Source organism: Humulus lupulus, chromosome 8 (assembly GCF_963169125.1).
Source record: "Humulus lupulus chromosome 8, drHumLupu1.1, whole genome shotgun sequence".
Lineage (NCBI taxonomy): Eukaryota > Viridiplantae > Streptophyta > Magnoliopsida > Rosales > Cannabaceae > Humulus > Humulus lupulus.
The window spans coordinates 11,265,023-11,337,111 of NC_084800.1; the positions used below are offsets into that span (position 1 = coordinate 11,265,023).

At 36.6% G+C, this 72,089-nt stretch overlaps 3 protein-coding genes and 1 long non-coding RNA gene across 4 annotated transcripts; 1 reads left to right on the top strand and 3 right to left on the bottom strand.

Moving 5' to 3' along the window:
- Positions 1-5,072: 5,072 nt before the first annotated feature.
- On the bottom strand, positions 5,073-7,555 carry LOC133794551 (trimethyltridecatetraene synthase-like). Its single transcript, XM_062231845.1, has 2 exons — positions 6,619-7,555; positions 5,073-5,876 (listed from the first exon to the last, which is right to left on the bottom strand). The coding sequence occupies exons 1-2, from the start codon at positions 7,516-7,518 to the stop codon at positions 5,247-5,249; spliced, it is 1,530 nt and encodes a 509-aa protein (XP_062087829.1). The 5' UTR covers positions 7,519-7,555; the 3' UTR covers positions 5,073-5,246.
- A 20,082-nt stretch (positions 7,556-27,637) lies between these two features.
- Positions 27,638-30,826, bottom strand: LOC133794552 (uncharacterized). Its single transcript, XR_009875259.1, has 2 exons — positions 30,681-30,826; positions 27,638-27,875 (listed from the first exon to the last, which is right to left on the bottom strand). It is a non-coding gene; the product is annotated as an uncharacterized LOC133794552 (long non-coding RNA).
- Positions 30,827-32,153: 1,327 nt separating this feature from the next.
- On the bottom strand, positions 32,154-37,057 carry LOC133794553 (linoleate 13S-lipoxygenase 3-1, chloroplastic-like). Its single transcript, XM_062231846.1, has 8 exons — positions 36,495-37,057; positions 36,018-36,298; positions 34,988-35,225; positions 34,547-34,873; positions 34,274-34,467; positions 33,878-34,179; positions 33,521-33,787; positions 32,154-33,343 (listed from the first exon to the last, which is right to left on the bottom strand). The coding sequence occupies exons 1-8, from the start codon at positions 36,907-36,909 to the stop codon at positions 32,587-32,589; spliced, it is 2,781 nt and encodes a 926-aa protein (XP_062087830.1). The 5' UTR covers positions 36,910-37,057; the 3' UTR covers positions 32,154-32,586.
- Positions 37,058-41,274: 4,217 nt separating this feature from the next.
- LOC133795010 (uncharacterized) lies at positions 41,275-42,732 on the top strand. Its single transcript, XM_062232465.1, has one exon. The coding sequence runs from the start codon at positions 41,275-41,277 to the stop codon at positions 42,730-42,732; it is 1,458 nt and encodes a 485-aa protein (XP_062088449.1).
- Positions 42,733-72,089: the final 29,357 nt, after the last annotated feature.

A 72,089-nucleotide genomic window follows, 5' to 3' on the forward strand; every position in this document is an offset into this window, starting at 1 on the left:
TATGTTTTCAAATTATGCATATGCTTTCTGTAGTTAATAATTAAATAGTAATGTTTTAAGTGATAGGTAATAAATAAATAAATAAAAAATCTCACCTTTTATATATTTAAACTTTTAGATAAATTACTGTAGGATTTTGAAAATGATAAAATGTCTCTATTAAAGAAAAATATCTCACGTGAAAAGTGTAGGTACATTCAACAATACATAATAGCATGAGTTACTTTACTCATCACTAATTAGTTTTGAACTAAAACCTCGTACTTCTTACCATGCACCCCATTTCCTACTTTCTAAACCACTTTCCACATTCTAACATGATATCATGAGTCAAAACTCTAACAAGTAAACACAATCCAAATCCAAAAATCGGTCCAAAAAGAGAGCCAAAAGAGCCACGTAATTTGGGGATAGTGAGCCAAAAAGAGTCAAAATAGTCACTTGTGATCGAGCCGTCAAAAATTAGTGAGCAAAAATAGCCACCATCTTGAGGGGGTATTAGAGAAAAATATCTCACATGGAAAGTGTGTGAGTACATTCCCAATACATAAGAACATGAGTTACTTCACTCATCACCAATTGGTTTTGAGATAGAACCTCATGCTTCTTACCATGCACTCATTCTACTTCTAGACCACTTTCCATATTCTAGCATGGTATCAAGAGCCAAAGAAAACTCTAACGAGTATGTATCTGATCCAAATCCAAATCTGGTACAAAAAGAGAGCCAAAAAAGTCACTTGTGAATCGGGGATAGTGAACCAAAAACAGTCAAAGAGCCACTTGTAATCGAGCCGTCCAAAATTGGTGAGCAAAAATAGCCACCATCGTGAAGGGGGATATTAGAGAAAAATATCTCACATGGAAAGTGTGTGAGTACATTCAACAATACATAAGAGCACGAGTTACTCCACTCATCACCAATTGGTTTTGAGATGGAACCTCATGCTTCTTACCATGCACCCATTCTACTTCTAGACCACTTTTCATATTCTAATATGGTATCAAGAGCAAAAAAAAACTCTAACGAGTATGTATTTGATCCAAATCCAAAACTGGTCCAAAAAGATAGCCAAATGAGTCACTTGTTGTAACGCCTCAACTCCAGGGACCGTTACGGTGTGCCTTGCAAACAATGATAAACTCGCTAATCGAGTCATTTGGCCAAAATCGTGAACTAAGTATGATTATCGGTTTAGGGATTAAAAACTTTGGTTAGGATGTAACGTTTCACTAGAACGTTTAATATATATACATTGGGATCCCAAAAATATAATTTCAGAGTTTATTACAGAAAATATTTACAATAGGCCGTTCTAAGCGGCAAAACAGGGTTCAACCCTAGTTCCACTTTAAACCTCGGTCGTGGCGGACGAGCAGCTGCATATGTACACGTCATCACCTAAGCTCTCCAACTCAAGGATGGTCTAGCTTCCTCTTGCCTTTACCTGCACCACATAGCACCCGTGAGCCGAAGTCCAGCAAGAAAACATAACACTATACATAAACATTATCAAGTGATCATCATTATAATCACACTGAGCATAAAAATTTCGAACCAATGAGTGAACATCATATGATTCAAAAGGGAGAGTGGCTGCTAGGTAAGCCACTAGCCTCCAGGTACATATTTCATTCATCGACCCTCGAGGTCGATCTGGCATTAATGCTCTTTGAGTCATTCAATGCTGATGGTCGATTAGATCTAATCTCTGTTGGCTAGCGTGATCCACGCTATGGCCGTTCTGACTAATGAGTCAGCGCTATGTGACCAGTGTCCAGTATCACTGCCGAACTTGACTAATAAGTCACGGCTTCACAGCTGATACTAACACCTTTGCCAATTCTGACTGATGAGTCAGTGCAACGTGACCAGTGCCCAGTGCCACTGCCGAACCTGACTAATGAGTCATAACTTCACAGTTGATACTAGCCCCTTCGCCAAATCTGACTAATTAGTCAGTACCATGCACAAGTAAGCAATGCTATCAATATGTATCATATGCCAGTTATCCAAGAATAGGGCATTCAGCATGCTTACTAAACAGTTGCTAGCATAATTATGATCATGCACAAACCCAGAGACTCAATCTCTGACCAATCTCATATTCATCATTCATGGCATGCCCTAATCATATGTTTCTCGTGCATCACATGCATCACACTTAATCACCCAGCAGGCTTCAATAATAATCATATGCAAATGGGCAAGATTGCCAGACATTCATTATGCTATCAATGTTTACATTTAAACATCGAACATGCATCAATCATAGCCATGCATGTCACATATAGGGTGCAGTTTTCTTACCTTGGGTTCGAGCGAGAATTAATAAAAGAAACGACCTTTGAGAACGATCAGTCCTTTGGTCCTTTAACGGTCACCTAGTCATAACCAAATATAAGATACCATCAATAAAAATGATCAACATAAGTTCCCAAACCAATACCTAGTCTCCGGGACATCAATCCCCACTTAACCGGGTACTAGGATCAACCGCGAGGCCTATGGCTTGAATCCCCAAGCTAAAAACATGTTTTTGGGTCAAAATGGCCTTAAGGGCCGCGGCCCGCCCTAGCTGCGCTGCGCCGCGCCCCCCAGACAGAGGCAACCCCCTCTGCCAGACGCCTTGAGCCGCGGCGCACCACAGCCATGCGGCGACTCAATACCCAGTTTTGCCCAGAAAACCCAGCACGCACACCAGAATGTCCCCTGCGTTTTCCCTTAGAACCAGCCCCTCAAATTAGTCCAACACCTCTTCCAAACACTCATTCAAACCCCTAGACATCACCCATAACCTCCCCTCATCAAAACCCAATCTAACCATCAATCAAAACCCCTTTAAATCCAAACTTCCAACAAGAAATCAAAACTGAAAAACTAAAGAAGAAAACAGAGTACCACCTGAATTCAATGACTAAAACTCACCTCAAACACAGTTTTGAATCCCCTTTAATGGCTGAAACAAGTCCCCTAGCTACCACCTTTGATTTCCTAGCTCAAAAACTCAAGATGGCCTCAAGAACACCAAAGAAGAGATGGTGAGGGATGATGTACGGGTTGAAGATGAAAACCCCTGTTTTGGCTCTGTTCTTTCTACAGCCCTCCTAAGTCATATATATCCAAACTCCAAATGACCAAATTACCCTTAAGTCACTTCAAGCCTCTAAAACCATTTTCAAGGGTAGAATTGGAACTTTTCACTTATCCCATTAATCATAATTAACGCTTCCCAATTCCCGCTATTCTCAATATTCCCAAATACCAATAAATCATATCCCATTACCCTTTAATTCCCGGTAATGCCCTCATCATTAAATCCACCCCGAGACTCACCCCGAGCCCCGAACTTAAACCCGTTATGACTAGACCGAACACTTACATCCCATGATCGTCTCATGTCGAAAAACTCGAGCCAATCCACCTTATAATGTGGCTATATTAATTAATTACAATCACGCACCCAAAATACACAATTATGCCCACAATGGCCAAATTACCAAAATACCCTCACAATAGTAAATTCTCCCATATGCATGCATTCACCATCATATAATAATATAATTAACGTAAACATGAATATAACCATTAAATACCATAATAAATCAATTATGGCCCTCCCGGCCTCCTAATCAAGGTCCTAAACCTTATTAGGACATTTAGGGCATTACACTTGTGAACCAGGGATAGTAAGTCAAAAAGAGGCAAAGAGCAACTTGTAATCGAGCCATCCAAGATTGGTGAGCAAAAATAGCCACCATCTTGAGGGGGATGTTAGAGAAAAATATCTCACATGAAAAGTGTGTGTGTACATTCAACAATACATAAGAGCATGAGTTACTCCACTCATCACCAATTAGTTTTGAGATGGAATCTCATGCTTCTTACTATACACCACATTCTACTCCAATACCACTTTCCCCATTCTAATAAATCATGATACCCTCAAATTTAAGTCATGTAAACACATCACCCCCACAAATCAAAATTTGACGAGCTTAAAAAAAATAAGTCCAGATTATTATCAAGTATGAAACTGAATTATTTTAGTTGTAAAATTTGACTAAGTTTAATTTATTTAGTGGTAGGTAGATTTGGTAATATACTGAAATATGAGAATTAATTTATACATACAATTTCTAAAGAGAAATTTACGTATATCACTACAATTTAAGAAAAAATTACATATATACTGTAGCACGGTGTTTTTTTTTTTTTTTTTTACTGTTCAAAGTATTTTTTTTACAGCTATAGACGTCTTCATCTTTGTGCAGTCGGACTTCATCTTCTCTGATGAGGCAGTGATAGAGAACCCAAGGAGGCATATAACTCTGTTAGGGAACTAGCCTTCGCGTTGCTCAAACCTTCCGCCTTTGTCCCTCCACTCCTCCATTGGGAAAATGTTGAAGCTTTGTCGGCAGTCATTAGAGAGGTGCTTTAGAGTTGGAAATGGTGGTGATGAGCTTCTACAGCATATGGGCCTCAAGCCTTATGCTTCAGGAGACTATTCCATAGTTGTGGTTCAAGCCAATTCGTCTCTTTGAAGATATCAAGGACAGGTATTCACTTCTCCTTCTGCCACACATGTTGGTATCTACGACAGCCATGGCGGTCCCGAAGCTTCTCGATTCATCACCTACCATCTCTAGCTCTTTGTTGTTGGAGTAGAGTTGGTAAAGAATCCAAAAATCAACATATGAATTGCATAAACTTTTTGAGATTTAGTTCAAATATAGAAAAAATAAGATTTTTACCTCTTGAATTATTACTTTTTGTAGAGTTGTTTCCCTAAATTATTTTGCTTTGCAAATTAAATAAAGTGGAAATTAGATCTGTACCCATTTTAAATGATCCACTTTAATTTTTACCCACTATTTTTAACTTTTATTTTGGTACCCAAATTTTCAATTGATGTACTCATTATACCCCTTCAATTACATGTTTTTTTTTCTCCTTAAACACACTACAATTAGAATGTATTTTCAATTTAACTATAATATGACACATATAATACACATTACAACAATACTTAGAATCATGTGCTCAAATAAAGGTAATTTGGGAAATCTCATGATAATAATGGGTAAAGTTCAACTAAATATATTTAGTGTCTAATTTTAATTAATTACTCCTAAAAATAGATAGTTCTCAACTTTTCCCTTAAATAAACTACTAGAAATAGAGTTATTATTGGAGATGTTGTTTTTAATTTAAATAAGCCCAACCAAGCCCATAAATAACATAATTACAGGTCATAAAGATGAGGTGAAAGTCGAGGCTTTGAAATTGCAACAAGAGGAATCTTCTTGGGTGTTGAAAGCCCAAAAATTTCGTTCATGTCCAAATCCTCTGCCTTCATGTTGGGTGGTAATCTCCATGTGAATCCATGCAAAAGATTAGCCAAACTGGACTGAATCACCTTTAGACCAAGACTATAACCGGGGCACATACGCCTACCCGCCCCGAATGGAAGGAGCTCAAAATCATGGCCTTTCACGTCTATTGACTTATCTAGAAACCTCTCCGGCATAAACTCCTCAGGCTGATCCCACAAACTAGGGTCCCTCCCTATGGTAAACACACTCACGAGGACCCTTGTATCCTTGGGAATGTCATAACCCGCCACTTGACAATTCTCGCGGGTAGACCTTGGCACCAACATGGGGGCCACCGGGTGCAATCTCATGATCTCTTTGGCGACAGAGTTAATGTAGGGTAATTGATCTATGTCCTTCTCTTCAACCCATCTCTCTCTTCCGATCACTCTGTCCAATTCTTCAGTTGCCTTGTTGAAAACCTCTGGCTTCTTTAACATCTCTGAAATTGCCCATTCCACTATCACTGTCGGGCTCTCTGTTCCACCTGCTATTAGGTCCTGTATACACATGTCAAAGTAAGTATACTCCCATGTTCACTCAATCATCATTACTTACTTAATCTCACATATTATTTGTTTTTTTCTCGCTAGCTAAAAAATACTTTCACGTGCAATTTAACATGTTATTTCATTTATTTGAATTTAATAAATATTATGAGTTATCGCTAAATAAAAGTATGTAGTGTCATTATGAAATACCAATACTCTTTATTAGTGTATATTATATTATATCAAACTAATATAATTGTGATATTTTGTATTAAAATCTAACTTGTTTGTTGTGAAAAAGTAGTAGCAATTTTTTTATAAATGACATATTAAATATAAAGTGTCATGATTATATTGGTCGGATATGACACACTAATCTTAATTCTTAGGAAAAAAAATCTACTGTTCTTAATTTCCTATTTCATCCATGTCCCACTAATTAGTTTAAGACACCTTATTTATTTATTTAATATATATTTAAATTATTTATAATTTTTTTTTTCCAATTATATTAATATTATAAATAAATGATGTGTCTTACAATAATTAGTAGAATAACGAAGAGATAAAAAATTCGATACAGCAGATTTTTTTTCAATTCTTAGGACAACACATAAACATGAGGGATCTTATCGACATTAAAAAAAATATCTAATTTCCCAATTGAAAATGGACATGTCACACTCTCACAAATAATTTTAATTGTAGTCCATAAGTGACTGACTCAATTTAAAAAAAAATTAAGACTTACCTGAGTAAAAGCCTTAACTCCATGTCTTTCAAGCTTGACCTCAAGAGTTGGATCGTCAGCAAACTGTAAAAGCACGTCGACCATATCTTTGGCCACGTAATCCTTGACACCCTTTCTTCGTTCGTTATGTTCATCCAGAACATGTTCCAAAAACTTATCCAACTTTTTGCTCACAGCCTTCATTCTCTTGATGTAGCCCTGAAGGTCCAAGAAATTGAGCCAAGGTATCGAGTCACCGATGTTAAGGACTCCACTAAGCAAGAAAAGCTCATCTAGCATTTTCTTGAACTCTTCCGGTGAAACGATGGCGTTTTCAGACTCGTCCGTGTACTTTTTCCCAAGCACCATTCGACTTATTACATTAAGGCTCACATTGGAGAGTTGCTCTTTCAGCGCGATGGGCTTGTCTGCAGACGCATACAAGACTTTGAGCAAGGCGTTCATTTCTTCCCTCCTTATGTACTCGTATGAGTCTAGTCTTCGGACAGTGAAAAGTTCCATCAGGCACATTTTTCGGGCCTGTCGCCAGTACGCCCCGTAAGGGGACCATGTCATGTTGGAGTAGTTGTAGGTTGTGTACTTTCCGGCTGCTGTTTTGGGACGCCCGGCGAAGATAAGGTCTTGGGTTTTGAGGACGGCTTTGGCGATATCGACGGAGGAGCCAACCACCACTGGGTATGACCCAAAATAGAGTTGCATGATGGGGCCATACTTCTTGGAGAGCTCGTGAATGGAGCGATGTGGTAATGGGCCTATTAAGTTGAGGTTTCCGATTATGGGCCAGGGTTTTGGGCCGGGTGGTAAGTTTAGTTTACTGCGGCGAAGACGTTGAGAGAGGAGGACGAGAGCCACCGTGGCGAGCCACACGGCGGCGTAGGAAACCCAAGTGAAGCCTTCCATGGGCAATGGGAGGGGTAGTGTGTGTTGTGGAGTGGATTTATTAGTGAAATAGTTATGGTTGGGGTATATTTATAGAATTTTATTATAATGATAAATTCACTATTATTGTGAAATTTTATTTGATAAAGAGAGATTAAAGACTCTTTCTGAAGTGGAAATAGGTCATTGTGTCATACTATCATCACTGGTTTTATTTTTAAATAACATGATTTCGGGGACAGAGCTGGTGAGACTCTTCTTTGTAATTTTCGATGGCCAACAAGATTAGCGAGAAGACCCAATAAAAAAAAGAGAAAAAATTACTTGCTTGACTGACCCATGATAGAAAATACATATTAAATATAATATTTGCATCTTAGCCTGACCATTATCAAATTTCTCCAGTGCACTTGTTTTTGCCATTAAGCTTCACTCTTGCACTTCTTTTTGCCATTAAGCTTCACTTCTTTTGGATGGTTGAGACCAATGCACTATCTTTTACAAAAGAAGAGGCACCATACCATATAATACTCTAAAAAGCTCCACTAAGCTCCACTAAGTGTATAAAAGAATCAAATTATAGCAACTCTACCATTATTGCATCTTTATTGATATGTATATTATTCCAATAGAGATAAGTGATGGGGTCCCATCCCAGTATCACTTTTTTTAGACTACTTGCTAAGTGTAACTTGCCGGCTTTGATGGCTTGTTACAAGCTAGGATGGCGCTCGGTCAGATGCGCACGTGAGGGTGCAGGCTGGTGAGCATGCTGATGCCTAGTTTGTACGGCAGTGGCATTTTCGTAAATATCTTCAATATTGCCCGGAAATGGACGGGACTTGGTAGGTTCCATATTGAAGGGTCAATGAACGCAATGGTATGATTAGATTTTGGAGATTCGGAGAATTGGCGAGCTAAGAGCCAAATATGTCTTCCAAGCAAAAATCATATATGTTCGTGGTAGAAGGCTAAAAGCTCAGAAGACTCTTTGTAGGGGGAGCACCTGGTGTCAGCTCTCCACCACCCCCTGGCGCAGGTGCGTCAAGTGAGCTACTACTAGTTGGGAGGACTAGTAGGGCGGGCATATGAGGACCATGAGGGGACTCATATGTCTCCATGAGTAGGAGTACTCATGGACATTACCGGGCCGCCCCTGTAGTGTGTCAAAGTGTGCTCCCAGAGGTTTAAGGGTACGGTTCCCTTGGTTTTCCGAGATGCCGCTTGCATGGAACGTGGCCCAAACCTTCGAGAGATGTCGCGGCGCGCCATGGCCATGAATCTCTACACGAGATGGCACGGGAAGTCATTCATGGGACTTGTTAGCATGCAAGCATTGGAGGGTACACTATGCTTGAGCAGGACAGAGATCCAGTGTGTGCTACTAGTCTGGCAGCCAATCTCGAGGGCCTGCCAACATGCACGATGGTATGGTGCCTTGAGGATTGGACCATGGACGTATGGGAGTCCTTGGTCTGTGACGTGAGCTAATCGGATAGTATTGAATGGGGCATGATGGGAGGTGTTGGCACGTCAGCTTGGTGTTGGCTCTTAGCCACACATGCTACCTTGACTTGCAAATGTCTGGGTGAGCATCGATGTTGGGATTTTCCTTGCCATAGTGAGAACCTATGGACAGTGTGAGTGTCTTGGCTAGATAGCCTTGATGCATTATTGCACTCATAGATGCTTGAGAGCATGACTCAGCGAGAGTTGTTCGAGAGACGGAAGTGTGCAGAGGCTCACGGTCGCGCGAAAAATGTGCCCATTGTTATTCGAATGGTTGGAAAGCTGACCTTGGCTCAGAGGAGTCAGGGTGCCGCACGGGCATTTCCGCTGTCAAAATGTCAGCCCGTGACAGTTGATATCAGAGCCAGGTTCATCTCAAGTTGGGGTGAACCTGGTTTGCCCATCCTAGAAAGGATGTAGGCGTGCTGAAGGACCATAAAGGTCTGGATGCTTGGATAGATGTCGTTGAACCTTTTAGTCACCTAGAAATGATTAGTAGGCTCAGACGGGATGAGACTTGGTTGCTCTTCTTCGTGGGAATACTGGACATCCTAGAGAGGGGACAAGTTATGGTTACTTCGAATCAAAGCTCAGTGATGCTTGAAAGACAACAACCATGTGCAATTGTGGAGAGGTGCTACAAAAGAGTTGGAGCTCAGTGACACGAGACAAGGTTTGATCGAGAGGTCAAGGTTTTCTGCTTGGTTCACTAGTTCAGGTTTGCCTGAGTGACAATGTAAGTCGCTTGGAGCGCTGTTGTTGAAAAGGGAACTTGTACGCAAGAATGGGTGAGCATAATAGTGGTCGTCAGACTCTTGTCAATCACGACAGAAGTCGAGAGTGGATAGATTTGGGGAACTAGATAAAGATGAACATAGAATGCTTCAGTTGCTACTTGTGTGCCAAATGGCATCACAGAGAGACCAAGGTGGCCGTGGCCGCGATCGTCAGAGGGCAGTCGTACTTGGAGGTGTCTACATGTTATCTTGTTTCACCCAAGAAGGGAGGCGCCGAGACAATTGAGTGGAACGTGTTGCCTCACAGTGATTAACTGGTGTGGGCAACACTATGGCATCGTGGGAGATGCTGAGTTGTGGAATATATGCATCAAAGCCCTGCAGGGCCAAGTAGACCGCGCGCAATGGTCAGAATGGTACTAGAGTTTTGAGAGCGCTGGAGGGCCACGACAAGGAAACTTAGTACTACAAGAAGGCTTAAGGAAGCAGAGATGGTGCTTGAGTTCAAATGTGGGCCGGAGGGCCTTGCTATTAGGACTTAGTGACCATAGAAGCCTAGAGAAGCTGCCCGGAGGGGCGAGATGCTAGCATGTGGAAGATGGATAGCTATGTGGAGAGCTCACGCATAGGGGAATCAACAATGGTGCTGCACGAATTATTGCGTGTGGGAAAGTTGTCGAGGACGCAACCAGTTGAAGTGGGGGAGAGACCTTCACGGTTCAAACATCCAAATAGCAGACCAATGTTCCATTACGAAAGCATCGAGATGAGTTATCATGGAGATCGTTAGTTGTTCAGAATGTAAAGTCAAGGAGACTCAGAGACAAATACAGAGCCAGTTACCTAGGGTGAAAGTCGTTAGGACTCAGGTACTAAGTTAACATCAGTGCAACGTTTGCCTAAGGTGAAAGTCAACAAGACTCAGGTACTAAGGCAACATAGAGATGTCGAGGGGCGAAGAGTCAGAATGGCTGACACATTAGTTCAACATCATCTTCAAAAGTGATAAATGGAACGAGGGACCGCACGAGAAAAGCGGTTAGCTTGCGAGCTATACCTTGAGAGGTACACCTCGAGAAGAGAAGTTATTCCCAAGTTGAAGTGGGGGAGCCTGCTAATTCATATGGTCGAAGGGTCAGGGTACTTGTTCAGTTTTGGTGTGTGAATCTAGAGAAAAACACAACAACAGATGGGTTGTACAGTGCGAAGACATGCATGGCTAATGCGAGTAGGTCAGGTGACCAATTGAAACTACAGATAGACAATATGCATGGGCGTAGGCTGAGACCAACATTGGGCAGGTTTTGCAGCATGTTATGGGACATGCTTAGTGTTTTATGGGGACACATGTTTATGGGAATACAAGCCAAATGAGTCAGAGAACATATGCCGAAGGAAGATAGCAGATTGGGACAACTTCAGACCTCATATGTGAGGTAAAGTGCAGTCAAGTTGATCAAGATTTGACAGGATGTCTACAATTAGACAAGGTTGATTTGGAGGCAGAACTTGAGGCACGATGCTGAGAGTCAGCATGAGCACAAGCCAGAAGGCAGTGTAGTGGTTTCGAATGATGTCAGATCATTGACCACATTGTAGAAGCTCAGAGGAGCAGTTATGCTTATGGTCAGGAGTGGCCATTTCGCATCAAGCCATGGGTATGCAGTAAGGCCGGAGGGCCAAAAGTCTAAGAGACTACTTCGCGAAGTCTGTGTGCAAGGATGCACTAGATACTGCATAAAGGCTATAGTTGGCATGAGTGCTGATGGACCCAAAACGGGTATGTTTTAAATATTTATACTCGCAAGCGCACGAATCGTATTTATAGAATAGTGTTCGTGTAAGCACGAGATCGAACCCAAAGGAGTTGACTAAAATCGAAAAAGAGAAACTTATTTTAAACCAAAATTAATAAATTCTAACCTAGTTCCAAAGATTGATGAGATTTTTTAATAATGAAAATACAAGAAAATACAATAATATAAAAATGAAATAAAATATATATAAATATAAATTAAAAGTAAAAATCAAGATAGTAAAATAAGATTATTAAGAATTAGAATCCACAAAATATAAGTTCAATAATATTTATAAGTACATTGATTCCCAAGTTTTAGTGATAGTTAAAATAAATCAAACTATCATTTTCTAAATAGATTTATAATTTTAAGCACAAATTATTTCTAAAAAGATAGGATTTTTCTTCACTTTTCAAAATTATAATTTCAAAGCATTTAATGTAAATCAATCTAATGAAATAACAAATAAATCAATGAACATTATTTATAAGGCAAAACATAATATTTTTGTTCTAAGCATGGATGTGTACAATTTAATGACACATCTTACACAAAGAATATTATGTTTTAGCACTAATGAAGAACAAAGTGTAGATATGTGCTAACAATTCAAAATACATGATATTTAGGATGAAAGAAGATATTTGAAGAAGAAAATTCCATAAACTTTGTTGCACAAAATGGGAAATCAACATACAAAATAAATACTATCTAGTTACATATTGTTTCATCATCACCTTAATAATCTTAAAAAGATTAGAAACACATAACTAGAATAGAAAATACACACTAAAAATTACAAACATAAATAGGAAAATTTGGAGGAGAAACCTCCAAAATTTTCCTCTAAAAATACATAGAAAAATAACAAAAAAGAAGAAGAAGATGAAGAGAATAGAGAGGTTTTGAAATGTGTAGAGTTTTTGGTATGGTAACCTCCCTTAAAAATGGACTCTCTAAATGGTCTTCAAAACTCCCTATTTATAGCAAAAATAAGTAAATTAAAATAATCAATTTAAATTAATTAAATTGATTAAATTAATTAACTTAATAATAAAATAGAAAATATGGGTAAATTATAGGGTGTAATAATTATGTTTTGGGGTAAAATGTATAGAAAGTAGGGTAAAAAGTGGCATTTTTGACAAATGGGACAAATGGTACACTTGAGTAATTTATGGGCTCAAGATGTTGCTTTGTGGCTGTTGAGTCTTGTGTGGGAGGTTGAAAGCAGTCGTAGGCTTGGGTGTTGGCATGAAGGGTGGCAGTGATGGGCTTGCTGGCATGAAGGGTGGCAGTGATGGGCTTGCTGGCTTCTTTGTTGGGCTGAGTTGATGAGGAATAAATGGTGATATAAGCCAGGCGGCTGGGAGAGATGGCAGGCGTGAGGGACAGCTGGAGGTGTGGCTTCATTGATGCATGGCTGTGAGGTGAAGGAATGCATCAAGTGGACCATTGAAGCTTCAGGTGGCATTTGAACGTGAGGCACAACAATGGAATGGCTGGAGGAAATGGTGGGCCTGGGCCATGGCTGGTTTGGGCTTTTGATAAATATCAACTTTCTTCTCCTTTCTTTTCCTTGAACCACCATATTTTCCTTGCTTTTTCAAGAGCAAAAATTGCAACAAATCCTCTACAAAAATCAACATAAATTAAATTAAAACTGAATATTTTCAATAATAAAATACACAATAAAAGTTCCATGAAAATATTAATTAAAATTTAATTTACTTAAACATTTAAGCTCAAAATTGCATATTTTTATTCCTAACTTAACAATAATAATTTAAATAATTAACTACAACATTTTACAACAAAATAACTATAAAAACACACAAAATAATATAAAATCAAAATAAGACTAATAAATTCAAAATTACTTAAAAACTTAATAAATCAATTAAAAACTCAAGAATTAAGCAACAATTAGCACATAAAAGTGGTAAAATAACTCTATTTTGTAGAGTTATCAAGTGCCACGTTGAAGAGAGACATGCCTTCAATGGAAGGATGTTTCGTAGGTGCCGTTGGGAACGGTTGGTTTGCGAACCTCACCCTGAGGGGGGGTGCACCTTAATTTCCTCCTTGTCAATAAGAGAGTAGGCATTGGAAAATTGGTGGGAAAGCAACAATCAAAAGATGTGTTGGCTTTGGGGTCAGTGTTCCAAGGGCTATTTGGTTGACTGGAGGGGCAACGTGATGGACTCGGAGGAGTTCATGTGTGCAAGGAGTATTCGAGTGCAGCGACACTACTTCATGGGAGAATTCTAAATAGTGACGGTGGCATGGGTGTAGCACCCACATTATTTTGATATAATATAGCCAATAATCATATGATTTCATTGCATTACATATCATACAATATGTATAATTTGAGCATATGCATATTCTTATAAGTGTTTTCATGTATAAGTATAAAAGTTGTGTATGTGATGTCTATATGTATGCTCAATATTATTAACCTTGTGGCATTTGAGTTGTCTTTTATGGGTGTTTGATGTGCTCAAGATATAAGAAAGTATGAAAAATATGGACAAGGCATGGAATTAAGTGATGAAAGTGAGATATAGAAGGCAAAATAGGTTAAGTAGTGAAAAATAGTACAATGTCGATTACTAGTATTTCTGTGTAAAATTGAGTATTTATGGATTTACCAAATGTAATTGAGGTATGATTAAGGTCTCATTGATGATGTAAAAATGGTTTTAGAAACATTAGATCAATTCTTGATGGGAGGTATACATAATCAGTGGTATTGATGCAAAGTCAAAACGAGCTTAGCATAAGTGTGCTACGCTCGATCGGGTAAGCATAACTATTGGGTATGAAGTCATATGGACCTAAGGTTTGGTGTGAGTGTTTTACACATAAGGATAATAGGCCTAGCAGATGATTAAGTCGAAATTATTGAAGTGATAAGGTTTTCATAAGTCAAAAGGTGAAATGATGGAATGTTACAAGCTAGGATGGCGCTCGGTCAGATGCGCACGCGAGGGTGCAGGCTGGTGAGCATGTTGATGCCTAGTTTGTACGGCAGTGACATTTTCATAAATATCTTCAATACTGCCCGGAAATAGACGGGACTTGGTAGGTTCCATATTGAAGGGTCAATGAACGCAATGGTACGATCAGATTTGGGAGATTCGAAGAATTGGTGAGCTGGAAGCCAAATATGTCTCCCAAGCAAAAATCATATATGCTCCTGGTAGAAGGCTAAAAGCTCAGAAGGCTCTTTGTAGAGGGAGTACCTGGTGTCAGCTCTCCACCACCCCCTGGCGCAGGTGCGTCAAGTGAGCTACTACTAGTTGGGAGGACTAGTAGGGCGGGCATATGAGGACCACGAGGGGACTCATATTCCATGAGTAGGAGTACTCATGGACATTACCGGGCAGCCCCGGTAGTGCGTCAAAGTGTGCTGCTAGAGGTTTAAGGGTACGGTTCCCTTGGCTTGCCGGGATGCCGCTTGCATGGAACGTGGCCCAAACCTTCGAGAGATGTCGTGGCGCGCCATGGCCATGAATCTCTACACGAAATGGCACGGGAAGTCATTCGTGGGACTTGTTAGCATGCATGCATTGGAGGGTGCATTATACTTGAGCAGGACAGAGGTCCAGTGTGCGCTACTAGTCTGGCAGCCAATCTCGAGGGCCTGCCAAAATGCACGATGGTATGGTGTCTTGAGGATTGGACCATGGACGTATGAAAATCATTGGTCTGTGACGTGAGCCAATCGGATAGTATTGAATGGGGCATGATGGGAGGTGTTGGCTTTTAGCCACACATGCTACCTTGACTTGCGAATGTCTGGGTGAGCATCGATGTTGGGATTTGCCTTGCCATAGTGAAAACCTATGGACAGTGTGAGTGTCTTGGCTAGATAGCCTTGATGCATGATGCTTGAGAGCATGACTCAGGGAGAGTTGTTCGAGAAACGAAAGTGTGCAGAGGCACACGGTCGCGCGAAAAATGTGCCCATTGTTATTCGAATGGTTGGAAGGCTGACCTTGGCTCAGAGGAGTCAAGGTGCCGCACGGGCTTCAATGGGATCTTTTATTCTGGTCGGAGGAGAAATTACCAAACGTCTAGCATTCCCTCACGCTTGGCTTCAATGTGTCAAAATGTTAGCCCGTGACTCTAAGCAACACACTAGCGTAATGGAGATATACTGATTTTTCTTTTCTCTATTGTAAGTAATTGACTTTTGTTTTTTTGATAACGTGGTAAGTAAGAGACTTATAACAATGATTTCTTCTACTGATTAGAGTATAGGTCCCAATCAGGTGTACATGTACATATGTCTTTTTAGGGATAAATTAGATGAACGACCCTCGTAACATATAGTTTTCAAATTATGCATATGCTTTCTGTAGTTGATAGTAATGTTTTAAGTGATAGTTAATAAATATGGCTTGATCAATGAAGCAAGAAAAATTAATCATGAATTGAATTATATATAATTTTTTTTGTGTGGGGAGAATTATTTATAATTTGTTGATTTAAAATAGTTGCATATACAGTACTTGATGTTGTATATTATTTTTAAAATGTGGAAAATAGTATTATAAGTAGGGTTGCTTATTTAATCCGATCTAATATTTTTATCCCTAACCAATCTAATCCAATTAAATGTTAGATGTTGGAAATCATCATCTAATCCAATTGTAATTAGATTAGATATGCTATTTTATATTTGAACCTAAATTTTAATATAAAAAAATTAACAAATAAAAAAAAACATACAAAAAACAAAACACTATTTAACAATAATATTATATTAAGTCCTTACAATTACTACTTTAACTTGTTGAAATATTAAATTTACAATACAACTATTCAAATTTAAAACTGATGTCTCAATATCAATAACTAAAATACTTAGATAGTAACATAACATGAATACAATAACAATACCTACAAAGTACAAACATAGCATCAAAAAATAACAACAATCCAAATAAATATATTTATATATAGTATATAATACATATATATTTTACTTGTAATTTAATTGAATTGGTTCCTAATTAATTTTTCACACTCCCATCATCGACTTAATCCAATCAACATTAATCTTTTCAAATCCAATTATAATTAGATATCCAATTTTTTGTAATTAAATTGGTTTGGAATAGTAAAATTGGTTTGGATATTGAACAACCCTATTAATAATTGTTGTTTTTTTTATCGGTGGTCATGTAAACTCTTTCTACTACAATAACCACAAATTTGGAATATTAATTAATTATGGGTGAATAAGGATATGAACTTGATTCACATAAGATTAGAGATAAATTATTTTCGTGTAACACAAAACCCAATCTTAGATAAGAAAGAAATATTGAAAAGTGTAATATATATATTTATTTTTTGACAAAAAATGAAAAATATATTTTAATAAGTAGAAAAAAAAATCGCACAAAAGAAATTTCCTCTAAATGGTTAATCGAACAATATTTTGTATAGGTCAAAATTAGTCAGAGAGAAAATACAAATTTTTGAAATAAATACCAATCATGTTTAAAAGGCCAAAATCTCTTAAATTTACAGAAATTTCTAACTAAAAGTCTAATAATACCGTTCATGCAATTTTCTTATTGTGTAGAAGAAACCTCATTTTTTCCCCTCATTTTTCCAATTTATCCTAAATAATGACCAAACTTAATAAAAAAGGATTAAGGGTGAGTAAAATACCATTTTTACTCTTGGACCCTTAAACATAACGTTTTGAAAACAAACGAAACACACCAAATGACATATTTTTTAAGGACCCACAGCATAACATCATGATACAAGAGCAATTCGAAATTAATTGTCCTTATATAATTCATGAATCCAAATTATGCTATTAATATTTTACATCAAAATAATTATTCATTAAATTAGTTAGAAAAACATATTACTACTTCAATAATAAAAAATTTGCCATCGCTAATATTTAGAGCACTAGCTATATATAATATTATCAGCTAAGTTAAATAATGCAAATAACTTATCTCCAACAAAGTTGATGAAGATACATTATTTGTTATTGCTTTCATCTTTCGTATCTTTTCTGATTTCCCGCATTTTTTTAACAAATGATGCTCATGTCAGCAACAACAACCCAAAGCTTGTTTTTTTTTTTGTAGACCAAGATGGTCCTACGTTACTAGTGTGTACCAAACCCTTGTGCCTTTTTGTAAATTAAGGAAAAGAATATTAGATGATGAGATTAAAATATATTAGATTGGATTAATATTATGTCTAATTAGATTGTGATTGAACTAATACTATATATTGGGTTTGCTTTGTAGTTTGCATTATATGGGCTTTTGAATATTATCCCCGAGAGGGTTTGAGATAAGCATGACAAAATGGGAGGTGAAGCGGGGCCCCTACCCAACGAGACGTCTTTGTCCCGAATTTTTTTTCTATACTTAAATCTAATATTAAAAAAAATATTATTTTGAAATATATGCAACTATTATAAATTTTCCTTAACATTATTATTTATAGGATGTATTAGTGCTTGTTCTACAATAGTGATATATTTTTATATGTATTTATGGTACTATTTTATATTAATATTCTTTTTTTCTCTTTGGTCAAGAAAAATGCAAATATCCATTTCATGTATACTGTGATTTTACAAATGAGATAATATATATTTCGAAACTTTTTTTTTTATTGAAATGGGTCATGTAGTGTATATTGTATAAGCTATTTAGAATTTCATTTCTTACTTTTAATCTAATTTAATTATAATTCAAATTTTCTTTTTAAAAAAAAAGTTAAACAGATCAGGGCAGACCCGCCCCGATTTAGCCGGGCGGGTCAACACGACCCACTCCAAAGAACTAATCGGGACAGGGTGGGGTGAAATGTTTGCGAGGCGGGGCAAGCCTGTCCCATTTACATGCCTAGTTTGAGATGACTTAGTGGTCTACTTAAGCATGGATTCAAATGTGGATTTTAAATTTTGTAATGAGGTATTATCTTGAATTCAACAAAAAATCTCAAATTCTAACACCCCATTGAAGGGAAGGTGTTAGTCCGCAAAATCATTAAGCTAATTTAAGATATCTTTCTTTAGTTTCAATGACGGAAGAAGGGACTAGGGGTGGCCATTCCTCCTAACTTTTTTTTTTAATCTTTTTAAAAATTTTATATAATATATTTTTTGAATTCTTTCTTCATAAATATATGTATAAATTTATATTGTTATCCTCTAAAATTAAAAAAATATATATATAAATTTATATATTTTGTATATATAATAGTCTAATTTTTTATTAAAAAAAAATTGGCTCTCAATTTATTTCAGTTGCTGCTCAACTTGGACAATGAACAATAGTATATGTTCTTTGGATACTTTTACGGTGCATACCTTAAAAGGTATCACCGGTACATATTTTATGTGTTTTCGGCTCGTGAATAGTTTTTGGACGATTTTTTTCATGATCGTGTTTATTATAGTTATTTAGAACATCCTGCAAATTTTCAGAAAATTCGGAATAATTTACAATGTCAAAAATTAAGTTCAAAAAAATTTTAATTGTAATTTAATTTGATTGGTTCTTAATTAAATTTTCACACTTTCATCTGCCAACCGATCAAATCCAAACAATATCTATTTTTTCAAATCCAATCAAATCCATTTATAATTAAATATCTAATTTTTTGTAATTAAATTAGTTCGGGATAATGAAATTAATTTGGATCTTGAGCAATCTTAATTATACTTTGTTGTTTTTATTTATCGGTGGTCATGTAAACTCTTTCTACTACAATAACCACAAGTTTGGAATATTAATTAATTATGGGTGAATATATAAGTCATTAACGTTCCACCACGAAGGGTATGAGCGTGATTCACATAAGGCTAGAGATAAATTATTTTCGTGTAACACGAAACCCAATCTTAGAGAAGAAAGAAATATTGAAAAGTGAAAAATATATATATTGACAAAAAGTGAAAAATATATTTTAATTAGTAGAAAAAAAAATTTGGACAAAAGAAATTTCGTCAAAATGGTTAATCGAACAATATTTTGTATAGGTCAAAATTAGTCAGAGAAAATACAAATTTTTGAAAGAAATACCAATCATATTTAAAAGGCCAAAAACTCTTAATTTTACAGAAATTTCTAACTAAAAGTCTAATAATACCGATCATGCAACAATTAAATTTTCTTATTGTGTAGAAGAAACCTCATTTTTCCAATTTATCCTAAATAATGACCAAACTTTAAAAAAAAAGGGATTAAGGGTGATTAAAATACCATTGTTACTCTTAGACCCTTAAACATAAAGTTTTGAAAACAAACGAAACACACCAAATGACATATTTTTAAGGACCTACAGCATAACATCAAGATACAAGAGCAATTCGAAATTAATTATCCTTATATAATTCGTGAATCCAAATTATGCTATTAATAGTTTACATCAAAATAATTATTCATTAAATTAGTTGGAAAAAAATATTACTACTTTAATAATAAAAAATTTGCTATCACTAACATTTAGAGCACTAGCTATAATAATATTATCAGCTAAGTTAAATAATACAAATAACTTATCTTCAACAAAGTTGTTGAAGATACATTTGTTATTGCTTGTGATGCCTGCCTTCAATAGTCTTATCAACTTCTATTCTTTACAATGATGCCTCCTATATTTTTCCCGAATACGCAATCGACCCTTGTGTTTTGTTAAATGACAATTTAGACATTGAATGCTTATAAAATGGATCAGCATAGTACTCTAGACCCAATTTCGGTCAAAATATTTTTAATTATAAAATCAATTCTCAAGTCGTTAGTGATGCGATGGGATCAGAGAAGCGGAGAAAGTGGTCAAGTAGCTGAGAATGAAATATTATATTTGAATTTTTTTTTACCAAAATTGGGTATAAGGTATTATTTTGATCCATTTTCTAAAATACATAGTCTGAATTATCATTTAACAAAATACAGAGACCGATTGCGTATTCGAAAAAAACACAAAGGTCAAACTAGTATTTTATCTTTAATAATTCATCTTTCGTATCTTTTCTGATTTCCTGCATTTTTTGAACAAATGATACTCATGTCATCAACAACAACCCAAAGCTTGTTTTTTTTTTAGACCAAGATGGTCCTACGTAACTAGAAGATGAGATTAAATTATATTAGATTGGATTAATATTATGTTTAATTAGATTGTGATTAAACTAATACAATATATTGTGTTTTCTTTGTAGTTTGTTGCATTATATGGGCTTTTGAATATTGTCCCGAGGAGAGTTTGAGATAGGTATGACAAAATGGGCCCGGAATTTTTTTTTTTATACTCAAACCCAATATTAAAAAAATATTATGTTGAAATATATGTAATTATTATATATTTTTCTTATCATTATTATTTGTAGGTTATCTTAGTATTGGTTCTACAATAGTGCACTACTACAAAAACACCCTTTTATGACACTCACCTAGATGCGAGTCCTAAAAACAGCTCCTGAACTTTTTAGACTTGTGAAGAATTTCTTTTAGGGCTCGCGGAGTGAGTCCTAAAAACTATGAGTGTCCTAAAAAAGTTTGAATTTTTTTTAACAAACGTCCTAAAAACTTTTGTGTGTGCTAAAAGTTTGAATTTTAAAAAATTACAAATTCCTTCCAATCTCCTGGACTTTTTAGGACTCACGTTGAGAGTCCTTAAATAATTTCTTTTAGGATTCGCAAAGCAAGTCCTAAAAACTAATGCGTGTCCTAAAAATAAATTAAAGTTTTATAAATAACTAAATTAAAAAAAACTCACACTCAGCCCCCTCTTCTTTCTCTCTCCTCTCTCTCCTTCCCTCTCTCTCGCCTGAAACTTTGCCGAGCCCGATCGCCGCCTTCCCCGCTGCCACCTCCAGCAACACGCGCCGGCCAAGGAGCTTCGAAGGCCACCGAAGCTTCGACCCCCGCGAGCTCGAGCCCTCACGCACCACCTAAGACGGACAACAGAGCCTTCGGTTTTGGGTTTTCCCAAAGTTTCTGACGAGATTTCAACTACCTTGGGTCGTTGTGAGTCGAGTCACCACCCCCATCGTATTCAACACTTTCATGCGAGCACAACCCAACCAAGGATCGGGTTAAAAGTCACAGGATTTCATTTTTGGTGTTCGTTGGAATCTATGGAGTCCGAAACTTTTTACCTCCAATCCGGCCACCACATTCCGTTCCACGAAGAACCACCACCACCACGATGTTCCTTGAGCCTTAGGCTTCAAAAGCCAATCACTGTTTTCTCGAACCACCGTATATATTATATGTATTTATGGTACCATTTTATATTAGTATTCTTTTTTTCTCTTTAGTCAAGAAAAATAGATTACAAATTTCCAGGTATACTGTGATTTTACAAATGATATAATATATATTTCGAAACTTTTTTTTATTGAAATTAGGTCATATAATGTATACTGTATAAACTATTTAGAATTCAATTTCTTACTTTTAATCTAATTTAACTATAATTCAAATTTTCTTAAAAAAAAAAGTTAAACGAGTCGAGGCACACCCGCCCTAATTCAGTTGGGGCGGGTTGATTCGACCCGCTCCAAGGAACTTATCGGAACAGGGTGGGGCGGAATGTTAGCGAAGCGGGGCAGAAGCGAGGTGAGGCAGACCCACCCCATTTACATGCCTAGTTTAAGATGGCTTAGTGGTCTACTTAGGCATGGATTCTCCTCAAAAATTAAAAATATATATATATTTATATATTTTGTATATATAATAATATAATTTTTTATTAAAAAAATTTGGCCCTCAATTTATTTCAGTTGCTACTCAACTTAAACAATAGACAATGAACAATAGTATATGCTCTTTGGATACTTCTATGATGCATACCTTAAAAAGAATCACTGGTGCATACCTTATCTATTTTCGGCGCAATTTTTTATCATGACCGTGTTTATTGTAGTTATTTAGAGTATCCTGCAAATTTTCAGGAAATTCTGAATAATTTATAGTGCCGAAACTAGATTTAAACAAGTTTTGCACTCGTGACTAATTTTTTTTTATGCGTGTGGAAAACAGTCTATTTGAAGTTTGAACCTAGTTTTTTACACTGTAAATTATTTGAAATTTCTTGAAAATTTGCAGGATGCTCTAAATAACTACAATATACACAATCATAAAAAAAACTGCGCCAAAACTATTCACGACCCAAAAAATACAAAAGATATGCACCATAAAAATATCCTACGTTCTTTAACCAAAACCCCAAACATAAGGTATCATGGAGCTGGTCCTAAGCCAAGTTGAATTATAGTCAAAAATTGATGTGGGGATTTTTTTTAATAAAATTTGTATATAATTTAGTAAAAAAATGAGAGTCCTTGGGTTAAGGGGTATTAGATTTGGGTCTTACATGTCTTAGCATGGGACAGTTTTGTGACAAATTAGGCTCTAATCAAAATTTATTGTAGCAACACTTTTAATAAAAAATAATTAATAAAACTTGTATATAATTTGAGAAATTTACATAAATATGGGAAAAATAAACATAGTTTTTATATTTATAAGAAAAAATAATTGTACAAAATATGGTAAGTTTTGAAAAAAAAAAATTAATATGGTAATTCCATATAATATAAAAAATAGATTATTATAATCATAAATACACAAAATTCTCTCTCACTCTCTTATTTCTCATTCACGACATATCTCTCTCTCTTTTCTCCTTTCTTCCTCTTTCCTCTCCCATTTTGTTTACTCATCTTAGTTCTCCGCTGGCGATGCTACCTCTGCCCTGCCCCCGACGACGACGACACACCTCCGCCCCCGCCCCTGATTGCGACGTACATCCACCCTTCAAGTTCTTCTTCTTCTTCTTCTTTGTTTTTTTTCACATCTGGTTTTGTCATTTCAAATCTGATTTTGCACTTCATATTTAATTTTTTTACTTCTAAACCTAACTGTAACCGATTACAGTCACGATCTGTTATGATTTCTGGGTTTTTTTTTCCGGATCTGTTTTAAGTAACTGGGTGCAATGACGTATGATTCTTTTTATTCATATCTGATTTTTTTTTATATCTAACTGTAACCAGTTACAATAACGATTAATTTAGATTTGTTTGTTTATATCTGCTTTTGTTTTCACACCTGACTAAGTAACTAGGTAGGTACCATGTCGATTGGTTATTTTTTATTTAGATCTGAATCTGTAACCAGTTACGATTATGACTAGTTTAGCTTTTTTGTTTGCGATCCTATTTGTTTCCAAGTCTGGCTAAGTAACAGGTTACCATCACAACTAGATCTTTTTTTTCATATCTATTTTGTTTTTCATACCTAGTTGTAACCAATGACCTTCACGATCAATTTAGTTTATTTTTTTCATATCAATTTTTTTTCTTCCCAAAGCTTACTAAGTAACCAGTTACAATTCAGTTGATATTTTGATAATGGAACATTACTAAAAAAAAAAAAATTATTCTTTTAGTTGTAACTAGTTACTACAACACCACTTAAAATAAAACTGATTTTTATTGTTATAACCAGTTACTACACATTACTAAAAAAAATTGACAGTGGCACAAGATTACTATCACAAAAAAAATCAAAATTGTTTTGATATTGATAACCAGTTACTACGGATAAAATGTTGATTGAAGAAGATAAAAAATTGAAGAAAAGAAGAAGAAATGGGAATAAAATGTATGGTGATGAAGGTCTCAGATTTTTTTTCTTCAAATGTAAAAAAAATATTTTATAAAATATGAATGATAAAAAATAATACAAATAGATTAAAATTATAAAAATAATCTCAAAACAAATCAAAACTAACTACTAAAAATGTATAAAAGATAAAATATGGTATACAAATAATATTTTACAAATATATGGAGAAAAAACTCCCATAAAAATGTTAAAAAAAATATGCCATAAAAAACTTAAGGGAAAAAAACTTGTCCTATTTTTCAAGGTTTAAGAAAAAATCTCATATATGATGTAATTTCCTCCTTTTTTTTATCTGATTTTTTTTCAAACCTTGCTGTAACCAGTTTGATCAGTTTAGATTTTTTGTTTGGATCCTATTTTTTTCTAGCTCTACCTAAGTAACTGGTTACAATCACAACTGGTTCTCTTTTTTTTTTTTTTCAGAGCTAGCTGTAACTAGTTACCTTCACAATTAATTTAGTTTTTTTAATATCAATATTTTTTCACTAAGTAAACAGTTACAATTCATTTGGTATTTTGATAATCCTACATTACTAAAAAAAAATCAAAATTATTTTTATCGTTGTAACCAATTACCACCACATTACTTAAAAAATAAAACTGATTTTGATAGTGGTAACCAGTTACCACACATCACTACAAAAATTGACTATGACATATGATTACTACCACATAAAAAAAAAAAATTGTTTTAATAATAGTAACCGATTATTGTGGATAAAATGTTGAAGAAGATAAAAAAATTAAAGAATAGGAGAAGAAAAAATAGGAATAAAAAGCATGATGAAGAAGCTCTCATTTTTTTTTCAAAAAATAATGTAAAAAATGTTTTATAAAATATGAATGACAAATAGATTAAAATTATAAAAATAAAAACCTCAAAACATATTAAAACTAGCTACTAAAGTTGTATAAAATAAATAAAATATAGTATACAAATAAAATATTACAAATATACGAGAAAAAAACTTCATTAAAAATGTAAACAAAAAATGTCATAAAAAATTTAAGAAAAAAAAAACTATCATATTTTACAAAGTTTTAAAAAATATATCATATAAAAGTAATCAAAATAAATTACTATTATTTGTTTATTTGAAAAAAAAAAAGAATGCGCCATAAAGAACTGATTTTTAATTAAAGACTTATATATAGGTAATTTGTTAGTATCTTGCTGTATGAGTAGTGATTTTTTGATTTCAAATAATAATGTGTAATTTTAATATGTTATTACATTACACACATATATATTTTTATTTGTCCTCAAATCTTAAAGTTCAATTGTATAAATGACTAAATTTCTAGTGTGTTTTCTTTATATTTTTGGGTAGTTGTTAATGAATAATGTTATATTTTTATTAATTTGGAGACATTATTAATTAGTATGGTAGGGTACAAGGCCAACCCTGAGCCAAATTGGGTCCTAACCAAAATTTAATGTGAGGGTGTTTTAATTTAAAAAAAAAAAAAAAAGTCTATGGGCTCTAGATGTGGATCCAATTTGTTTTAACCTAGGCCAACCTTGAGCCGAAAAGGGGTTGAAATTAGATTCTGTACCCATTTTAAATGATCCACTTTAATTTTTACCCACTATTTTTAACTTTTATTTTAATACCCAAATTTTCAATTGATGTACCCATTATACCCATTCAATTACATGTTTTTTTTTCTCCTTAAACACACTACAATTAGAATGTATTTCCAATTTAATTATAATATGACACATATAATACACATTACAACAACACTTAGAATCATGTGCTCAAATAAGGGTAATTTGGGAAATCTCATGATAATAATGGGTAAAATTCAACTAAATATATTTAGTGTCTAATTTTAGTTAACTACTCCTAAAAATAGGTAGTTCTCAACTTTTCCCCCGAAAAGGGTCCTAGTTAAAATTTAATATGGTGACACTTTTAATAATTTTTTTATATTAAACTTGTATATAATTTTAGTGAAAATTACATTTTATATGGGTTTTTTAATAAAGTTTTAAAAAATATGGTTTTTTTTTACCAGTATTATTTTATGGCTTTTTAAAACTTGTGTGTGTTAAAATAGTATTTAACTTGTTAAGCAAGTCATTTTGGCTCAAAAGTATAATTAAAATTAAATAACAATTTAGGTACTAAATTTTTTTATTAAAAAGGTGTAAACTTTTTATTAAAACCTTAAATATTTACAAAAGATCCCAATTTTTTTTTATCAAAATACAATTACATTCACGATATACAAAATAGTCGATCTAAGTGACAAAATTGGACTTTTATGCTCTAAGTCCCACAAAACACCTCGATCGTGGCAGCCGAACTTGTAAGCGTCGCTCCAAAATCCTCCAACTCATGGCTGGTCTACATTTCTCTTGCCCTTACTTGCACCATAGAGTACCCGTGAGCCAAGACCCGACAAGAAAAGTTTCACAAAACATACGTAATAAACACAACATGTATATATAACAACTCATATGATTGATAAATCACATCGCCTATATGTCAGTCATATAAATAACAATTCGCATATTCGAAAATTCATAGTCATATATATTCAATAACCATATAGACACTCAACACCAACCATATCGAGCAATTTGCATCACCAAGTACCATATGTATGGCCAATGCCTAGTAAAGTGTGTCTCTCGACACTAGGCTTACGGTAATAACCGCATACTTAATGCAAAATGTGTCTCCCAGCACTAAGTTTACGGTAATAACTACATACTTATAATCCAATGAGTCACTAATAAGCATAATAAACAAGTATACAATCAGGATACTCAACCCTATCTCATTTCATTGTTACATGGTTATAACCGTTTCTAGATACAGTAGGACCAACGTCGACTCTACGTGTAAAAGCCAACTTTTCTTACCTTGATTCATGTGCTGCAAATGGAACGTCTTCGAGTGCAATCCTTATCCTGTGCCTTGCGGAAACCCGAGTCACAACATAAATGGTATGTTTATTAAGAACTAAGTCTAAAAACGGGTTCCATTGCTAATCCCTAGCTCTCGAGACCTCCAATTCCATCAATTCAGGTGATGGAATCGTCCCCCCGAGCCCCCGAGCATTATTCCCAAACTTAAAGAAAAATTGCACCTTGAAACTATGTTGGCGCCGTGGCAAGCAGAAAGAAATAATTCACCCAGAACATGGTTCGACGTCGCGGCCCCGCAGCGTAAACCTAGTATTTAGGTGTTCTTCCCCAAACTCTGAACCCCTGCATTTCAGACCTAAACACTTGATTCCTAACTGTTAACTGGACAAATTTTGTAACGCTATAAACTCTAGGGACCGTTAGGGTGTGCATTTTAAATAGTGCTAAACTCGTTAATCGAGTCATTTGGCCATAATCGTATAACTAAGTATGATTAGCGGTTTAGGGATTAAAAAATTTCGTTAAGATATAAAGTTTCATTATAACGTTTACCGTATACATTGGGATCCCAAAAATATAATTTAAGGGTCTATTACAAGAAAATAATTACAACTAGCCGATCTAAGCGGCAAAACAGGGTTTAACCCTAGTTCCTCTTTCAACCCTTGACTGTGGCGGTCGAGCAGATGCATATGTACACATCGTCACCTAAGCTCTCCAACTCAAGGATGGCCCAGCTTTCTTTTACCTTTACCTGCACCACATAGCACCCGTGAGCCGAAGCCCAGCAAGAAAACTCAATATGCTCATGAACAATCATATCATGACATCAAATCATATCTGACATGCCTAGCAAATATAACTCCATTCAAGCATGCAAATAAATTCAGACAATGTTGGGGAATCTAGGATAAGAAATCCTGCCCTCCTGATTGGATGACTATCAAGTCAATCCTATTCAGATGAGTAATTTAACAATTGAGGTTCTGGTAAACCATACTGAGTGACTGACAAGCAAGTCACCATGGGGCTCAGCACCCATAGCCATGTCAATGATGATCATACAGAGCTTATAGCCCTAAATAGATGAGTGAATATCACTTTGAGGTTCTGTTTAACCATAATGAGTGACTGACAAGCAAGTTACTATGGGGCTCAGTACCCATAGCCATGTGACGGAACAGTCACCTGGGATTTCTGGCAATGGCTCTCATTAGATGAGTGACTAATGGGTGAGTCACTAGCTTAAACAAATGAGTAACTGATGGGTAAGTCACTAGCTTAACCAGATGAGTGACTGATGGGTAAGTCACTAGCTTAAACAGATAAGTGGCTGATGGGTAAGTCACACGGGCTCAACACCCATAGCCATGTGACTAAACAGTCACTGAGGCTCTCTGGCCCTGGCTCTAAATGACTAGCCTTTGGCTAGACAAGCGCTTTTAGTTTTCATCAAACTTGAGGTCGGTCCGACATTAATGCTCATTTGAGTCATTCAATGCAGATGTTGATTAGATTTAATCTTTTTTCGGCTTGCGTTAAACACGCTAAGTCTGTCATTGACTTTTTAGTCAATACTAGGTGACCAGTGCTCAGTTCTACTGCGAACTTGACAAGCAGGTCACAGCTTCACATCTAATACTGACACCATTGCCAATTCTGACTAGTTAGCCAGAGCCACGCACAAGTAAGCAATGCTACCAAGCATATATCATATGTCAAATATCCAAAAGTAGGGTATTCAACATGCTTACTTAACAATTGCTAGCATAATTATGATCATGCACAAACACAGAGACTCAAGCTCTGATCAATCTCATATTCAATATTCATGGCATGCCCTAAACACATGTTTCTCGTGCATCACATGCTCCACATTTAAACAACCAACATGCATCAAGAATAACCATGCATGTCACACATGGGGTGCAGTTTTCTTACCTTTGGTCCAAGCACAAGTTACCAATAAACGAGCCACAAGCACGATCCTTATTCCAAGCCTCTAGTGATAACCTAGTCACAACCATAAACGGTGATCCAATGAGTTCAAGTTCTAAAACCAATCCCGGAACCAAGACCTAGCCTTCGAGACATCAAATCCCATTTAACCGGGTAGTAGGAATTATCCCTAGGCCTAATGTTTGAGTTCCCAAGCTTAAAACATCATTTCGGCCATAAAAACCCTCAAGAGCCGCAGCCCCAAAACCCTGAGTCGCAGCCCCCAGCCAAAACAGAATCACCAGGGGCAAGCGCCGCGGCGCACCATACTCAGTGTCGTGGCCCCCAGAGCTCACAAAACCTTCCACCTGCTTCATCGAGCTTGGGCCGCGGCGCCCAAGAACAGGGCCGTGGCCCATCCTCGGACCAGCCATTTTTCCCCAATTTTAACCTTTTAAAATCTCCCAAAACCTAACCAAACTTCTCCAAACTCAAAAATCAAAGTTCCCAAACATCCCCATGATCCAAAACCAACAAAACCCAAGTCTCAAATCACCCAAAAACTCATCAAAACACAAAGTCCAATTCAAGCTTAAAAACTTAGAACTTAAAACTTGAATTACCTCCGATTGAGTTGTTTCCAACTAAATCCTCCGGATAATAAGCTTCTAATCTTTCATAGGATCACTATGCCTTGATCCTCGCTTGAATTCGAGTCTTAGAACTCAAGTTTTCTTCGAAAATGCGATCGAGAGACGAAAGTGGAATTTAGAGGGAGAGGAAACGTTCTAAACGTTCTTTTTTATTTCTTAAAAATGTTACTTCAAGCTTAAGTAGCATCAACCAAATTCTAACACTTGGGGTCCCGAAAACGTCCCCGGGGAAAAATAGTCAAAACCTCCAAAATTTTCCCATGATCTTACTGACTCCCAATTTATCATCAAATATTTATTCCTATTACCCAATAACCCGGTAATGCACTAAATACCCCTTGACTCACTCCGAGTCAAGAATAAATCCCGTTGTGACTTTCCCACTAGCTTACCTCCTAAGATCGTCTCGTGCTGAGTCACCCTAGCATAACCAAATAATAATAAAGCACCATACACATATCACATATATGCCAAATATGCCCGAAATGGCCAAAATATGAAAATCACTCAATTAATCAGAAATTGGTTCATATCTATATTTAATATACCTAAACATGTATATTATCATTAAATAGCACAATAAATCAATTATGGCCCTCCCAGCCTCCTAATCAATGTCTTAACCTTATTAGAAAATTTGGGGCATTACAAATTTTTCAGCAATTTAACCCCCAAATAAGTAATATAACCTATATAGAACATCGATATGCCATCAAAACAACAAACTTACACCAAAATCATAACTTGCCATTTGAAGGTACTAAGCTTATAAACCTTGCTTCAAAATCTGAAAATCCCATCTAAAAGCACAGAATCCAGCAACAAAAACAAAGTTTAAAGCAACAAAAATCTTGTTTCTAAGCTCAATTCACCCATCTAAACAGCCTATTTATACTAACTTAGGATTACACTCCAAAATTCCCAAACCTTATCAAGAACACCACTAAAGTATAAGTTCAAAGAGTTACCTCCAATATTTTGAATATCCCAGCTAAATTCTAGCCTTGACAACTCTTAGGTCCTCTCCTTCCTGCTTAAGTCTTTCTTAAATTCTCAAATCACCAAAGGCTTGCTCCTAGCTCTAGCTTTAAGGAAATTTTTATTAAACTCTAGAGGAAGGAACCAAATGAATTCTTTGAAGAAGAGAGAGAGTATGTACGTGAACCACCCAGAAACTCTCACCATTTTGGCTCTTTGATATATCTCTAAAATCAAAAGACCATTTTGCCCCTAGCCTTACCTTATCATCAAAATTAAGCATAAGGACATTTTGATCATTTCGTCTAAATTTCAACTAATTCTCAATTTAATCCACTAATCTTCCAAATACCAACATTTTCCCCAAAAATATTTCACATTCCAATAATTCCCAAAATATGCAAAATTACCAAAATACTTTTTAGCTCACCCCGAGCGAGTATTTATCTCCACTGTGACTTTTCTACTAAATTTATCAAAATAATCATGTCGAATATCACAAATATATCCACATAATAATGTGGTCTCAATCACATAAGATTACAAATATACCCTTAGCGGGTCAAAATTATGAAAATGCCTATTTTTTTAACAAAAATTGGTCTTTAAACACATGTAAAATACATAACCATGCATACTCAATTATATAAGCATATAAATCACATACACCAATTAATTCACATATAATTACCCCACGCGCACTCCCGACACGCTAATCAATGCACTTAATTCTATTAGAAGTCTTGGGACATTACAGTTACAAACTATTACCCATATTTTCGTAATTTTTGTAAAATTATGTATTTTTCAAACTTTTTTTGAATTTACAGTATTATGTATAATTTTTTTTTAAATAAGAGAGCTAAGGGAACAAGGCCAAGCCCAACAACATTCATACTACAATGGTCTTGGCCCACTAATTAAAATCTCTAGCTCTAGCTTTCTAAAATAAAAGATAATTGAGAACGGGGTCTCAAAAAACTATTCTGGTAGCCATGGATTGCAGCTGAAGATGATTGGTTTCATGGCTAATAATGCGTTAAATTTTGAGTCCCTGAGCTGCTGATTTTAGTGCATTAGGGTTGTTTTAGCTGGAAATGCTGAAATGATGTCTTCTGGCTTGCATGAACAACATGCGAAAAGGTTGGAAGAAGGTGCGTGCATGGTTGTGAAGAGTGACTCCAGAGAAGTAATGTATATGTGTAGCTTTTCTGACGCTATATTTCTCTTCTTGATATGAGAGATGTTTTATCTTCTCAATTATTCAGCTAGTGCTAGCTTTTTTTATGTTCTATGTTTATATGTATACCTGGATCATTCAATAATCTAGCTAACTCTATGGCAAAGCGATCTCCTAAGAACACTGTCGTTAGATCCAAGGGAGCTGCCTTGTTTTAAATCAATGAATTCATTTTGTTCAAGCCGGAAAAAATTACACAACTAAAGGTTGAGAACATAAGAAATCAAATTGAACCTTTGATGCATTAATTACATAAAAATGGGCTGCACCTGCACAATTGATGTTTTTCATCTAAAATTTATAAACTTGAAGTTTGTTAAATGTGTAGACATATCAATTTGACAGAAGATGACAGATGAGGTTCTAATGCTAAAAGAAAAAATATTTTGGTCGTTTTGGACGTAACTTATACTCGAACCCCAGATTATTATATAAACTTTAGAATATTAAAATAGCCAAGAAAGGAATAAAAAAAAGTGCATGGGATTACAAAATGACGACCGTCAAACTTAATAACTATGTACTTGAATCTCCATGAACTCTATACAACGCCCTATACAACACCTATGTAATTATAAACCGATCGAATAGCCCCATTAAAAATTCTTTAACTCTATTAAATATTGTTTTCACCGAAAAGATCCTCAGTCTTGGGTTCATATGGAAACACTGTTTGGCACTCCTCTACAAGTTACACCAGGTTCAGAACTAGGTGCAAGTAGCTCATAAGGTAACACCCCAGCTCCACACCTATTTTTAAGGCTTGGATCATTGTTCCTCCTCTCAATTTCCTTTTCTATCCTTCTCACCTCAGCTGAGAAACCGTAAAATGCATCGACGATCTCGGCATCGCCCGACCAAATCGAAGGCTGCTGCCGCTCCCCAATGTACTCCTCGTCAGGCGAATGAGTAGAGAGAGTGTCAACCACAGCCATAAATTTTGTGGATTGTAACACAGAAGGCAATGCTAAAAGGAAGTATTTCTGAGGGTCAGCGATAAAATTGGCATACTCGGGATCATTCTCTTCGGGGATCAATCTCCTCATCAATGGTGGGCGGTTTGGGACGTAGCCACCATATGGGTACTGTCCAAAATTAAGGGCAGCATGTTGGGCCGAGGCAAGCCAAATGAGGGTAGTGAGGATGGACGATAGATCTTCAGTGGTCTCAAGCTTGGGCCACCAGCTAGCATCACTGACATCGGCGTGGCCCACATTGATGGACTCGTTGTACCAATTCTGCAACTCCTTGTCGTTACAAACCACGCTTGAATTTGGGTAGTACCGGTTGACATATGTGCGAACCCAGTTCTCAATTGCGCCCCATATCAAGAGCCCATCATTGGCATACGGGTAGTCTTCCATTACAACCTTCACACCATGTGGCTGTGTAGGGTCAGGAACCGCCATTCCCCTGCAAAAGAGGATCTTAAATTAGATTCACTATGACTTTTGTTTAGTGCGCACCTTTTACTTCAACATTGGGGTCCCAGTTTAGAAAATGACCATGTTTTACTTTTTAGTACTGCGGTCCAATCACACCACTTATGTGGGTGCATTATTAAGAAAAATATCTGAACGGGTCAAATACCTTCGAATAAGATCGGCTGGGAGACTTTCCTTGTCAAAGCGCCACATACTTTTGTAAGCAGCAGCACTGATCTCCATCCCATAGCGGCCGGCAGTGAAGCAGGCCTCTATCACACCGTCGGCATTGATAAGGTTCTGCCGTGCCAATGCATTGATCTCCAGCGTATATCGCATGTGAGGGTCCAAAAGCTTGAATATGGGATGCATTGCGCTCATCTGCCTATGCGCAGCCAATATAAATGGTTCTAAGCTAGCATGTGTACGTAACCTGTAACATAACACATCGTCATTTATAAGTTATAGACTCTTAACAAATAAAAACATAAGTGAAGTGAAGCTCTATGCAAGTTGTGCTCACCAATGGTTTACTAGTTGATGGACTCCAGCATCGTTAGTGCAAACGTGAGCCTTGGCAAGCTGCCACACCCAATTGGAGGTAGCGTCAACTGGTGGTGTAACCACACGCTTTGACCGGGAACTTGGTCCTGTTTGTGGGAGGCTAAGCTCTATGGCTACAGGTTTAAGGGTACCTTGAGGTGATAGGTAATAAATGGTACGAGTAGCGTAGGTTCTTCGACCATCGAGTGAGTTGATCTTGTCAAGGAATGGAAGGAAAATGTCATGATAATCCACCATGAACAGCTTCTTTTCATCCAAGGCCTGTGAGGAGAAATAATATATAAATTAGCAAAGGTATAATATATTATGAAAGGTGATATTAGTTAATTAGACAAAATCAAATATATTAATGTACCTGCTGGACAGTCATGCCATTGAGATGGCCAAGAATATGCTCGTCTTTAAGGGCAGACTCTTGGGGTCCATAAGTTTCAGGATCGAGCTTGCTCACTGGTGGATAAACAGTCATTCTCTCTATGGAGACCGGATTAACCCCTGCGATCGCTTGACGAGCAAATTCATCATCCCTTAGCCAAGCAAACTTGTCCTCTGCAAATCAAGAACTAGTTAGTACCCATGTGACATGTTATTCAAAATAAATGTTGTGGTTTTTGTTTGTTATACTCACTTGAAATAATTTTCGGAGTGTCATATTTGAGAATGCCTTTATTTTGTTGGATTCGGGTAACCAAATTTAAAGGAAGCTTCTTGAGAAGTTCCTCTTGCACACCCAATTTGAGTAGCACACCTTCACTATAAAGGTTATCAATGTCGGCAAAACCACTAAACTCTTGGTTTTCAGCTGAAAAGCTGGCCTTTAAGGAAGGTATCAAATTGTGTAACACTGCTTTTAGTCTCCCAAATGAGAAACTGGCCTGTTTTGACTCCTCAAATTGTTCATCTCTTGGCACGTACAATGGGAATGGCTTCTCGATTCTGCTCTCCGCTTGCAAATCTACAGGGCCAGTGTCATAATTTTAAGTTTTATTTGTATTTTATTTACCTAGACTAAACAAGTGAATGAATATTCATTCATTAACAGAAAGAAAAGTAGTGTTAATATGGTTACCGGTATCAGTAGGGAGACGACCAGTACGACACCGTCTAGGATATGGGATTTCTTTACCACCAAGTTTAGGACGAGCCAAGTCACTTGACTTATCTGGGTTTCCCAAATCATTGTACACATCAAAGTCGTAAATCCTGTCTGATAATTTTCTAACTCCTTTGCCATTTCCTCTCAATTGCTTTAGCTCTTTTTCTCTCAAGGCTTTAAGCCCTGCTGGAGTTTCATTTGGTAGATATGGCTGCAGAAAATTACATATGGCAAAGTTATGTACCAGTATATAAAAATGTCATGTAGTCAACTAATTAACTATTAACAAATGAACTTAATATCTCAATGAAATAATTAAAGTGGTATTCGTTGGAAATTCTTATGATGGGCTCAAGGAAAGATCTCAATGCTTGGTGACCCATTTTGTACAAAAATAAAATGACCATAATCTACAAAGTGACCGACACTGTGATTTTCACAATTGTTACTATTATCTTGTTCTAAATTATAGAATAATCACGAAAGTCCCCAGTCATTCATCAGAAAACTAATCACTTCCATTACCTTTGATTTTATTTGACTTTTCTTTTTATTTGTAATCAAACAAAGACGCCCAAAGAGGTACCTTTTAGCTGACGGTGGCTGTAACTAACATGGAGTTGAATAATCTTTTCTTTCTACTAAACAACTTGAAAAATATGTGCACGCTCAAAGATTTTTACGTTCGTATGAAAGAAAATTAAGAGTAGTTGATTTTTATTTTCTTAAGAAATTAAGTATATTTAATCCAATAACCGGCAGCAAAAGTCATTCATTTTAAAAAAAAAATACAAGAGATCATTCCATTCATTTTGACCCATGCATATACCCAAGCTACATGCCGACTTAGTCATTTACAAATATTCAAAATCTAATTAAGAAAACAGCTAATAAATCCGGCTGCATCAACCTAAAAAATTCTCAGGGTTGAAAACTAATAATATAAAATAATAACAAAGGCATCTACCTTGTTTGAAGAAAAACAAAAAATTAAGGTACCTACCTTATTGGAGAAAAAAATCCTTTTGGCAGGATGATCTTTCTTGGATTGGACCCAAGAATTGCAGGGGAAATGTACAGGACCACAGGCGAATCCTTCAATGGTTATGGCCTCTAAGAAAAACTCCTTTTGATGTTTGTTTGTCACAGTAATGGCTCCAGGAATACCAAAGTTAGAGTCCACCATAAACTCAGCCGTGTAGTTCACCCTTTCTGCTTTGACATTCACTTTCTTCGACCAATCTCTTAGAACAGCCTCTTTGCTCTTCTTTGGACCATTGGTTCCTAAAATCAAAGGCAAAACAAACTTTAGTATACTTCCAATTCAAATAATCATATCCAAACAACATACAAAACAACACATGCAGCAATAAAACGACAAGAAGTCGAATCACCCAGAATCTATATCCAAAAGAAAACCACAAAAATGACCATATCTGTGAAAAATTCTAAGACGCCCAGAAGGAGGAAACTGACTTACTTGGATCTGTTTGGGTGCTGATGAGTTCCAAAACGACATTTCTGCCAATTTTGTCAGTTATGGCATCTAAGTGCTTGACAAGGGTCTCTTTAAAGTCCTCTTTGTTCTTGTTTCTCACGGTCACCACGGCTCTGACCTTGAAGCTCACAGGCTTCGACTCAACTGGGGCAGGAGAAGGCTGCACAGACTTATTCCTTACCAAATCTTCACTGATTGCCGCCACAGGACCCCTCACAACTTTCCTCAAATGTAGTGTCCTCTTTTGCTCCAAAGGGACAAAAACAGGACTCACCAAAAACCGGCTTTGATTCCGGCGAAAACTTTGATTCAAAAACACTTTTGAGTAAGAAGCGGAGGAGGAAAAAGAAGTACTTTCAATCATAGAACTGCACATAATATCTTTAGCCAGGGCCATGTTCTTGTTCTTATCTGATCTCAACACACAATAACTCACTCTTAAAGCTATAAGTTGTTGTTTTTGTTATGTGGGTGTAGAGATTAGAAATGGGGAAGAATGGAAGAACAGATTTGATCCGGTGGACTTGATTACTTTTATGTGTTTATGTATGTGTGTGTATATATAGTGGAGAAAATGGATCAAGGAAAGGTCTCTTATGACTCTTACACTCACCTCACCTCACCTCACCGTCCACACGTTTTTCCATATTCAATTTTGTGAATCACTTGCCCTTTACTTTTGTATGTGTTTTTTTTTAAACAACAAAAAAAAAACATTTTTCATTTGGGATAATAAAAAACCTTTTACAATTTAGAATATAAAAAAGTTGCCAAGTCAAAATAGACTTTCAGCTTCATAGTCCGTAGACGCGGTAGGGATGGGGAAGGCAAAGAGAAGGTGCCGTTTTCTCATGATGAATTCTAAGACAAAATAATACTATTAAACTGAATTTTTTTTCCTCCTTGAAAAAGACAATTAACTCCTTTGTCCGCAGATAAAATGACAAATATACACTAATCAGTAGTTATGTAATACGATAGTAGATACTGGTGTACGTATTTTAAAAATATTATATTTTATTATGATTTATTTTAGTATAGTTATTTTCCATTAAATTGGTCTAAAAAAAATCGCTGCCATTAAAAATCATGAGATTAGTATTATCATTATTATGAATAATAATTCTAAACGTACATATTTTATTCACATCAATATCAATATATTCAAGCAATTTTGTAAAAAAATAAATCAATATTCAAGCATTACTCTTAGGTCAATAATGCATTTGTAGTATATAAAAAAAAAAAAAAATTAATTATAGGTAATTAGTGGAAATACACCATTTACAGTATCACTTTACAAAGTAACATTATTTTGATATTTATTTGCAACGTAACTTTAACTGGAATTCCCTACATGGTTGTTGGGTAAGAATGGCAATGGTGCGGATCAGGAAGGTTTTTCAATTATCATTCCCATTCTAAGTTAATTATATAACCATAACGCCCCCATTAACCATCGAGGATGATGTAGGAATTTACTAATAAATAATAGGAAATAACTAATTACCTATATTCATTAATTATAATAAAATGAAAGGAAAAAAAATTCATGAATAAATAAAATGATTATCAATTTAATTTTATATTTTTATAATTTAGATACAAAAATATATAGATCAAAGCAGGTATGGGGTGATGGGTATGGAGCGGACTATGCTAATACTGTACCATCATCATACCCATATATATGCGGGGTGATTATTCCCCATTAGTCATTTTCCCTGCTTCAATGGTTTTTCCTCGTCCCATTCTATTAGAGTATGGTGTATCACATATAATATGTGTAAGAATATTGAGTCATTAATAAGAACATGGGTAACTCCACTAATTACCAATTAGATTTTAGATGAAACCTCATAATTCTTGTCATAGTATCATGAGTCAGGATCAAATAACCATGGGTACTCGTAGCCATGGGTTATATTGGCATCCCTATTATTGGAGGTGTCTGAGGTAATTTTGCAAAAACTACCCATTAACCATATAAAATAATATAATTCAATAAATATTTATTTTAGTGTTATACACGTCAACAAAAATAAAAGTATATAACCGATAAAAAATAGTTAAAGAGATTCCGTGTTTGACATGATATCAAAAACATTGGGAAATTTGACTATTGATGCATTAAATGGGGTACCATAGCAAAAATACCCTATCCATTATATATATATATATGCATTTGATCCTAGTATATACATTAGTTCCAAAAATACCCCTCTCATTTGTTTCCCACTTTCCCTCTCTGCTCTCACGACTCTCTCTATTCTCGATTCGAAACCAAACAACCAAAATCCCCATAAACTCTCACTCTCATTTCGTACAGTGTTTCCCACTTTGTCTTCCACGACTACGGCAGCAAAGAAAGTGGCAAGAAATCATTGCCGGACTAGGCAGGTAGGCGAGAAAATCCATGAGATCGACTAAACAACCCCGAAACAGACAAAGGTGGGGGATTTACTTGTTTATTCTGCAATTAATTGTCTGGTCCTGGTTTATTTGTTAATTTTTTGTTCATAGGATAGATCGGGGATGGGATATGAAGAAATCTGGATTTTTTTCGAGATTTTTATTCACCTCTATAGAAATCGATACGCATCGGTAGTTTCTGTTAGGTTCTAGCCTCGATAGGACTCGATAGAATAAGACATATTTCTGATTTAGCAAGTGCCTCGATAGGCCTCGATAGAGTAAGATATATTATTATTTTGCATTTCCTCGATAGGACTCGATAGAATTAGACATTTTTATGATGCATGTGTCTCGATAGGCCTCGATAAAACTATGCATTTTTTGATTTTACCAGGGCCTTGATAAGCCTCGATGGGCCTCGATATGCCTCAATAGAATGGGTAACTCCATGAATTAACCCTTTTTCACCATATATTTATAACCATAACCCCTCATTAATGTTTCTCACATTAATGACCTTATAGGCACTTAAAAAGACATCAATACCCTTCAATAGATATTAAGTTGTTCTCTCTTTTGTTTGTCTTGCACGTACCTAGCAGCCATGGAAATGATCTACTCTCACAAAATATAGCAAACACATATTCTCTCTCAAATCATCAAATCTCAAAGGTCATCACCATTTTTTCGCACCAAGTTTAGAAAGTGACGTTATCTCCCACATCTCTTTTCTTCTCACCCAAGTTGAAGAAGATTAAATAAAAATCATCTCCCAAACTTGAAGAAGATTGAACATTTGATTTGATAATGAGTAAGTATTTTTTTTATTTATAGGTTATGGGTGTCTTGTGTAATAGTTTAAATAGAATTTTGGAACTACTATACACTAAAAAATCTGTGAAAAGAAATAATTTTATGTTGAGATGACGAATTTTCGAATGATTTTCGCGATTTAAGTCACTGTGTTCACACTTTGTTCACACATTATTCACACTTTGTTCACACTTGGTTCACATTTTCGCAATTTAGGTCACTGCGTTCACATTTTGTTCACACATGATTCATATTTGGTTCAGACTTGGTTCACGAGTACTAACACATGATTCACATTTGGTTCACATATGATTCACACTTGGTTTCACACATAATTCACACACAGTTCACACATTGTTCACACACGTTTCACACTTGGTTCACACATGCTTGCTTCACACATTTATTTCTTGTTTCTTTTGGCTAGTTTTACCTAATAACCTTTGGATTTCGAACCTTTTGTCATATGTTATACAGGTCAAACACATATAAATATTGTGGTGTTATATAATGGATCATGGGAACAAGTTTTGAACGAAGGTTGGTCATTTAGTGCTAAACAAAGCAAGGGTATGAAGGTGCCAAAGACTATCACTTACAATAGTCTTGTTGATCAATTGTATACTTTAATCGGAGCTGACAAGTCTCGTATTGATCTTGACTTAAATGTAATCTATCATTTTGGAAGTAAAGGTATCCCTCCATCTTTGATTAGTAATGATGATGATGTTGCTTTTTTTCTTGATGAGATAGGAACATCTATCAATCATCGGACACCCCTATGTGTGTCTACTATAGAGAAGAGAAGTAATGATCCTTTGGTTACTAAAACACGTGAGTTGTATACTATTCCTCCAATTGAAACCAAAGTGAATGATGATTTTTGCATTGATGGCAATGAAGACAGTTGTGATGATGATAATAATGATGCAAATGGCAATGAAGACAATTGTGATGGTGATAATAATGATGCAGATGGCAATGAAGACAGTTGTGATGATGATAATAATGATGCATTAAGCTCAGATGATAATGAAAATATTGATAGGTCTACCTGCAATGATGTACTTGTGAAGCATAATTTACAACAGTCAACCTCCAATGAAGTATTGAAGAGCCATGATTCCTCAAATAATAGAGGTCGTAAAGTAAGACAGGTTGGTGAAGTTAATCTATGGAGTACTCCACTTTTGTTGAATCAAGGGGAAAAAGGCTCTACTTCAGCCTCAACAGCTCAATTACTGACATCTTCTTCGAGTATCAATTCGTGGGAAATAAAAGAGGGTCAAATATTTGAGAATAAGCAAGGGTTGAAGATGAAACTCCATCTTTATGCATTAAAGAAAAACTTTGAGTTTAAAGTAAAGAAGTCTGCGAAAAATATATGGTGTACAGTATGTGTTGATGATAAATGCAAATGGAGGTTGAGGGCTACAAAATTGGTTAATTCCAATATGTTCGAGGTTCGTAAATTTTTCGGTGAACACAGATGCTCATTGGATGTTCGACATAAAGGTCACCGTCAGGCATCCCCATGGCTTATTGGACAGTCATAAGGAGAAAATTTGAGGGTGATGATGTTAATTACAAGCCAAGGTCAATTGTAAAAGATGTGAGTTTATCATATGGAGTTCATATGAGCTATGCTAAAGCTTGGAGGTGTCGAGAGTATGCATTGGCTTACATAAGAGGTACACCAGAATCATCATTTCAGAAACTTCCCTCATTTCTATACATGATGGAGCAAAAAAATCCTGGAACTGTTACTCATTTGCAGATGGACAATGAAGGTAGGTTCAAATATTGCTTCATGGCCTTAGGTGTTTCTATAATGGGGTTTAAAACATATATTCGCCCAGTTATATGTGTAGATGGAACCTTCTTGACTACTCGGTGTGGAGGTACTTTGTTATGTGCCATGGGAAAAGATGCTAACAAGCAAATATATCCAATTGCATTTTCAGTAGTTGACTCAGAGAATAATGACTCATGGTTGTATTTTCTACCGAGGTTGAAGGAAGCGATTAGTGAAGTGGAGAATCTAGTATTCGTGTCTGATAGATATACTAGTATAGCAACTGCCTTGACTAAAAATTTTCCTGAAGCACACCACGGTGCTTGTATACATCATGTTAGCATGAATATCCGTACGAAGTTCAAAACTGACCATTGCCATGAAGAATTCTTCCTTGCAGCGAAAGCTTATAGAAAGCGAGAGTTTTTACGCCATTTTGAGAAGATTAAATTCAAAGATCTTGCAATTGCTCAATACTTAGAGAATCAAGTGGGTTTTGAAAAGTGGGCTCGTTCTTTCTTTCCTGGTCATCGATATAATTTAATGACTATAGGTATTGCCGAAAGCTGGAACAATGTCATTGCTGAGGCACGTGGGTGGCCAATTACTTGTCTCATGGAATTTATGAGGCACACTTTACAAAAATGGTTTTTCGAGCGTCGAACTGCAGCATCAGCGGCTACAAGTCCTCTTGCCTTACAAGTGGAAGTTGATTTGCGAAAGTTAGCAGACAAGTCCACTACCTCGTTCTCTTTTCTGTCTAGTCAGTATGAAATAACAGTATTGGATGGTGATCTTGATGGAGATGTCAACCTGAGGAGGAAAACATGTAGTTGTAGAAGATTTGATTTGACAGGTCTTCCTTGTGAACACGCTCTAGCTGGTGCTCGAGATCGTGGCATTAGTCCATATAGTTTATGCTCCAGATTCTACACAGTTGAAGCGTGGTTGTCATCCTATGGTGGATCTGTATATACGCTGGGTAATGAAGAATCTTGGGTGATACCAAATGACATAGGAAGTATGATGATAGCTCCTCCTTTAGTGAAGCAGAAGGCTGGTCGTCCAAAGAAGAAACGACATTTATCAAAGGGTGAGAAGAATAGCAAACAACATAGATGTAGTAGATGTGGTGTCCTGGGGCACAATCGAGTGACGTGTACCACTGTTTGTCCCCCGCCGTCTAGACATGCTTAGTTTGTACTTTTATTGTTTTACTTTGTACTCTTCAATTGTGGAATTTGAATTTTTAGATTGGTTCAGTAATACGACTTTTTGTGTTAAAGTTTGTTGTTTCGTACACACCTAATTTATATTCACACATAATTCACACCTAATTCACACATAGTTCACACATTATGCACACATATTTCACACGCAGTTCACACATAATTCACACATAATTCACACCTGGTTCACACCTAATTCACACATAGTTCAATCCTGATTCACACATATTTCAATCCTGATTCACACTTAATTCACACTCAATTCACACATAACTTAATAAGATAAAAGTGACAAAGATTTATCCATTCCACTATTAAGATGAAATAAACGAAGTCATTCAATACCATTTAATGAGATGAAGTTGACATAGTTTCTTCATACATTCAAAAGTAAGATACATATATTTAAATAAAAGACAACTATGGTTGTAAGTTATGGTAAAACAAATCTACACAAGTCTTTTTTCTAAAGAAATCCATGTTGTCGTCATTTACTTCGGATAGCGGTTTTTTGGCTAGCAAGTACTCTAGATGTTTGATGACATATACTCCACAATTGCCACTGCAAAGGAAATAAAGTTTTTTAATTATTGGAAGACCATATTGATTATTGGAAGACCAAAGTTTTTTAATATAAATATGGTTAACAGTTATACCTAGTTTTGGTCTGTGGCACTTTTTCTGTGCCAAGTCTTGTGAACTCAAAACGCACTTTCTCTGCTTGTAGTTGGACATCTTTCCTATGGCTTAACAGCCCACTGGATTGAATTAGAAATGGTAGCATTTTTCCCCATCTGCTCATTTTATTCTCAAACTCCTTGTTGGAGACCACAGTGATATCAGAGTCATAAGCTTTTATAAGACAGCTTGTCAATGATATCTCTAACAACACCCAATGTGTCCCAGAAAAATTAATTGGGGTAAACACTTCGTCAATGTCTTTCCAACTCCTTTTGAAATTGTTATCATCACCTACCAAGTAATCAATCACTTCTTGTGCCCAAATGTAGCTTGATTTGATTTTCTTCTTGTTGAATTGTTCCCAATGTGGTTCGAAGAACTGTTGGAACATAGAATCCACGATGGTGAATCTTTCAGAGTAAGTCTTCTTGTAAGTATACACTCGTTCTTTTACCAACCCTAAAGCTGCATCAATGTGCTGCATGCCAAATATTATAAGTATATATACATTCAAATTATATATATTTTTAAAAAAAAATTATTTCAGTAGTTTTACCAGTCCGTCCAGCCATGTACGTGGTGTAAGTAGCTGAATAAACCATTTCGCAGTGCACGAACCAGCCAAGAGAGAAATAGGCTTATCATTATTTTTTAAACCAATTACCCATTTCTTAAAACGTCTCATTTTCTTTTCGTCATATGGCTGTAGGGGATTAATTTCACAAGGATCAGTTACAATTGTCTTTGCTTTCTTTTTCTTCTTAGTTGGATCAGTAAACTCGGAACCAAAAATTCTTTTCATTGGAACCCTCCTTCTCTTGAATTCCACCCCAGCCATATCTCTAGGAGATACCACCTTACAGCTAGGGTTATCTTCTCCAACAACGTGCTCCATAATAAATGTACGGTGTGGTGAAGCAAGATGCTCATCTGATAATGAATCCTCAGAATCACTACCTTTACGTTGCGAGAGCACTAATTCAATTAGATAATCCAACTTCTCCTCCATTCTTTGTTGGTTACTTTTCAAAGTGTCAATATCAGCTAACAACTTTTCATGGTGGGTGTTAATTGGAGTTGGTATCTCTTTCTTGTCTTGCTCGTGACGATGCCCATCTGCTACATCGGGCTTTGTGGGAGATTCCTCACGTTCTTCCCCTTCAAACTCCAATTCCACATCATCGTCTACAAAGCTAATAACACGTCCCATGAGTAGTTCATCTGGTCCTTGAATAATAGAGTCATGAAATTCTTTCTCTTCGGGTCTTGGATTGAGCGTGGCCTTCACAAGATTTTGCAACAAAATAATAAATTAATAAGGTATAAACATTACTTATAAATCACAAACTCAAATAAAATCTTAACGACTTACCAAACCTTGTATTCTGACCACAAATATTAAAATTCAAGCAGTATTCGTTCTTTCCTCTACCAACAACTCTCCTAAGCAGTAACTGGTGAATAATAACTCCAGAATATTGTAGAGGCGGAGATAAGAAGAATTGCTTGAATGGTGACTGTTTCGCTCGTTCCAACAAGTCAAATGTCGTGAACTTCGCTATTATTGTACTCATAATGCTCCCTCCCCTATACGCAGCCTTTGCTGGATAATGCCTTTCAGTAGGAAGCATGAGGAGTGACATCTGAAAATGTAAATTAAATAAGCGCTTAATACATAACTCAGATGTATTCACATAGTTCAATCCCGATTCACACAGTTCAATCCCGATTCACACATATTTCAATCCTGATTCACACTTAATTCACACTCAATTCACACATAACTTAATAAGATAAAAGTGACAAAGATTTATCCATTCCACATTTAAACAACTTTTACAACAAGAGTAAAAATATATATTTTCGGTAATACATTTGTGGGGTCATATAAAAATTTACTATTGAGGTACATTTTATGTACACTAGTTTAGAAACTCTACAGCAACCATATCACACCAAAACAAAATACCAAATACTGCAGCAATGACAAGTAAAGAAAACACAGGGGAGTTCAGAGCATAAAGGTCTCCTAAGTTCATTTTGCTAGTCTTGCCATCTCAATTCGCTATTCTCAAAGAGTTACAGAGCTTCTCTTCTCTCTTTTTCTCTATTATGTACCTTTTTCACCAGCCATCTACCGTACAAGTTTTCCATAACTCAGCCAATCATTTGCATCAGAGGTGTAATGATTAAAACACATCAGAAAATAATTGCCAAACCAATTCTGCAGCCTCACGTGTACCAACTGCAAATTCTAGTTGTCACCTTAATTTTAAACCACCTTTTCTCCACTATTGAGTTGTTTGCTTTGCCATAAATATATATCAGAACATGTGGTCTGAATATGATTATGATCCTCAACAATATTGCTCAAGACAATTGTTTGGACACTGTGAGATATTAACACATATTCTAAATATTTTTCACTCACTGTTGCTTTCCCATTGGCTGCAATTGTAGAACCAAATGCAACTCTGGCCAGCATTGCCATAAGCTATGTCTTACTCTTGACCACTTAGTACATATGGTAACTAATGTGAGAGACATCCTTAAATAACAGTTATTATAACTAAAACAAGCCTAATCATAGTGCATACCCCACAACAACCAGAATATTATTTCCTCAAAAGTTCCCAAAATACAGTCCCATTCCTCATTCTAGTCAACCTTTTCTTGGTTATATTAAAGAAATATATGTATATATATATATTCATGATTTCAGCCGAGGCCATACCATAATACACATCACTTAGAAATTATTTCAACACTTCAAAATAAGACAGTACAATTTGATATTGACAGCATGTACAAGTTTCTCATCATACTCTTGCCTCACTACAAAGAAATAAGTCTAATAATGGCTTATTATAATCAAGAAAAGGTTCAAGAATCACTTTTAATAGGGTTAGTTAGTGTAGTTTCCTTTTATAATTCACACATTATTCACCATAAGTTCAGAACATGGTTCACACACCATTCACACCAAATTCACACATGGTTCACACATCATTCTCACATTGTTCACCATAATTTCGGAACATGGTTCGCACATCGTTCACACACTATTAACACCAAATTCACACACTATTCACACTAAAATCACACATGGTTCACACCAACTTCACTTCATACATGGTTCACACCAATTTCACACATTGTTCACACTGAAATTACATATGGTTCACAACAACTTCACTTCACACATGGTTCACACTAAATTCACACCACAATCACACATGGTTCACACCAATTTCACACATTGTTCACACTGAAATTACATATGGTTCACAATAACTTCACTTCACACCAAATTCACACTAAATTCACTCCTTATTTCCCAATTAAAATATGCCTCAAGTAGTTAGAAATTTAACCAAAGTACAAATTCAAAATAAACAAAGGAGTCATAATAACAACAAGGGATCCCAACAACAATACCTTGGGCTAGGGTATCGGGCTTGCAAGGGGAGTGTGGGGTCTTAGGTGTTGTAAACCTTGGGCTCCGGCGACGTGGGCTCGACGATATGGCTGAAATGTGGGTGGGTTCGGCGACGGGACCAAGCGGAGGGGATGGGTTCGTGGGTTCGAGACCAAGAGAGTAAAAGGGGCTGGTGGCTGTGGAGATGATGACGCAAGTGGGAGGAGGGACGAGGTGGGTGCTAGCCGGAGTACCACTGCAGCTTCGACGGGAATAAATCTGGGTTTGGGAGGGAGGGTTTTCAATGGACGGGAAGGAGGAAGAGAAACTGAAAGAGTTTTATTTGTTTAACAAAAGGGGTAATTTTGTCTTAAAGAGTTAAAAATGTGAAAAACTTTAACTAAGGGTTAGAGTTATAAATATAGGGCTGAATAGGGTTAGTTCATGGAGTTACCCGATAGAATTGGGTATTTTCAGATTTTACCTATGCCTCGATAGGCATCAACAGTAACAGTCAGCATCAATATTGTGTGCTACCTCGATAGGCCTCGACAGACCTCGATAGTGTATATGCTGTTTGATTTTTTAAAACCTCGACGGGCCTCGACATGCCTTGATGGTTCTAGATATTTACCAGATTGTTTAAAATTGTATTTTTAACTTTTTTTTTTTGTTTTTTTTTTCAGATACCTAATTTCATTGTACCATTGGAGTAGCAATTTCTTGGTCGTGTCACCTATAGGGGTAGTACTTGCTTGGAAACCCTTATAGAGCAGTTTAAGAGGCACAGGCTAATTGATCGGGCAAAGGCATGCCCGTTGGGACAGCTCTTCAAGGCTAAGCCCTTTAGTTTTTCGAGGGTTCTACTACATCAGCTTATGTTGCGAAAGGTGGAAAGCAAGAAGGTTGAAGATGGCTAGTTCTACTTGGGCAACACTCTTTACAGATTTGGGATTGTAGAGTTTACCCTAGTGACTGGGCTGAATTTTGGGAACACCTCGTCCACATATGAGTTGAGAGAGCATATTTCAAGTGATCGAATCATCCAAGAATACTTTAATGGTGATTCCAAGGTTAGTTTCAGCCAGTTGGAAGATGCTTTGAAGGCCTCGACAAACCCAGATGCATTTAAGCTGGGTTTGTTCTATTTGATAGAGGGGGTACTAAATGCCCCAGAGAAGATAACACATATATGGGGTGATTCCCTGAAGATGGTTGAGGATCTTGACTACTTTTTCAAGTATCCGTGGGGGAAGCTGTCCTTCAAGAAGGTTATTAGAGGAGTTCAGAATGACATGCAAAAGTAAGTGAAGCACTATGAGGAGAAGAAGAACGAGGGTTCAAGAAAAAAAACAAAAGGAGTCGAAGTATAGTTTCTACGGCTATGCCCCGCATTTCTGTACTAGGCTTTCGAGGCCATGCCAGCTATTGGGAGTAAGTACAGTGAGAGTAGTGGGAACCAGATTCCCAGGATGCTTAGCTGGCCTATGAAGACCGATAACAATCTTTCAACAGATGAGTTAGTTCCTATGTTTGTCAAGCGTCGAGTAAGTTCCACTTTTTCTTGTTAAATGTCACAAATTAATTGATTAACAGTTTATTTTATTAAAGTTTTTTCTAACACATGTTATTCGACCATGCAGTTAGTGATATTTTGCATGCTGGAGCCACGTCCCGGTGAGGTAGTCTACTACAATAGCCTTCCAGACGTTGATTCTAGGTTATTCCCTGAGTTGGAATCAACTATAGTGGAGGCTAGGACTGCAGCAAAGGAAGTAGTGCCTGAGAAGGAGGCAGAGAAACTGGCAGAGGTTGCAAAGGAAGCTTCCATTTTTTATGAGGATGTCCCGAGGGTTGAGGAGGGCACTTCACAGGCCTGTGCACCTTCCTCTAGTCAGGTTGCCCAGCCTGATTATGAGCAGTTGATGCAGAGGCTCGAGAGGGTTGAGGAGGGCCAAGCAACCTTACTTCAGAATCAGACTATGATCGTGGCTTAGTTGGCGTAGTTGATTTCAATGGTCTCAGGTCGATCCACCCCACTTAAAATCAGATACAAAGTCTGATATTTTGCCTGAGGACTACGAGCCTGGAGATCCACCCTCCAATCCACAGGCCCAAACCTCTCTTGTTGCCAGTCGCGCGCGACAGTCCCAATGTACGAGTACTACAACCTGAGGAGTCAGCTGACCTTGAAGTTGTTAGGAAGAAATGCAAGCCCAAGAATTTTGATGACTTCACCGACCCAACGAAGAGGATGAGAGTAGATAAACATGGGCTAGTTATTGAACCTTTGAGGAAGTATGACCCGCAACAGGAGTAAAGCTTCCATAAGTGGATGATCGGGAAGATCGACAACAAGAGGGATCCAAACGTCCATACTGAGACGCACGGTGTGGCATGTTTCTTGCAGTTGCACACGGTTCAAACTTGCCTTTGGGATTCGGTATGTAAATTACATTTATGTTTTCAATTCAATCATAAAATATGTTGATGGTACTAACGAATTTTCATGTTTTTACAGCATATTGATGTCGCTCTACACATGCTGGGGTCATAATAATACATAATGATATATGCCTCGACAGGACTCGATTTGCCTTGATCGGTCCAGATTAAGGCCTATCGAGGCAGACTGATTACTATGTCAAGGCCAATCAAGGCCTATCGAATCCTATCGAGGTAGACACGAAATATTTTGTGAAGAGCTATTTATTTAGATCAAAACCAACAAAGTATCAGGAGAGGTACTTGGATATAATCAATTAAATTATTACAGAACACAAATTTTGAAAGCCTAGCCCTACATGACTTCCTATTGTACAATCACCATTGACATCGACCACAAGAAATTCATGATGACTAAGGACTTGGACATCCAGGAAAATTGCTTTCTCACCTATTTTCTTCACATCCTTTTCCATCTCAGGTGATAACACAGTTGTTGCTTTTGTAGCTCTTTCACGTCTATCGGCAAACCAAGACTGAAGAGTGAATCTTATGAATTCAAGAAAAGTGGCAACTAGAAAGCTCCTTGCTTCCTTGGTTTTATTGTTAAAGCTTTCTGCGTAGTTACTCGTCATGATATTGTATCAGTTTCCAAGAAAATAAGCGCTACTCCACCTTTCAAATCCAATTCCCTCAAGATATTGAGCAATGGGTGGATCAATTACCTTAATCTTGTCAAAGAACTTGTGGAATTCCATTCTTTGAAACGCGTACGCTGCACACCCCATGATGTCTTGACAGTGGTCAGTTTTGAATTTTGCCACCACATTCATACAGATGTGGTGGTAACATGCACTGTGATAGGCATCTGGGAATACAAGCTCCAAAGCATGATTAATGCTTTTATGCATGTCCGATACAAAATCTAGGGTCTCAACGTCCCCTATGGTTTCCTTCAATTTTCTCACGAAATAAGTCCAAGAGTTATGGTTCTCACTGTCCACCAATGCAAACGCAATTGGAAACAGCTGGTTGTTTACATCCAATGCAACAACACAGAGCATGTGGCCACCATACTTATTCTTCAAGAGTGTGCCATCCACACAAATGACAGGACAACAATATAGGAATCCACGCTTGAAAACTCCAAGGGAAAAGAAGCAATACAAGAAATGACCATTTTCTACTACAAAATCAGTAATTGCACCTGGGTTCTTATGCTCCAGCTGACACAGGTATCAAGGTAACTTGGAGTATGATTCCTCAGGTGTCCCTCTGACATACATATGAGCCTTTTATCTGCATCTCCATGCCTTTTCATAGCTCATTTCGACCCCAAAATGGTGCTTTATGTCCTCCCTTATGTTGTTTTCCATGTATCGAGTACCATCAGTAGCAAATTTCCTCTTGATTAGGTGGCCAACAACCCACGGTGATGCTTGATGGTGAACCTATCTCGAATTTCTTGTGAGCAAGTGTGTACTTCGTTGTATACAATAATCTCGAACATTTCATATCGCATTTTTTTCTTACCCCTAAATCTCCAACCACAATCAGGATCCTTATAGGTAATGTACCACACATCAGTCCCATATTTCTTCACCATAAACTCAAAATTATTCTTCATCGCAAATATGGATGCTTTGGTTTTCAATTCAAGCTTGTTCTGAAAGAACTTGCCTAGGTGCAATTCTCCTGAAGCTTTGCCGGTTGAGGAATGATGTTGATGAGAGGCGTCTATATCCTCTTTGGTGAACATGGGAGCACTCCATGCTCTACGATCTTCACCTAAGTCCAATGGAGAACTCCATCTAAAACTATCATCGATTCTACTTGGACCTAGACGACTACTGCTAGTCCCAGGTGTTTGCCGATCTTCTATTCTACATTCCTTAACTACCATAACATCTTAACTCTATGTTGGCAAATCTACCCTAATACCTGGCTCACCAACATCTGTTGCATCAGTAACAAGATCGTCGTTGACATAATGATCGTAGCCATAGGGATCGTACTCCGCTATGTCATGAAAATATAGCACATCTCTAACAAGGATATCATCATGGACTATAACGTCTGGATTTGTCTCGGGAAAAAATGTCCCAACCTCACTTTGAGTTCCTTTGAAACCATGACATGGGGGAGAAATGTTCTCTTCATATCGAATTTCTTTATTAACGCTGGGAGAGGCCGATGCATTTCTTATACCTCCCTTCTTAACAAATGTCACACATAGAGGAATCAACTTCTCTACAAATTTTGATGCTAACTCAATGAATGCACGCACATGTTTATCATTTTTTATAATGGTAGGTTTGACGGATTGTGATAGGCATGTGTACGGGACCTCAATTTTCAAGTCATGCACACATTTATCCACTTCAAGCTCATCGTACAGACTGTCAAGCAGTTGCTCATACGTCACACCATTCTCCAAAGGAAAAACTTGATTTTCAGCATCCCTGAAATTCCAATCCCTATTTTCCAGTTCCCGAAAACCATTGAATGCAACAAATATGGAAACAGTTGAATCTATATCGAAAAAAAATAGGTCAAAAATTAAAACTATAACATAAAACAACAAAACATCAATTTCTGTCGAGATATGTCGAGGCCTATCGAGGTCTATCGAGTACAATCAAGGTACATCATGGTAGACTTCCCAACAAATTTCTTATGAATCCATCAATCCCCATCGAGGCATATACTACATACATTAAGTTCTATGCCTCTATCAAGGTCCATCGAGTCTCATCGAGGTAGCAATTTTCCCTAAATGTGTGAGGGTTTTATCGAGGTCCATCGAGGTAGTCATTTTCCCCTAAATGTGTGAAGGTTTTATCGAGGTCCATCGATGACCATCGTGTCTCATCGAGGCATATCAAGGTAGCCAATTAATATAAACACATGAGGGTTTTATCGAGGACCATTGAGTCTCATCGAGGTAGACAAAAAACCCAGAAAAAAACCAAGAAAGGAACGAAATTCTATTCCGACAGTGGAAAATTACAATAAAACATGAGGGCATACACATATTTGTTTGAAATAGCAAAAACAATGTAGATAAACAAGTTTCCTCACTACATATAACAAATATATACTCACCCATACGATTTTTTCCCCTATATCCGAAATCCAAAATGAAGTTCTTGCCTTAAAAGGATTCACAACTTGCCTCTGAAAGCCAAGTTCGAAAATTAGTATAGATTAAGATAATGATCGCTGCCTTGTTTTTTTTTTTTTTTTGTATGAGAGCTTGAGAGTTAGAGAGGGAAAACGTGGGAGATAGAGATGGAGAATACAATAAGAGAAAAAAAGAGAGAAATTTATGATAAGGGCATTTTGGGAATCCAGGAGAATACTAGGATAAAAATGTGATGATTTTTTAGCTTTGTATTGTTTTGTTATACGATCTCATTTAATGCATCAATAGTCAAATTTTCCAAAATATTTACCGTCTTAAAGTTACTTGTGAGAATATTTAGGTAAATCTTTAAAAATTCTTTTTGTATTTAAAAGATTTTTCTTAAAAAAAAATATGTCAACACCAACTTCAAAAAATTCTTTTGAGAATATTTTAAGTTTTTATGACTTTTAAAAATACTATTTTTTTCATTTTCTAATAATAGATTTCTCATTTTATTCTTATTATAATCAAAGAAAAAAAAACAAATTACATCAAAATATGTTCTTTTATGATTTGAAAAGAAAGTAAATTATGCAAATAGTAACTAAAGAAGCTTAAAGATTCTATTCTCTACTTTTACTAACTAGAAGTATAAGTAAGACTTGTGTTGAACGAGCCTTATATATGATCATAGTCTAACGCCAATATATTTTTCCTTATACCCCAATTTTTTTTTTTTTTTAAATGTCTCTAAATATCACCATAAAATATAAACATAAAAAATATAAAGTTATATATTATACTAGTCAAATATATGAACAATAAACATTTATTAATTTTGACACTTGTAAAAAGAAAAAAACTTTTGTATTTAACATGGGTCTAATAAGTTAAAAACCACCGCAACATAAGTCCAGTAATATGCATGTGGAGGGTAGGATTTCCACGTTTAACATTTATATAAATATATATATATTGACGAAAATATCACTAAAATAATAAGAAAACGACAAATAAGTAAAATTCGTGTAATGCATTAACACATCATCTCGAGGTAAAATCTCCGATTGATCATGTGAACAAGACACCAGCAAAAGTATATTTTTGCATGCAATGCATATTGTAGGCACAATTTAGGTATTTTGCACTCATAATTGAGCAAATGAATAGAGTTTCACCACACAATGTGCACTATAGTACATATGGACCACAGGCCAACTTTCTTTTGTGGATCCACACTCTTCTTCAAGTGACAAAACATTTCAATAATTTATTATGATATCAATGTTTTGTTTGCTGTTGGCGCATTTGATCTTAAACAAGAAAAAAACATGTGTTGATAATATTTGTGTATGAGGATTAACTAAATATTTTTATATTAAATAAACAAGAGAATTAATTTTTTTTAAAATAGAGTAAGAGTATTTATTTTGTAATTTGTCAGTGCCTTTCTTAAGCAGTAGTTCAATCAATTAAAGGGCCTAGAAAATCTAACAAAGCACACAACACAACATATAAAAAGCATCTTCTCAGAGTTTTCTTGGGACCATGCATGGCATGCATCTCTCCTTTGTTTCATCTCGATCATTAATGAGACGAAGAAGAAAATATATGTATACCATTGAACTGTGTTGATATAATGAATTCATTCAGCCCCATAAATGACTAGAAACAAGTTTCTCGATCGTGAAAGTTTCCCACTTCGTAAGTGATTGATATCGTATGATCATGTCTTGTAAGTGGTTTAATCCTAATTATATACAGAATAGCATAATAATAATTAAGTAATGTTTTTGTATTCGAAGGTTATCTCCAATTAGTTCAGTTTTGAGTGGCCGGGACCTAGTTGCAATTACAAGTATAAAGAAGGGCCTAAGGGACTTCTCAACAAATCGTACTGGATTTTTCTTTCCCTGGTGGAATAGTAAAAAAGAAATAGCAATAATAATTAAAGGCACTTCTAAAGTCTCAGTTCTATTGGGAGAACTTAGTCCTTCACTAAATGTGAGTTGTTGGATGTGTGCACTTTTTGTGTTCAACGGCTGGAATTAATCTGAAGGCTTTGGGTGTGCAAAAATACTTAAATACCCCATATGTGTACCCATTAATCGGCTACCGTTTATCTTCGTGTTAACTGCATTTTTTTTTTCAAAAAAAACTTATGAAAACTGAATCAGTTTGTTTCCCTCCCCCGACTAATCGAATAAGGTTATTCTCCTCCCCAACTCTGATAAGGACTGTTCAGTTTCTCTGTTTGAAGAACAAGGGTTCACATTACTTAATAAACTTGAAAATGTACTCATAAATTCTTTCCCCCTAGACTTTACTTTGAGTTCCCACTCCAAAGAAAATGAGATACAAAGCCTTGGCCACCCGCTCCCCCGCAATGACAGCCGAAAAGATCGAGGACTCTCACAGGCCTCGTTCCCTCCAACGGGTCGGTCGTCCTAGGAAAATGACCATCAAAAGTGATGCAAGCCCAGTGGAAGAGGGCGTACAACCACAGAGTGCGGAAGTTGGCGAACTCCAAGGGCATCCTTCCACCACCCAACCACGGCGTAAGCGAGGTAAAGACTTTATGTAGCAGTTGCTCTTCCTCTTGCTAAAGAACATCTTTTTTTTAAAAAAAAAGAGAAGAGGGTAGTCAATGCACGTTGGGTAAACTTTTTTTTTCACATACTGACATTTCTGTTTTTTTTTTTTTTTGCTATAACAATGGACGACCCCGGAAAAACCCTATCCCTGCGAGTTCTGTTTGTGCTGGACAAGAAAAGTCAAATGCAAAAATGGTCCCTTCCTCCTCTTCAGACTCAAAGATATCGGACCCTGAGATTTACATGAGCAGGAGTACATTCCAGAAAGTGGCTTTCAGCATGTTGTTCAATCTTTGAACGGACATTGACGAGATAAAGAAGAGAAGGTTTTGTCATTGTTGCCAAGGGGCCAAAATGAAGAGTGTTGACTTATTCAGGGAAAACTTCTTACGTGGCTAATACATATACCAATATGCCCAATATTCATGCAAAATAAAAAACATATGCAAAAATTAACTACTAAATGGTAATGCGGTGTGTCATTCAATAATTAATACATTTTAAAAAAAATTATTTATATTAAAAATTTGCCACCACATTATATTCATTTCTTATACAGCATAAAAAAAAATATACCAACTTCAGTTTTTGTTACGTTATTTTATTATACATTTGTCTAAGTCAATTATAATAGTTACTTAGTACCAGTCAAATAGTTACGTATCCACAATCGTAAATAAGTCACAACTCTTACCTATATTTACTATAAAACCCTCAACTGTACTATTTATTGGACCTAAAATTACGCTTTTACCTCCATTTATTTAAACAGTGCCAACTAAAAAAACACAACCAGTTATACAACCGCTTGTACCAAATCAAAATACTCAAAAGTCAACATTTTAATACTAATGTACATTTGACACTTACAAATTTTTGAGCCCCACATAAAGGACTTAGTCCCGTGAGGACGCCCGAATTTCCCATAATTAAAAATATGAAAAATAAAAATTCTGTTAAAGCTGACTTAATAGCACATATCGCACGTGCCGCCAGTTAGGCCAAAAAAAAAAAAAAAAGGAGGGGGCTGCCTCTAGCATATATATTTGGAGCTTTCCCTGCTGCTTCTCTCAAGTTAATTGGGTCATAAAAGATGGTGCAGAAGATTATAAAGAAATTACACCAAGACTCGTAACCATTAAGCTAGTCATAGAAATATATTTATATATGTATACGTATAAACAAAAGCAGTCAATTCAATATAAATATATATAGCAGCCAATATTCACCACCTAATCAAACGATATACCTACTTTTGAGTATGGGGATGGGATCGGTTGTTTTCTTTAGTCATATTTTGATAATATATGTATATGTATATGTATGGCTACCTTGTTCATCTTAAATATATATATATGATTAATCTATTAAAGCATGCGAAGGGAATTGTTCAAGTACCAATTTATAGATGATGTTGTGTGATTGGCAGGAGCTCAATTAAATTAAATTATAGTCTTAATGAACATGACTGATTGATAATCAATTGGTCAAGTTTGGAGTACACGAAAATTAAGCTGAAACGGAGGACACTTGGAGAAGCTGTAAGCTGTCTTTGATGCAATGTAATGGAGAACCTTTTCAGACCAGTATTTGACTTTATTTGAACAGTTAATTACTTGGTCAAATGACTGAAATTTAGGCTGCACAGTTTCAATTTTTTAAAAAGATAAAGCAGAGCAGATTATTATTATTATTATTATTATTATTACTGCAGGCAGGAAAATATATTAGAAATATAGAGAGTAAATTAACTTATATGAAATCATTCGACCAATGAGTGATAACAATAATGTCTCTGAATCAACTTTATTAAATGACGGTGAGTTTGCATGCATGATTATAGTTCATAGAATGGGGTTTTTATAAGTTATTATTTTTTTTTAATGTGCTTTTGAAGAAAAGTTTACGTCATTTTTTTGTCTACTTTTTATATATAAATAATAAGAATAGTATATATCTAGCTACTCAATACTTATCCAAACGCTCTTTCTACTCAAAATATATACCTTATATTTTAAAATTATACAACATTAAAAAAAGAACAATGAAAAGAATACACTTAAAACGCGAAGATGATAACTAATCCAATATATATACACATAGAAATGAAATGCTAAATATATTCTATTTTATACTCTTTTAATTTAATGAATGGAATATGTATTCTATTAATTATTTATAATATCTTTAAAATATAATATAATTAAAAGGAGAAGAATGTAAAAAAGATTGCAAAAAAGTTTCGTCATCATTCCAAGTATATATTCGGCTTCTCACCTAATCCACACAGATATTCCAAGATATCTACACGACGTTGTCCTTGTTAGAGAATATATCATTCAGTCCAATTTATAGAAATCAAAATAAACTCTAAGCAACAAATACAAATACAATTGACAATATTTTTAATCAAAATAAATGTTACAACCAAAAAAGTAAGAAAAGAAGAAGAAGACTACAAACTGAAAGCAAAAATAGTACATACAAATATAAAGAGCAAAGAAAATGAATAAAGAAATAAAAACAATAGTAAATAAAAAATAAAGTTAAAATAACAAAAACTAATAAAAGTGTAAAATAGTGGGATCAATAACTTAAAAAAGAATCAAGACTTTTGTCCAAAAGTATATTTTTATTTTTCTCTAACTACCAATGGATTCTCAAGTTTAGAAAAATAGATTTTTCGAATTATAAGTCTTTTGGTATATTTTTCAACCAAATGTTTTGTGGTTAGAAAATGGTATGTCTTGTATGTGAGCATTAGACTCCTATTTATAAAGGCATCTTTTGGATTTCAAATTCTACTAATCCCTTGACTGTTACCAATGTTTAATTAAATGTTTATAGAATCAAAATTAAGATTTTGGAATTACTTGGGATGTTAAAATCGTTTAAAATTAAAATTTGAAAAAATAGAATTTGGCTGTCAGCACCCCAGGCCGCGGCCATGGACATTCACAGTCGCAGCCGTTGGTCCCTAACTCTTAGGCCGCAGCATGGGATGTTAGTGGCCGCAGCCAGTGGCTTGTTTCGACCTCCTAACTTTCAGTTTTTCTCCAAAACATCACAAACTCTTTCCAACTTGATTTTGTCACCTCCACACATATAATGTGAGTTAAAAGCATATCTTCAAGAGTCATATCACATTATGACTTTGTGAATTTCAATCTCAAATGTGTAAATTTTATTCTACATATTATTGGATAATATCCGAGAGTTACAAATTTGTAACTAATTTTATAACTTAAAAATATATTACATTTGGACACACATATATCTAATTTTGTAACTCTCCATATTATGTTACAAAGTGTGACAATTCACATTTTGTCACATTATTTAATTTAACATTATATTATATAAAATAATATACCACAGTTCACCCTTTAATTCTTTAAATGTTATTTTATTTTCAAAAACAAAGATTGTTATTACTTTTTATTATTTCTTCATTATTTTTTTATAAGCGTATTTACTCCATTTATATATTGATCAAATATCAAATTTCATCGGAATTGAGTATTATCCCTATAGTCCCCCAACCACATTCAAATTTAAAAGTTCTTTGTTTTTTTTTTTAAAATTCTTCTTGTATACAACTAAGAACCGTACGACACAGTATTCCCAGTAATTATTACACTATTTGCGCGTGTGGCCATTTATTCGAGAGTTTATATTTTTTTGGACCATGTGTTTTTTCTCAATACTTGTTTGGATCCTGTGTTTTGACAAATTATTTTTTGGACCCTATGTTTTATAAAACAGTGAAAATAGAACCCTAAACTCAATTTTGATGAAGAAAAAATTGAATATAATAACACAGTTTTTAAGCAGAATAAATTTATTTTTGTTCTAAATTGTTAGTTTGGTAAATTATTTGTGATTTTAGTTGAAAAAACATTTATCAAAATCGGGTTTATGGTTCTATTTTAACTATTTTACAAAACATAGGGTCCAAAAAGTAATTTTTTAAAACACAAGGTCCAAACAGGTAATGGGAAAAAACACAGGGTCCAAAAAGGTATAAACCTTTTATTTTAAATATTTTTTTTCTTCAAGATTTAGATTATTACTATGGAATATACATTAGAATACATATTGGTTTGGATTTTCGTTAGTGGGTGAAATAGCGGTCACTGATTTTTTGTTTTTTTTGTCAACACCGCGCACTAATTATTGTTATTATGACATATAGTAGAAAGAGAATTGCTAAGGGGCACTACTAATGCTCAACACTACAAACAGATGACATACTACTATTGGTACAATATAATATTGAATCTCATATAGTGTAGAGTATCGTTAACCAATCATAAAATGTCAACTCATGTAATATTGAGCATATTAAAGTGCTAAATAACAATACTCCAGCAAAAAAGTGAAAAATATAAACTGTATAACTATGAATATTAGGTTTGCCGGCAATGCGTTATAATTATTAATTACCTGTTAACGTACAATATAAGTTATGAAAGTGATTTATTCCCAGTTTTTCTTCTCTTCAACAATTTTCTAAGCAACATACACATAAGTGGATGTTATTACCTCGTCCTTCAACGCGTAAAACATGTGGCTGTATTGTTTGAGAAATTTTTGTTTATAATAATTTAGAAGACAAAAGTGATTTATATTTGAGGACCAAAACTTCCTACAAAATAAGTCAGATTTAAGGAAAGTATATAATATTGAATGAATATTCAAAGCTAGCACTTGAACTTGAATGTTAAATGTCAACAGACTTCAGAAAGTTAAAAGTTAGGAAATAATGTACCAAAAACAAAAAGGCGTGAAGACTTGTCATAACAAATAGAATAAATTACAAAATCATGGAATTTTTACTTTTTCCAATTCATATGTTAGCTGCAAACACATTGAGTGTCATAGCTATCTATTGACCATACCCTTGTACTTATTATTTTTGAATTATGACCAAGAACAGCGTTCCCATGTCATAATTCTAAAATAAAAAGGTAAAGTTGGTCCATATTGTGACTATAGAAATATGTTACATGCTATACATTTCATGATCCCTTTATTTTCTACCTAATAACTTAAAGGTATAGTGTTTTAAAAAAAAATAAAAAAATTATTGCCCGTTTAAGGTTGCCATGAAATATAATTGATAAAACAAAAACTCGAAGAAAATGGAATTTTTAATTCTCCTCGTGGTTCTTGTAGCGCTTTATTAGTATGGTTTATTGTATATTTGGAAATTTATTTTAGCTATTATCGTAACATGTGTGAACATTCTTTAGCTGACATTTGTTTTGATTACTAATTTACTATGTAGACTTAACTATCATATTTTAGGCTAGTAGCATACCTTTCTTTCTTTCTTGTTTTTTTTTTTGGGGTCAAGTATTAGTAGCAGACTTTAATTTTTTGAATTTTGACCCAACATAATATTCAACATAATATTATGCCAGCTGTAATTTTCATTTTGATTTTAGAAAATAAAAACCCAACTCGAGAAAGGGAGACAAAAAGACGGTAACTCGAGCAGGGTTTTGTTTGATTATCAAAATACCGAAATTAACCCGCTGACGACTTCCAAGGTCTTACTATCAGACGAAGAAGTGTGTACGGCTAGTCCTCGGTCCACAGTCAGTCCTCAAGTCCTAAACCAACGGCAACCACAATTTAACTAAATGCACAAAATATCAGTTACGATCTTAAACCATTTAATTTTTTGTTATAGCAGCATCCAATTATTATTTTTTTTTAAGTATGTGGGCTTTAATATATTGGACTTTATATTTTTTTTCCGATTACGGATTTGTATTTTAAAATATTTATTTTGGAACTTATATTTTATAAAATAATTTAAATAAATTTATAAACTTAATTTTGATAAATATAATAATATAATTTTTAAGTATAATAAATTTATTTTTATTATGAATTGTTAATTTGATGAATTATTTATGATTTCAGTTGAGAAAACTTTAATCAAAATCAGGTTTAGAGTTTTATTTGAACAGTTTTACAAAATATAAGGTCTAAAAAATAATTTGTCAAAATACAGGATCCAAACAAGTAACAAGACAAAATACAGACTTCAAAAAAATATAAACTCTTTTAAGTATGTAAAATAAGTCTCCCTAAAAAAAAAATGTAAAATAAGTGTGCACCTAGAATTATTCCAATCTTAATAGCCATAAATACACTTAATTATCAAAAATTAATAATTTTTTAGCTCTTTAGCTTTTCTTTGGTCTTTGAAAGTGTAATTATGTTGTTGAGTTTTAGAGATAAGCATAGGCATAGTGATCAACACTAACACTAACCTATATTGATAGGTGTAATTAATTATCAAGTCGTGTTATTGTATTTTAAATTAAAATATGTAAGACTGATATAAAATTGCAAATTAATGTTTGGGTGCCTCTTAACAATACTTTTTACAAATAATAGCAATTAAATACTTTTTTTTTTTATGAAATTCTAGGCTATTTTATAAATAAAATTGTTATTTTTTAATATTTTATAGAGGCCAAATTGTTTTAATTTAGTACTTTGAAAAAATATTAAAAAGAAATTATTTTTATTACAAATTTTATGACTAAAAATTAGATTATTATAAAAAACTAGAAAATTTTATGCTAAAAATACTACGCTTCATTACATATAGTGAGTACTGTTTTTCCTTCAAAAAATTATTTTATTAACTAAAACCATCTCTCATTTCTCTTTGTCTCTTGCTCCCACTACATAAAGGAAGAATGATATATATATATATATATATATACCTTGGTAAGTATTAGCTATTATTATATTTAATCTTGTAATATATTTTATTTTTATTTTAGCACAACATTATATATATTTAATATAAAATATGACATATTTGTAAGTTGATCATATATTTTATAATATCAATAATTAGAATAAAAAAATATAGATTGGTATTGGAAAATATAAAGATTACTAGTTATAGAAAATATTTGAAATTATTAAAAAATATTTGAAAATATAATATTTAAATGATATAGAGAAAAAAAATAGATAATCTGATGTATGGTATAATGTAAAACTTATTGGTAAAATAGAAAAATGTATGTTTTTTGGATGTATTTTAAAAAAAATGGATTATAGTACCCAATGAGAGTGCTCTAAGTCTCCAACAACACAATAAACAAATAAAAATAATCTCGATGTCTCTAAAGCACAAATAGTAATTTCCAACAAATTCTAAACAACAAATATAAAAATAATGACTAGATGAAATGTTTTAAGTTTATTATGATTTGCAATCTTATTTTTAAAGATACTAAATATTATTTTTATTTTAAATATATATATATGTGCGAATTTTGGATGAGATATTTTACAAGTAAAAGTGCATCTATTCCGTCAAGTACAAATTTCTAATATTCTTTTTTTTATCGGGTAATATTTTAATATAATCCAATCCGTTTAAGTATGAATTTCTAATATTCTAAGCCAATCAAATCTGCACAAGTGTAGATAATCACATTTCGCATATTGGAGATTTTTAGAACAACCATACTTTACATGACATTAAAGAGAGATGAACATTGTTATAAGGAATTACATAGTACCAACACAACTAAAGTTGGTATTTCATGTGTGTTATCCTCGTTTCTTTCCGAGTGTCCAGATCCACACTTTAAGCCCATGGGCCGCCCGATTTAGAGTTTAAGGCCCAGATCGAGCCCGTTTGACGAGAGGAAAACGGATGTTGGCAGCCCAAGTCTAGGCAAGGCCCAAAGGGCGTTCGGGAGTGCAGACCGGGACCACTGCGGAGGCAGGTGGTATGAACCCGGGACCGCTCCCCCCAACATCCCCCAAGGCGCGGCAAAGGCGCGGCAGAGAAGAACGCGGCTCCCAAAACCAAGATGGGAGCCGGGATCGCTGTGGACAGACCCGGATCCTGGTAAACGGTCCGAGATCCTGGTAAATGGTCCGGGACCTTGGTGAACGGAGGGGGACGTTGGTAAACGAACCCGGGTCGGTTGTCTGAGTTTGGCGTGATAAAGTGTCCAGGGTACTGACATCGTCACATGAAGCATGGGAGTTGTCCCCACGCTTAACCTGCAAAAGAGGCTACCTCGGGATTGTACGCCGTTGGTTCAGACCTGCGCCGCCACTACTCTGACCGATCTTGTCCCCCAAATCTTCCTCGTAGCCCAGAATACCCAGACCGAAACTCCAGTTTGTCGCATGTCTTAGAATAAGATATTGTTTGGTTTGGCCCAATGGGCTTTGATTAGTGTACGTTTCATATTTTAATCCTTTGTATTGGGCTCCCATCAGAGAAGCTAATGGTATTTATGCCCTTATTGGGCCCGGGTCAGCCCGGCCCAAGCTTAGTGCACTCCTGTGCCTATAAATACGAATAGTGGTGCACTGGGGAGGGGATCCGAGATTTTGATTGTAAGCAGTTACTCTGCTCAAATTTGTAAAAAACTTCATTGTCAAAGGTTCCCTAAGCTCTAATACAACTGTTTCATGGACTAAGGCTGATTAACGCCCCAACCACATAAAAACCTTCTCTTTACTCCTCAAACCCCTTCTTCTAAGCTATCTAATCTTCTATTATTAAAGTTTCTGAAAAACTCGGTAAACATTTTGGTGCTTTCATTGAGATCCTGAGAAAGCTAGAGTTGATCTTGGACGTCAGCAACAATGGTGAACACAAGACACACCACTTTCGACCCTACTAATCAAGAACAAGGCAATGGAGAGCCACTGCCCAGCCAACCTATTCCTCAGAGTCAACCTGAAGACACACCTCATCAGATGTCCTAGCCTGGCGAATCGCAGAACTACGAAGGCGGGGCATAATATGAGGAAGATTACTATGAGGGGGAATACCACGATCTCGAAGCTGAGGATCTCGCAATCCCTGTAGAAGTATACCCCAACCAGGGGGACCCTGAGGTGACTAAACTGAGACAGCAAGTCCTGGACCAAGAGGCCAGGATTGCCGAACAAAAGGAAGCCACTCGACAGATGCAAGAGTCCCTCCAAACCCTGCAAACTTTCATAGCCGCCCAAGGCTTAGCGGCTAACCCTCCAGTCATTCCGCCTCCAGGAACACAACCGCCTGCTCCCCAGGCTAGGAATGGCGCGCCTGGAGATGCGAGGCCGATTCCTACCGCGGGACAAGATCCCGGACAGGGCCCGACTAACCCGGCCCAAGAGAAAGGGAAGGCCAAAGCAAACCTGCAAAGGGAAGTCCATCTTGTCTAGAAGACCGGGACCCGTCCCCAACCGCTCCCTAAGAAAGAGAAGGTGCGCCCCGTCCCACGACAAGGCCGCCCAATCAATCCTCGAGGGACGCGCCAACAAGGTACCAGGCCCCGGCTCGCCCCAGGGCGGAATGGACGGGATTGGTCTTTCCACCCAAGCGCTTCCGTGAACTAGGGCCACTGGGAGCGCCAGAAGAATGACGAGCCAAATGCCCCTATCTCCAGGGACGATACATCTCTGGTAGACCTGCGCAATGGGCTGAATGCTCGAAAGGAACGGGCCTGCAAGGAAAAGATCTGCCCCTGAGGCAGCGATTTGAGAAATAATCTCAATGACAGGAGGAACGAAAGAGTCCCCCTTGAAGACGAGATGGCCAAACAGTTCATGGAACAGCTGGCCGCCCTAAAGAAAGTCACGGACTACCTGGTCTACCCCTTTTTCTGGGTACGAAATCGCGCCAGCCGGGTACAGCGCTGCTCCCGTCGGAGCCCAGTCGTCCCAGGTGGGGGAAACTGAAGCAAGTGTCAATCCCTCCCAAGGAAAGAGGTTCGGGAATGGACAAAATCAGGTCAAGTCGTCTAAGAAGGGCAATAGGGGTTACGAGCCCCAGTATTCGGAGTACACCAACCTGGCAGATACCAGGGAGAACATCTACTTGGCCACTGAAAGGGCGGTTCATTACCGGAAACTGGCCCCCATGTTCAAAGGAGGAAGGAATCCGAGGGATACTAGCAAGCGGTGCGCTTACCATAAGGAGGTGGGCCACACGACCGAAGAATGTCGGCAGCTCAAGGACGAGATCAAAAATCTGATCAAACTGGGACACCTCCACCAATGGGTTATGATGCCCGTGGGAGTTTCGGGACTGTCAGTAGTCCTCAGACAGTCCACGATCCCGAGCGCGCCTGGAATGTATCTGCCTCCCCAGGGAGGATACGCAAGGGATCCGAGACCGCAGGCCCCTCAGGGGGCCCCCGCTGTAATGCCCCGAAATCTCCGATATGGTTTAATGGCGAGATTAGTAGGCCGGGAGGGCCATACTTTTTTAATTGTGCCATTAAATGATATTATGCATGTATATTATAATTATATTATGATATGATGTTATATGCGTGCATGTGGGTCCACATTTGAATAATTATGCTATTTTGATAATTTGGCCCATTGAGGGTGAATGTGTGTATTTGGGTGCATAACTTGATTTGTGAATGAGATTCCATTATTATGGAGATATATTCGAGCTATTCGACATGAGAGGGTCATATATAACGGATTAGCAATTTTTTCATAACGGGGTCAATTTTGGGATAGTAGAAATGTTTATTTGATGATAAATTTGGAATATTTGAGATCAGGGTGAAATTTCGGAGGTTTTGACTATAATGTCCCCGGGGGTATTTTTGGGACCCCAAGCATTAGGTTTTATTTGAGGTTACTTAAGCTTGAAGTATCTTTCAGATAGAACGTATGATTAGAAAACCTCTCGTTCTCCCTTTCGATAGTTCGTTTTACCGTTTGAGCATCTTCGAAGATATCTCGAGTTCTAGGAGTCGGAATCATGCAAGGATCGAGGCATAGCAATCCTAGGAAAGATTAGAAGCTTCTTAACCGAAGGATTTGACAGAAAACAACCCAATCAAAGGTAATCTAAGTTTAAAGTTTTGAGTTTTTAGAGTTTCTAAGCTTTGAATTGATTTTGTAAAGTGTTGAGTTTTTGGTTGGTTTGAACCTTGGGTTTTGGAGCTTTGGGAAGCTTGGGAAATTTGTTTTGATGATTGGGGAATGTTTAGGTATGATTTTGGAGGCTTTAGAGTGTTAAAAATACATTTGGGAATGGTCCAGAGTTGGGGGCCGCGGCCTTGTTCTTTGGGTGCCGCGGCCCTGCCTTGAAGAAGCAGGTGGGGTTCTTTGTGCATGCTGGGCGCTGCGGCCCTTGATGGAGGGCGCCACGACCCTTGCTTTAGGAAGTTCTGGGGGCCGCGGCCCAAGGTGCCAGGGCCGCAGCCCTTGCCCTGTTTTCACCCCGTTTGCTCGTTTTAACCCCGGGAACTTAGCTATAGGCCTCGGGAGTGTTCCTACTACTTGGATTAGTTGGGATTGATCTTCCAGAGGCTAGATATTGGTGTGGGAACCTATGTTGATAATAATTATTGATGATGTACCATGTTTGGTTATGATTAGGTGATCGCTAAAGGACTAAAGGTTGATCGTTCTCACGGGTCGTTCTTTTAATATTTCTAGCTCGAATCTGAGGTAAGAAAACTGCACCCTGTATATATATGACATGCGTGATTATTATTGAGGCATGTTGATTGATAAATGTGGACATGGATTGCCTATTGAATGCTAGCGAATGTTGAATACTTGTATATGTACTGACTAGTCAGGGACACTGACCTAAGGAGTCAGAAATGGCATAGCGTCATGAACGCCGAGCCAAATGAAGATTAAATCTAATCGATATGAGCGTTGAATGACTCATATGGGGTATTAACGCTGGACCAACCCTAAGGTCGATGAACTTATAAGCGCTTGTCTGGTCTAAGACCAGTTATTCAGAGCCAGGGCATATGGCCCCGGTGACTGTTTGTCACATGGCTAGGGAACGCTGTTCCAGGGTTATGACTCTATAGTCATGAGGAGGGTTATGTTGGTGACTACTCACCATACACTTATCCTGTTCGAACTTATGAAAGGTTCACTAATCAGTTAAGCCTGAGTGACCCTAACGTCACATGGCTAGAAGGGGGCTGTACCCACTTTTGTGACTGTTGCGATTGTCACCTATTTGTTTGGACTGATGGTCCTGAATTATTATCATGATCATTGTTGATATTATATCATGCTTTACTGTGTTTTCTTGCTGGGCCTTTGTAATGCCCCAAATTTCCTAATAAGGTTTAGGACCTTGATTAGGAGGCCGGGAGGGCCATAATTGATTTATTATAGTATTTAATGATTATACGCATGTTTACGTGGATTATATTATTATATGATGGTGAATGCATGCATATGGGCTCATATGTTAATTATGAGGGTAATTTGGTAATATGGCCACTGTGGGCGTAATTGTATATTTTGGGTGCGTGATTGTGATTAATTAATATAGCCACATTATAAGGTGGATTGGTTCGAGCTAATCGACATGAGAAGATCATGAGATGTAAGTGTTCGGTCTAGTCATAACAGGTTTAAGTTCGGAGCTCGGGGTGAGTCTCGGGGTGAATTTAATGATTATAGCGTTATCAGGGATTTTAGGGTAACGAGATGTGATTTATTGGCATTTGAGAATGTTGAGAATAGCGGGAATTGGAGAGCGTTAATTATAATTAACGAGATAGGCGGGAAAGGACGATTTTACCCTCGGAAGCCTTTAAAGGGGTTTATTTGGCCTAGGGGCAATATGGTCTTTTGACCTTAAGGATTTATATCAGCCTTGGGAGTTTTAGAAGGCTGTGGAAATATAATAAAACAGAGCCATCCTCATCCTCTTTTCCTTTCTCTCCCGTACAAGCTTCTCCCTTCACTTTTCTTTGATTTTTGAGAGCCCAAATTGAGGAATTGAGCTAGGAGATCAAAGGTGGGAGCTAGGGAACTTGATTCAGACATTTAAGGGGATTCAAAATCATTTTTAAGGTGAGTTCTAGCCATTGAATTCATGTTATGCTCTGTTTTCCTTTTGGTTTTCAGCTTGTGATTTTTGATGTAGAAAGAGGGAATCAAGGGGAGTTTTTGTGTATGTTTGGTTGGGTTTTGATGAGGGGGAGTTATGAGTGATGTTTAGAGGTTTAATTGAGTGTTTGGAGAAGGTTTGGAACTAGTTTGAAGGCTTGGTTCTAAGGGAATATGCAGGGGAGGTCAAGCTGATGCGTTGCTGATTTTTGGCTGACCTGGGTAATGAGCCGCGGCCTGGCTTTTTTGTGACGCGGCCTAAGGTGGCTTTTGAGGCAGAAATGCCTCTGTCAGGGGGATGAGCCGCGGCCCATCAGGGCAGATTTGACCAAAATTGTGTTTTTAGCCTAGGGATGCTTACCATAGGCCTCGGGGTTGAACCTAGTACCCGGTTAAGTGGGGATTGATGTCCCGGAGGCTAGATATTGGTTTGGGAACTTATGTTGATCATTTTTATTGATGATACCTTATATTTGGTTATGAATAGGTGACCGCTAAAGGACTAAAGGTTGATCGTTCTCAAGGATCGTTCTTTAAATCATTCTAGCTCGAATCTAAGGTAAGAAAACTGCACCCTGTGTATATGTGACATGCATGGCTATTATGATGCATGCTGGTTGATTACTGAGTATGACATGCGTGGTTATTATTGATGCATGTCGGTTGATTATTATGTATGACATGCATGGCTATTCTTGATGCATGTTGGCTGACTATTAAACATGACATGCATGGCTGTTATTGGTGCATGTTGGATTGCTGGATATATTGCATATGATGCATGAGAAACATGTGATTAGGACATGCTTTGTATACTGGGTATGATATTGTTCAGAGCTTGAGCCTCTGTGGTTGTGCATGGTTCTAATTGTACTGGTATCTGTTTAGTAAGCATGCTAAATACCTTGTTTATGGATATTGAACATGTGGTATACGATTGGTGGCATGACTTGCTTGTGTATGGCACTGACTAGTCAGGGACCGACTCTAAAGTCTAGAATCACGCATTTAATGGTTCTATGGCATTAATGCTAGACCGACCCTAGGGTCGAAGAACTTATAAGCGCTTGCCTGGTCTACGACCAGATGACTATAGCCAAGGTATATGACCCTGGTGACCGTTTGTCACATGGCTAAGGGACGTTGTCCATAGTTTCAACTCTAGAGTCGTGAGGAAGGTTATGTTGGTGACTAATCACCTTGCACCTGTCCTAATCAAACTTAAGAAAGAATCACTTATCGGTTAAGCCCTGGTGACCCTATCGTCACATGGCTAGAGGGAGCGATGCTCATTATTGTGACTTTTGGCTATTGTCACCTATTTGCTTGGACTGATAGTCCCGAATGGTTATTATGATTGTTGTTGATATTATATCATGCTCTATTGTGTTTTCTTGCTGGGCTTTGGCTCACGGGTGCTACGTGGTGCAGGTAAAAGCAAGAGGAAGCTGGACCATCCTTGAGTTGGAGAGCTTAGGTGATGACGTGTACATATGCAGCTGCTCGTCCGCCACGGTCGAGGTTTAAAGTGGAACTAGGGTTGAACCCTGTTTTGCCGCTTAGAATGGCCTTTTGTAAATATTTTCTGTAATAAACTCTGGAATTATATTTTCGGGATCCCAATGTATATATTAAACATTCTAGTGAAACGTTACATCCTAACCAAAATGTTTAATCCCTAAATCGCTAATCACGCTTAGTTCACGATTTTGCCCAAATGACTCGATTAGCGAGTTTAGCACTGTTTATAAGGCACACCGTAACGATCTCAGGAGTTGGGGCGTTACAGTCTTGGCTCATGGGTGCTATGTGGTGCAGGTAAAGGGAAAGAAAAGCTCACCCAGCCTTGAGTGGAGAGCTTAGGTGGTGATGTGTACATATGCGGCCGCTTGACCACCACGGCCAAGGTGTTCTCAGAGGAACTAGGGGGCTTACCCTATTTTTGCCAATCAGGTCGGCGGGATTGTAAATTTGAAACAGTAATTACCATTTTGTACTGAGAACAACTTGTAAATGTTTTGATTAGCTCTGCAGAGCAGTTTGTAATGAAAATATCCATTTCCTTTTTAGTAGTTTTTCACCTTAACCTGCTAATTACACTTAGAGCACGTTTTTGACCAAAGGACTCGGGTAGCGGGTCAAATTTCCGGTCCACCATTCACCGTAACTGTTCTGGGGTAACCAGGGCGTTACAACTTGGTATCAGAGCAATGCCAATGTTAGGGTTCCTGTAGACTAGCTGGGCATGTACACACATCACTGAAGTCAAGCTCGACTCATGGTTTGGTAACTATTTACGTAGTTATACGCGTGACTGCTTAAATACAACATATATGCTTTACCTGCGTGCATGAAGCACTATGTTAAACCCGTGCCCTGAAATAGTATATCCTCAGCAACTGTGTGCTTATTAGTACTGTGAATTGCTGGAACATGCTTCTAAGTATGATTGGTTATGAACCATTATGTGATACATGATGAGTGCTAAATGCTATAAACATGTATCTGCTTGTATATTTGTATGACTGTGGAATGTGCTAATTGTCTACTTATTCTTGGACCGTAAGGCGGCAAGAAGTTTAGTTATTACTACCTGATTGGTCGTATTGATCATTATTTCAGCAAGGTATCAGTGACAGAATTATGAATCCAGGGCAGACAACCACATCAGCTGGAGAGAGTGATCAGGGCCAGAATAATAATAATAGCCAAGGTCAGGAAAATGACCAGTCTCAAATTCCACAGCCAGCTCCTGTTAATTGGCTGCAGATAGTCAGTGATCTGCAGGCTACAATATTAAAACAGGGAGAAGAGCTTCGCCTCTTGAAACAACAACAAGGGCCTATAGTGGCCAGTGGATCAGAGGCACCTCCTCTGTCGGTGCCAACAGCTGGGCAGCTGCCTGAGATTGGAAATAAATGGGAGCCTCTTTATGAAAGGTTCAGGAAGCAACAACCTCCAATATTTGAGGGCAGTGCAGATCCTGCCAAGGCTGAACAATGGATGAGTATGATTACCATTATCCTTGATTTTATGAGGGTATCTGGTAATGAGAGGGTGGCCTGTGCTACCTATATGTTTCGGGAGGGTGCTCGGATTTGGTGGGAAGTGATTACCCAGACCAAGAATGTGAATGCCCTGAGTTGGGAAGAGTTTCAGACTCTATTCAATGAAAAATATTACAATGATGCTATTATAGCGGCGAAGGCCGAGGAGTTTATTAGGCTACTTCAGGGGAACTTATCAGTCACTGAGTACGCCTTAAAGTTTGATCGTTTGGCAAAGTTTGCCAAAGAGCTGGTGCCCACTGATGGGACCAGGAGAGAGAGATTCTTGCAGGGGCTACAGCCCAGGTTAGCCCGAGATGTACGTATCACCACTGTGGCAGGGGTTACTACTTATGCATAGGTGGTGGAGAAGGCACTCACAGCTGAGAGTGCAGAGACTAAGATCTGGCGTGATAGTGCAGCCAGAAAGGATTTCAGGAGGCCAGATCCTCCATTTGTGGGTTCTGGTAGGGGTGTTGGCCCCAGTGATCAGAAGAGGAAGGTTCCTGACACCTTCCTAGTTCCAGGTTCTGACAGGAGGCCCCGTGGTATTTCTATGGGTCGTCCAAGAGGTGGTGAAGCCTGGAAGTCTTATCCAGAGTGCCCTCGATGCAAGAGGCATCACTTAGGAGAATGTAGGGCAAAGGCCTGCTTCTCTTGTGGAGCAGTGGTCATCTTAAAAAGGAAAGGAAGAACCCAGAAAGGTGGATAGCTCGGCCCCAGCTCGAGTGTTCGCGTTGACTCAAGCAGAAGCTGAGGCTTCTCCCTCAGTTGTTACAGGTCAGCTTCTTAGTGCTAGAACCCCTTATAATGTATTGTAGAAAGGTAGTAAAAACAGAGCATAAGTTCAAGTTTCTCCCGTACCTTTTCTTCTACTGTTTTCTTTGTGATTTTTGAGCCATTCTTGAGGATTCAAGCTTGGGAAGTAAGCCTTGGGAGTTTGGGAGTGTATTCCACCATTGAAGAGCATCATAATCATAGCTTGAGGTAAGTTTCTAGCCATTAAAATCCATGCTTTGCTCTGTTTTAGTTCTGGTTTTCAGTTGGGATTTCTAGGTTGAATGATTGGTTTTGTTGGGAGTTTTGGCTAAGGTTCTTGTGGTTGTGATGTTTGGGGTATGTGAG

Excerpts from the sequence above, each read along its gene's own strand:
- LOC133794551 (XM_062231845.1), bottom strand. The coding sequence starts at position 7,518 with ATGGAAGGCTTCACTTGGGTTTCCTACGCCGCCGTGTGGCTCGCCACG. Across the intron at positions 5,877-6,618 it reads GAGTTAAGGCTTTTACTCAG|GACCTAATAGCAGGTGGAAC; the intron begins GTAAGTCTTAAT and ends ATGTGTATACAG.
- LOC133794553 (XM_062231846.1), bottom strand. The coding sequence starts at position 36,909 with ATGGCCCTGGCTAAAGATATTATGTGCAGTTCTATGATTGAAAGTACT. Across the intron at positions 35,226-36,017 it reads GGATTTTTTTCTCCAATAAG|CCATATCTACCAAATGAAAC; the intron begins GTAGGTACCTTA and ends AATTTTCTGCAG. Across the intron at positions 34,180-34,273 it reads ATGGCATGACTGTCCAGCAG|GCCTTGGATGAAAAGAAGCT; the intron begins GTACATTAATAT and ends TTCTCCTCACAG.
- LOC133795010 (XM_062232465.1), top strand. The coding sequence starts at position 41,275 with ATGGCTTATTGGACAGTCATAAGGAGAAAATTTGAGGGTGATGATGTT.